The sequence below is a fragment of the Lygodium microphyllum genome, chromosome 7 (genome assembly GCF_053477565.2).
Source record: "Lygodium microphyllum isolate KBCC chromosome 7, Lygodium_microphyllum_v1.1.10, whole genome shotgun sequence".
In the NCBI taxonomy this organism is placed as follows: domain Eukaryota; kingdom Viridiplantae; phylum Streptophyta; class Polypodiopsida; order Schizaeales; family Lygodiaceae; genus Lygodium; species Lygodium microphyllum.
The window spans coordinates 134,978,393-135,050,481 of NC_141141.1; the positions used below are offsets into that span (position 1 = coordinate 134,978,393).

General features: G+C 41.0%; 1 protein-coding gene across 3 annotated transcripts; it reads right to left on the reverse strand.

The window, feature by feature from the left end:
• Positions 1 to 10,145: 10,145 nt before the first annotated feature.
• On the reverse strand, positions 10,146 to 45,657 carry LOC148033995 (uncharacterized). Of its 3 annotated transcripts, none has more exons than XM_087682003.1 (14): positions 45,461 to 45,657; positions 44,460 to 44,580; positions 18,475 to 18,557; positions 18,298 to 18,345; positions 18,072 to 18,181; positions 13,226 to 13,310; positions 12,899 to 13,130; positions 12,564 to 12,806; positions 12,344 to 12,414; positions 12,019 to 12,260; positions 11,254 to 11,932; positions 11,095 to 11,164; positions 10,748 to 10,992; positions 10,146 to 10,650 (listed from the first exon to the last, which is right to left on the reverse strand). In XM_087682003.1, exons 2-14 carry the CDS (start codon positions 44,536 to 44,538, stop codon positions 10,525 to 10,527), a joined length of 2,313 nt encoding a protein of 770 aa, XP_087538129.1. In that variant the 5' UTR covers positions 44,539 to 44,580; positions 45,461 to 45,657; the 3' UTR covers positions 10,146 to 10,524. The 3 variants fall into 3 exon arrangements, with proteins under 3 accessions (XP_087538129.1, XP_087538128.1, XP_087538127.1); XM_087682002.1 differs by having other exon boundaries at positions 10,748 to 11,164; positions 12,899 to 12,988; positions 13,064 to 13,130; positions 45,461 to 45,656; XM_087682001.1 differs by having other exon boundaries at positions 10,748 to 11,164; positions 45,461 to 45,656.
• Between the last annotated feature and the right edge of the window lie 26,432 nt (positions 45,658 to 72,089).

Below are 72,089 nucleotides of genomic sequence, written 5' to 3' on the forward strand. Positions count from 1 at the left end.
AGATTGACATGGGAGCATAGGCTACGTACTTGGAGCATCCACCTACTCAATTCGTTGATGAATCGCTTATAAGGGTACTCTAGAATATGCATTTTAAGTAAGATCGTTTCTTTAAGAGTTAGATTATTGTGCTTTGCTTGAATCTTTATATTGATTATGCTAACATCAATTTTTGTTTGTGCAGGTGACCTTTGTGGATATTTGGATAGCACGATGAGTCAAGGGATGAGCGACAAGGAGCTACATGAGATCTTTACACATATGTCTCTTAAACAGATGGCTCGATTCAAAGATATGGTGGTCTCGGATACCATTAGGCCGTTCTGTTAGATCTACTTCGGCACACTCTGATGCTTCGATTTTCAATAGATGAGGTCAGTGCTCCAGGACAGAGGGAGTGGTTCTAGGGGATGCTAGGGAGATGTGGATGCAGTGAGCCTACGGTCCGCTTGAGATACAGGTGCTACTCCTCGCTCTCATACAGGTTCGAGAGAGGGTGGATCAGGTGGTTGTTGTGGAGGTACTGACACAGTGTCTTCGTCTCGTCATTCTGCTGGAGTTGGGTCACCTATGGAATTTGTCACACCTATGGAAATATCTACTCCAGTCACTCCATCTTTTGCTCAGCCATCCGCAGGTGACATCCCTATGGGTGCTACTTTGAGAGATACCACCCCATGGGTACACTAGATGTACAGGGGTCTCTTGGATATACCCAGGAGCACGGTCGCAAGTGGGAGAGGACACATCTTAGACATACCCGAGAGGGGTATGGATACCTTGTAGATGATAGGACAGGAACCATCATCATGAATGATGAGGGGAGGAGGATGATGGCTCGTATGAGAGAGTTATGCCAACAAGTTTTTTGGCACAACGTCTTGGATCATTGGAAGAACGTATTGGAGGGGAGCAAGGACTACATAGTAGCATTCTTGCATGAGGGTGTTTCCAATACCCATCGCAACAGATAGGTTTTTCACATGTTGAATGATGGAGTGAATGTGTACATACATGTCACACAAACGATCAGACGCACGCAAGGCACTTAAGAGTGGGGCCTTAGAGCTTGAGTGGCTAGACACAGATGACTGGCGCCAACTCAAGGAGGAGGCTACAAATTCTCCAAGACGTTGGAGACATCAGCGCGAGGCAACGAGGGCACAACTATAGGTAGGAGTGGTCCATCATCTTGGGAGTGGCAACCACATGACTTATCTTCTCACTTATTTTTTTGCGAATTCGCTTGTACTAACAATCGTGTTTCTAACAGTTGTATTTTGTTTTCTTTGCAGCACTCCATTACAAACTGCAATTCCACTGACCTAAAGACTTGATATGCAGAGAGACACAATCTTACTGCATTGATCGATAGATTGTATGCACGTGGCGGCCCAATAAGTCACTTATCTTTATTATTTGCAGTTACTAATTTTCATTAAAATGCACTATTGTATGGTGGACTGATGTATAGTTGTTTCTTTTTTTGTAGAGTCCGTTTGATGCTCCTTTGCGGCGAGACGAGCTTTCGGATGGTGAGGATCTATAGCTCGCACTTGGATCCGTGGAGCACACATCCTCTTCTTTTTCGGTCTTGTGATTTGTGTAGGCATTTCTATGCACTATGTTATTATCATCATTTGTATCTTGCCATGATTCCACCATCACTTTCATTAAGCAATCTTGTATTTATTTTATGTAACAATCTTGTGGATTCAAGTACACTTTGCCTTTATTTTGATGACCATTGTACACTTTACTATAACCCTTTTGTATGGCCCAAATACAGCACATAGTGCTACATGTGGTAGGGCAACTTGTTGCCTTGCCATTTAAAAAAAAAACTATGTAACCATCGCTATTAGCATCACAAATTTACCTACACGTGTTGCTATTATCGTCGAAGTTTCTGTTGCAAAATGTCGCTATTTGCATCGCAAATGCAACGCTAATAGCGATGGTTCTATGGCGTCACTAATACCAACGTGTTTAGCGACAATGGGGACAATTTTTTTTGTGAATATTTTTATCGCTTTGAATGTCGGTATGAGGCCTATATCTTATAGTGGTAATCCAATTTTTTTAAAAGCCATTTATATGATTTGAAGGAGGCTTCAAAATTTGACGGCTTCAAAAACAATATTAAAAAATACAATTCAACTAGCTTGTTTTCATTCATTTTTACACATTCCATCAAAGCTATGTCCCACTAATTTAACTAGTATTAATGACACTAATGGGATGTGACATGCTTCAATGAGTTGATCCCACTAAGTTAACCTTTTTTTACATGGCACTGCATTGAAACTACCACTCATATTAAGAAGTTCTAAAAAAGGAGAGTTAATCCATACAAAATATCCAACTTCTACCTCACATTCACTCTTAAACAAAAAGAGGTATTAAGCATATGGATTTCATGTTCATTGTGGCTTCTCATCTTTCTAGATATTAATACATATGCTAAATTATCATCGTAATGGTTAGTAAGGACCATGATCTCCAAAGACTCTAAAGATGAATAGTTCTTACCATCACCCAAGAGTTTCAGAAGTTTAACTATATGTCCACTAGAACAAGGTTGGCATAGTATCAATATAGGATAATGGCATTAGCCCAAACTAAAGTCCAAATGCTAAGAAATGATAATCAATTCAACAATGAATGAAGAACATTGACCCTTGTTCTCTCAAAGTCTTTCATTTTTATCAACATGGCCTTTCCACATAAAGAACCCCAATGTCCCAATGTTAAGATCCAATAATAAGGCCTTTCTTTCACCTTGATTTTTCTTATTGACTTAACTTTGTGCCACAATATCATCTTTGGGGTAGAGTTAGGCAACCCCAAACATCATTCAAATATACAACTTGAAAATATGGTCCTTAATGAAAATCTCCCTCCTTGCATTTGTTTTACCACACTGCTAACAAAATAATTGAGACCAAAGGTTTGAGTTACAATCTATTTAGAAACTTGAAGGTTGCAATACCTTGGTTATTTATGTGAGAGTTCTCAATTTTTTAATGTGTCAATTAATTTTCAACTTGCAAGAAATAGCCTCAAGTGTGGCTGGTCATCCGAAAAGGTCAGCTAAGCATCGTAGGCTTGGTTGGTTAAATTAGAAAAATTAGCCCATGCATGATAAGAAAGCATATCGGTGCTCCATCTACCATTCTCTAGTAAACACATTCCACTTGCATCAAATTTTTTAAACATGTATCTCTAAAGAGATGACGTAGTGGGGCTACTGGAGCATAGGACATTATGCATGCACATGTAGATGTGAAAGTTGGGATAAAGGTCAAACAACATGCAAAATTATTGGACTCAGTCTTCTCCTTCCCCAGTTAGTTAAGTGGCTAAATATTATTTCGATCAAGGAACTAAGACCCTATGCGTAATGCAAATACTAGGTTATAATCAAAATAATGTCATCAAACATAGCTAAAGGAAACTTGTGTGCAACTATGGTTTTGTCCCACCTTGTGCAACTAATAGGCTACTTGATATCAACAATGAACATCATTTTCCATTTTGAAGAGACTCCTAACAATGAGTACACAACTTTAAGTCTCCTCTATAATATTATACATTATTTCCATGTTAGGTTGTGTTATATTGAAACTCTTATCGAAGTGGACTCTAAATTGAAATACTATGTTTGGCTTGGGCATGACACAAATTTATGTACATCGTCCCACACTAAGATCTTTTTTCCTTGGGAGTTGTAAGTTTCTTAACCAATTTAGAGATGGTCACATTTAAATAGAGCCAAGACCAAATAAAACTCTTAACTACCTTTCCCTTTTTCCATTTAAGTGGCCTTGAGCACAAGTAACACAATACTTATTACCCTAAAACATAAAATCACTTGTATGAACTTATTCAAGCATTATCATATAGTCATTACAATAAAGTAAGGTTTTACTCCAAGAATACTAGCTTTGGTTCTTTTATTATTTGGAATCTATTTTCTAAATAATCTAGTCCAAGCACATGAGTATTGATGCTACAAGTTTATTACTTCTTACCCTTAGGCTCAATATTTTACTTTGTAAAAGTAGGTTTGTACTTGTCTTATGATTTTATAAACCGAGTACAATTCTTCACAATGTATCATTTTAAAAAAAATTCATCTTCTAGACAAATGCCCTTTTTTCACAGTACAACATTTTCATGTTTACTTACAAAGAGTTTCCATAAAGTAAAATTAAGCTTATACATTTAAGTATAGTTTTTTTAAAGTTTTTTCCACATGTAATCTCAAATTTCTACACCATAAATGACCATGTTCAAATTTAACTTATCTCAAGGTCTAGGAAAACACCAACGTGCAATGAGCATTGAACGTATAGTGAGATGTGGATAACCAAACATTGAATATTGTTGATGATGTCAAAAAAGGGTCTCTCATGTTGCTAAACATTCTCAATTTACATGTTAGTGTAGCATAATCAAGGGATTAGAAGTATTGTTTATGAGGGGTGTGATAAAGCCTCTACAAAGGACATCTTCCTAGCCTCAAATGAAGTTAATGCCAAGGGTATATTCAAGAAGAAGGCATTTGAGAAAGACACTTTCAGAGTAGAATTTACTGTCAAGCTTCTCTATTGAAACAAATATGGGACCAACGAAAAATGAGAAAAAGCTTTGTTAGCTTATGCCATCATATGAATTTCTTTCCTTGTAAGTGTTGTTTTTCTGACATAATTTCCAGTAGCACCCATTGATTCATCACTCAATTTTAGAGGCATACTTTGACCTAAAAATTTTAGACATGTAACTAATAATGATCTAATAACCAGCAATTTTCCTTCTATAGCCATGACATCAACAAGAATCAAAATAGTCAATCCACCCACAACACTACACAAGGGCTACTATAGTGTTACTTACGTCAGCCACCATTGTTACTTACATCAACCAAAGACTTCCCAAATGTAACCTTCATTTTTAATTGTATTATTCCACCATGTATCAAAATACAAAAAATTTGGAAGTTCCTTGTGATCTTAATGCCATCATACATACACCACATCCCTTGAAGCATTGGATATCACTATCCAATTGCATTTGCACTTCAGACACCAAAAGCACTTCAACAGTCTCATTAGTCTCAACCCCAATTAAACTTTGCTCTCAAGAAGTCAAGTGTTGTTAATTTAGACTGTGTTTACTTGTTCCTATCAAACTAGAATGCACACTTTGATGCTCATCTTTGATCAAGGATTTCCTTTCATGCATTAATTGTGCATAAAATTCCCAACATATGTAGTCAAGTAAAAAATGTTTCACTATTCATTGATAAATATGAGTTGGACTATTAAGCACTAACCTCTCAATAGCACTTTTTTTTACACCTTTTGGTGATGCTTTTAGGAACAAACCATACTAGTTTAGGTGATGAAAGGTCAAGGGTCAAAGTGTTTGATGCATAGCACTAACATTGAATATTTGTTGGCCTTTATGAATAAATAATATAATGATATATTACAAGATATTTCAACTCAAATATGTAAATGCTAGAATTAGATTTTCATAATTAACTAATGCTTGTTTTGCACTGAGAAAAAGGAGGCATGTGCTCTCTTAAAGCTAACTTAGGGATTATTCTTAAGATATTAAGCAAAAACGACTCTAGTTAGAATATCGATAAAATAATTGAGATCTTAAGTGCATGTGCTTTCACATAAGGATGCCTTGGGATTATTCTTAAAATATAAAGCAAAGAAGACTAAACTTATTAATACTGAGAAAATAGTTGAAATATGCTCATGTACTTTAAGTGTGTAATCTCAAGTCCACTAACAGTGCTTCAAGAATGTGGATGTTGTCCTATGGTAATCAATATTTAAGGTTTTTCAAATACTACCTAAGATGATGGGGTTCAAATACTAACAAAACTTGGGGAAACACTTAAGAATCCAATTATCTCTTGCTACAACAAAGCATCAACTGTGTTAAATATATCGTTTTGAAGACAATCTAATAGTGTTTATGGTAGACTACTCGAGCATTGACATCATTTTCCTCAAAATACTGAAAAACATTTGACGATGTTTTACTTTATGCAATAAAGACATGTAAAGCATTGCATTTTTTATTTTTAGTAGAAATTGTGATGTTTATATAGCGATGAGAGCATAATTGCATATGTTGCCACTATAAATCATTTGAATTATAGATATAGTGATGAAAACATATATGCATCCACTATAGATCATTTGAATTACATACTCATATTCAAAAAATCCAAATGTTGGCAAAGTTATGCCAACATAGTTTTTTGTAATGAAATTTTATGATTAAGACATCATGCAATGCCCTATATAGGTAGAGACCATGACCTTAAGGCTTCAATGCAATGCCTTGACAAAGTCACACACTCATTTTATTGATTGATCTAGATGTTCTTGGTTGTTATGTTGACATAGTTATTGGTCATGAAGTCGTAAGAAATTGGTTGCTTGTAGAAGAACATTAAAATGCACACAAAGAAAAATTAAGCACGAAAAAATTAGAGGTTCTTAAGGAACAAAGAACCCCATGATTAAACCATCTAAGAGGCGTGATCATACAAAACGACATAAAAAAACATTATGTTGCATACCTTTATTTCCAAGCGATAACACCACATGACTCTCAACTACTTTGTAATACATGTTTATGTGATGCTTAGTAAAGAGAGCACAATAAAAGGGGAAGTTACCTTACAATTGGAAGTTATTTTAGTATCTAGTAAAGAGATTGAGAGTAGGAACCTCCTCTTTTTCATTTGTTTTTTTTTTTTTGGGTTGGGGGAAAGAGAGAGAGAGAGAGAGAGAGAGAGAGAGAGAGAGAGGTGTGTGTGTGTGTGTGTGTGTGTGTGTGTGTATGTCTTCAAAAAGCCAAAATAGCCTATGTGACAAAGAAATGAGTACATCTGACCATGTTGTCTTGACTTAAGAACAACAATGAAAATAAAAAATAACTAACTGTGCTAATGCTTACAAGCATAACGACTACAATTATAGGCTGTCATCATGTACGAATTGATCTCTCAATGATCATTCAACCAACTTGAAGGATCCCAGCAAGTCCATTGAGAGGGGGTACTCATCTCTAATGGCAAGTGATGATGGCTCAAATATGTTGAAAATAAGGATGTCCAGAGCAACAATAGGGCAGTGTGGACATCATGCTCTACAAAGTGCAAATGCATGGTCTATTGTGACCCCTATGACTCATGGATGGTGTGGCGATGCTACTGCAGATGTAGCGTCTAGTGTTGTTCACATATGTCCAACAGCACTATGCATCCCAGGGAGAGGTGGACATCCATGTATGCTAGTCTGACAATGAATCCCTTTACTAGCGTGTAAGAAATGCCGCTAATACTGCACTAGCTTCATACTAAGGGTCTTTAGGCCATCCACACATTTTATTTGTATCAATTTTATAATATCTAACATGACAACTCAGTTCCACTCTATATGAGTGAGATGTTCCAAGTTGTATTGTAGTGGTTGGAGTGCATCCATCTCTACTCCACATGTCTTGAACCATTATTGCATCTCTACATATACCAACAATGTGTCTCTACACACTCCACTAACTATCTAGAGGATGCCAATGCCAATCCCAGATATCTATATCCAAGGATCTCCCATATCCTCTATAAGCACATTAGTGACTAAACTAATGCCTTCATGACCACAGATGTTGCTCCAACCTCTAATCTAATGATCTCATGGGGTATTTATGGTTTACTACGTATCATGCAAGCAATCATCGTCACTAGTGGCCTCTCAATACTCTTGTAGGTCTCTTTACAAAGACCTGTTGCATCATATTGGGGACCCATATAACAAGGCTAGGATAACCAACGTATTAAAAAACCATAATTTAGTGGAGGACTCATAGAATTGAGCATTTGCACATTTCCCCTCAAGTGCTCCATTTGCTACAATGGTGGCAAGACAAATTTTGGCATTGTAATCTTGTTTTTTGACCTTAACCTTTTTCATTATATCTATTAAATGTTTTTGGTCCTTCAAATGATGCCATTTGAGGGGATAAGCCAGGTCATCTGATGGAAAAAACAAACAAGTCACAACCAATTCGAGGCAATGTGATGACATGACTAGCCACCAGTCAGGGGCCTCAAGCGGACGCATTAGTCTGAATACAGACAAACCCAAACAAGCAAAAGTTTGACAAAAAGTGAATAGGTAGAAAAACCCCATAATGAATGAATGTGCGTGCGTGCGTGCGTGCGTGTGTGCGTGTGTGCGTGTGTGTGTGTGAAATGAACTGCTTGCTTGCTGCTGCTTCTTGTTCTCCTCTCTCTTGTTCTCTCTTTCTTCCTCTCCTTGGCTTTTCCTTTTTCCCTTCTTTGATAATACAAATGTGATATTGTTGCTATGTGATTAATGAAAGGGGGTGGTAAGAAGTACACAAATGTTTGGGTGACCAATTAAATATTTACTTACTTCTAGTTGAACTATTCATGCATGTTTGGATTGTGGGTGTGATAATATAGTATTTATTAGAGGCCAAATAGACCTATGAAACAAAAATGGTGAGTATAATTGATCTATCGTATGTCTTATAGATAGGCAAAGGGAGAACTAAACTAGAAATAAAATAAAGATCACATCATCAAGGTTACACATTCTCTTGTTTCTTACACCATCAACAAGATCCAACAAGGTGGCGATGATGGGATCTTAGATCCTCCATGATGAGAAAGAACTAACAAAGAAAGAAAAGTATATACATTGCCGTCTACTAGAGGGAAAATTGGCCCATGAAGCGATCACTACACAATAAGTTCAAGTATCATGTATAAACTAAATACAAATTAAATCTAGACAAATGCATCCCATTTCTAGTTCTAACCTAGCATGCTTTAAGGCTACAACCATGATAAGTAACTAATACCGCCCACTCAATCTAATGCTCACCCCTAAATCATCTATGATGGTATCCCAAGCATATGATGTCTCGAGAAATGTCCATCCATGGCACAATGTCGACAATTTAGAACTCACAAAGCAATAGCAATAAAGTTTAAGACCTTGTGCCTTAGCTTGTTCAATCAAGCTCCATGAGGTGAATATATGAGATAACGTGCCAAAACTATTGCAAAAACTAGCATGTGTTTCTACCTAAAGTATCGATCCATACGTCTTGGTTTTGACATGTCCAACCATAACAATCTTGAAATTTATTGGATCCATGGAGTCGCCAGATTTGCAAGGGTGACATGTATGCTCCATGCGTGGAAAAAGCACTCTTCTAGTGCCTCTTGAAGTGCAAATAGAAGAGCAGCTATAGTGATAAAAGCATAAGAGAAGTGCTTCCCTTCAAAATATGAATGATATGCAGATTTTCCATCATGTAGCCTCCTAACGACTTGTGCAACATGCTAGACATGGAGTGTCCAAATAGTGTCTAAAATTAGGTGGTGAGGGAAGTGGGGACTAATCTAGGATCCAATAGAGGGACTTTGCATAGATGAGATTAGTGATGGGTGAGGGTGATTTGGCTCATGGCAATTGCTTCACAAGGTAGGATCCAACAAAGGGACTTTGCATAGGCGAGATTAGCAGTAAGTGTGGGTGATTGTGGGTCATGGCAATTGCTTCAAGCCTACTTCACGTTTATGCTCACTAGGTATTGCTCAATCTTGAGCTGCCATTTCTCTGAGTCAAAGTTCAAACTTTTCAAAATGTCTTAGCATGGGTTGCCTTGAATAAAAGAGATGGATCTCTAGTGTATGGCTTGGAGCATAAAGTTCAAATACCACCAAATGAGGTGTGTTCCGCACAAACGTAGCATCTACCAAAGCTCCTGAAATGATGGTTAAACATATGGAAGAGCAAGCTTCTTCTCAGTATTCATGCAGCAGCAGTTGTTATATGATTACGCTAGACTCCACGAGATTAGTACTCGTGTCATTTTTCCACATTATTGGCATGAGCTGAGTTCATTGAGCATGGTCCATCATTCTATACAATTATAATGGTTTTACCAAAACATGTGCATGCATGGCATGTGCCCACGTGTGCGCTCATAGATATGTATATACATAACCTAGGAGATTACCCCAAAGAGTTGCAAAAAAGGACAATATTTTGTACATGCATAAGTGCCGCTAGAGAACTGGGAACCTGAAAAGATTATTCAATTTGTAGATGTATCGAACTGAGAAATCACTTCCAAAAACGCATTGGCGTGGTGACAAACCTTGTTTGTAACCAATCTGGTTATCGAAATATCACAAATGTACACCGCTATTCAAAAGTGTATCAGAGGACCATTGCAGGTTATATTTCACAGGTGCAGCCAAGTGAAATACCTTTTTAAAAAGGCAAAGGACATCACAATGGCATAGCTTGTTTGAGAACGAAGACCCAATATTCACTTCGCCTTGGCTCTAAGCTTACGTAATATCTTTTGAAGTTTCGAGCAGAAGTATGTGGTGACGCTTTTCAACTGATATATATCCTTCGAGACATACAAACATACATCCAGTAATCAGCTTACCCAAAAATAGTCTTGGGAGTGGCATCTTTTTCCAACATCATCTTGTTGTTGCAGCAACCGAGAACCTCCATCCCCCTTCAATTCCTCTGGATAAGAAACTTCCATGTGACTGAAACTCTGCTAGTGCAATGAAACAATGGTTAAACTTTGTAGTGCTGACTGTAGCCTAATATACATGTGAAAACTGGATTTTTATGAGTTTCATTAGTTTCACCTGCTTCCATGCTTCAAGGCTCCCACAATCAGGAAATGGAACTGCCATAGCATCAGTACTTCTGAAAATTTCAGTGGAGCTAGGAAGTTCCAAGTTGCAGTTTGTAGGAACTGACGCTTCTCTTTGCGCAATGACCTTCCGGAAACCAAATGCATCACGGGTATCTTCACCATCCCAGGCTGGTGTTTCAGACTGGTGAAAACTACTAGTCTCTGTCCCAGAACCATATGCACTTGCAGCAGCTACTGCAGCATCAAATGAATCTAGTGACTGAGGAGGCTGGGAAACCTGAGAAATAACTCCTGACAGCATATGACCATTCTGAGATACTTCATTTAGAAGCTCACCAACACTGATATTGGTTAAGCTATCAACCCAGTCAATCTCTGTAGGTAATACTGAGCTGTTCACGTGATCCTGCAAACAAATCATCAACATATAATGGCATCACACTTCCCTGACAAAAGCATTAATAGCCCTTTACCTGATAAATTAAACATACTTACCTCAACAGCCCAAAGTCTTAGGGAAAAGCTGTCATTACTTCCCTCGAAAAGCCAAGAGCAATTTCCTTGACTACCTCCAGCCTCTTGAGTTTTATGCCCAGCTTTATTTGAGCAGCCCTTCGAGTACTCACCCACTGATCCTTGGCCAACGATGTTGAATGTGCTGTTTTCATCTATAAGAGCTTGTCTATTTGGACACTCCAGTGATACCAATGATGTTTCTTTTTCAACTCCAGAATCCTTCATTGTTGTATTAGCCAGGTTTCCAAAATCATCATCAGTTGTTTGATGGTGTATCAAACAATTATTGCCTGCTGACAAGCTACTATTTTGGGGTTTGACTTGTTCAACGGCCACAACTTTGCATGTGGTCCCAGACTGTGTGCAACCATGTTGCTGCAGTATCTCTTGATGTGTGCTAGTACTGGATTGAGCATAAACATCTGATTTTGCTGGTGTAGTTGTCCTGGAATCCGTTGCAGATATGTTTCCAGAACAAATTGCAGGAGAGAATGGATGTGCCTGAGTTAAAAACTGGTTAGGTTCATCCTGTAGAATGACTTTCTCACTTCCTTCCATTTCGCTTTCAATACCAACAACAGAGGTTGACAAAGAAGCAAGTTTCTCAAGAGGCTCCGCATGAGAAGACTGAAGCACGCGTGGAGGGAACCAACCATACCTAGATGACATGTCAGCCAACAGTTATGGAATTAGTATGATGACTTGAATCTAGTGCCATAGAAGCTGCTCATAGACTTGAAGTACCTTAATCGGAATACAGAATTGTTTCCCAAGGCTGCATAAAGGTCTCCTGCTGTGATGAATACGTCATCAGAACTCCAATGCTGGACAGAAATTGAGCCTTTCACCTGTGCAGTAAAAGGGAAAAGCTGAAGTTGACCCGAAGCACCAGATGTCTTGCCCCACTTTTGTGTCAAGTGGCGTAAGACAGAGGCAACTGATTTTTGTGGTTTCATTGTTAGTTCCAGGTGAGGGTTGAGACCAGCCTGAATACACAGGCAGAAAACTCTATCAGATTACACTGCAACCTCAATAGCAAAGGAAAAATTAAGATATGCTTGGCAAATACCTGCTCTAGGGATTTGCGAGTATTATCATCGATTGGAAACAACTGAAGTTTCAATTTTTCTGCTTGCTTTTCTGTAAAAGCAACAAATAACAGTGTATTTTGAAGTGATGAATTTCAACAAGATCATGCCAGGATTGTAACACTTAATCAAAAGTAACAAGCAGACCCAAACAAAGAGAAATGCTAGAACAATCCAGTACTTGCCATGTCAAGGTTGTACCTTCTGTCGAAACCTTTTCATCTGAAGCTGTGTGAGAGGTAGGTTGACTAAATAAAGGTCCTATGGGCTGTCCAACATCTGGTTGGCTGCATGTGTTCAAGCCTCTACTACTTAGTCCTACTCCTTCTAGTTGTCCAGCAGCTGCTGCCCGTTCCAACTGCTCTGCAGCTTCAGCCACCAGGTTCACACCTTTACTGGCAGCTTTCTCCCATCTTTTGAATGCGGCCGTTGACACAAGTGAGTCTTGAAGAAATTCAAAAACAGTATTAACAACAGATCAAGTGCGGAAGAAAGGAAAAACGTGTAAATAATGATCCTAGAAGCATATCCCATACCAGACTTTTTGTTACGCTGTCTCCGTGGTTGTAGGGTCTCTGCCTTTCTTCGAACAACAGTCTTGGTCTTCCTTATCTGCAGGTCTTCAGCTGTAACATTTGCCATAGATTCAGGTACAGAAATAGCTGGCCTTTTGGAAACTTGTGCAGCAACAAGAGGATCACCAGTGACAGCCATTCGTGGAGCTTTTCTTCTATTAGCTTTTTTACGATCCCTAGTTAACTGGTTTTCCTGTAAAGGGTTGGTAAACATGAAAAAATAAATGAAGGTATGCACATCTAATATATTGTAGTTCAGCAACAAGAGACAAAAGAGGTAAAACAAACCAATGCAGTAACAAAGGTTTTGAAGCGCCTTGGTTTTAAATGTAGTTTTGAGGCTGAACAGCTCTGTTTTTCCATCAAAGACCACCTGATTTAAAAAATCACAAATAATAAGGTAATTTGAATCAGATAATGCACTTCTTAAACTTTTGTTCATTAAAGACTTCCCTTCCCCTAGGTTGTATAAAGCTGAGTTACAACAAGAGAGCTGAGAAAAGCCCAAAAAAGCAAAGAGGACTCAGGGCAACAAGCATTTGGATAAGCATCCGTACCTTTGAGCTTGCTTCCTAAGCTAAAAACCACATTCATAGAAACAACCAGCTTTAACATGGTTTGTGACTAAGAAAGAGTTCCAAGATATGCCAACTTGATAGGTACCCCTAAACACAAGGTGTCCAAAAGTAACCAGTTGATCTGACAATTAACATGGCCAACCTTCTTCGAAAGCTTTAATTTCAAGAATTGAAGCTTTTTGGGTTACAAGGATTAAGACTTTGAAACTTCAACTAATTTGGAGGGAGTACTTTTGGAGCAGTTAATAAACGGATTCCAGATGTGGCTTCATCAAAGCGCATTGCTAGTATAGGGCATCCATGTTATATGCACCTCATAAGATCAGGACTCCCCTAAACCATGGGGATCCCTAGTAACTGAGTCAGTAGAAAGCTCCTTTTCTAATACATTCACAAAAAAATTAGCATCCCAACCTAAGGGTTTAATGAGAAGCAATATCTATTTCAGCAGCATACTCTAAAATCATGCCATGTTATTGATTGTAACTGATTGCTCTGTGGACCCGGCCAAAACTCCCGAGCATAGCTACTAGGAACGAGGAAGGAAATGGTGAGGGTAGGGAATGGGAACAGGAACAAGGAAGTGGGACTTCAAAAATAGAAAAATTAAACTTTTTTCAATATTCTAAAGTAAAAGACTTCAGAAGTATTCAAAGACACTTCCAAAGCATCATTGTGAAGATCCTATTTTACATACTGCAATTAGGCCCAAGTTATTACAGGGCACAACTACGCATCTTCCATAAGACAATGGTTTCACCAAGTTTTACACATTAAGTGCCACATGTGATGCGAACCATCCTCATTATAGAAAGGTAAACATATAATCACTTGGGCTACTTGACTTTTGATAGACACACAAGTAATTGCACTATTTTTGGGTCGTTGACAAGTTGCTCGATGGAGCAAGTTCAATTTTCTAGTGAAAGAAAAGAATTACAGGTGTCTACTCAAAAAATGGGGGGTTTCATCTTCCCAAGGAGTTATTTCAAAGAAGCAACTGATATGAAGTGCACACACAAAAGAAAAGCGCGGTAAAAAGAAGGCATGGATTACTAACTGAATAATGGGCAGGATGATCATGAGGGAGCAGGCAATGACAAGCAGGACACAAATTCATTGACTAGGAACTGGACTGGGATACTGATGGAGACAAAGGTGTACTTTGGAAGGACAAGCCGGTACAAATGATGATGGTGGAGAGATGCAAGTGTCGGTGCTTTTGGAGACAACTGGAAGAGGGATAGCTGATGCAATGGGAAAAGGGCTAGCTGATGCAGTGGGAGATACCAATGAGGATGGTAGTAGTTTTCTAGCTTCTACAAGATGTCTCACAACCATGAAACAGAACAGTATCAAAAATGGCGCAACAATGGAAGCATAGACAAGTGCTGAAATAAACTGTTGAACACAAGATAGAAGAGAAAGGAAACAAAAGACAAAAGAACATTGCAAAGGAAGAGAACTCAGAGATGTGCTCGGAAAATGGAATCCATATATCAAACACGAGAATCATAGGTATAACGGTGAGTCACTAGTTGTGTGGGCACTGGCATTGGCTCCACTCTCCAATAGAAAGACCTCCTAAAGAATGATGATAATTGAATGAGAGGAGGAGGAGCCACTGAATAAATAGGCCCAAAATATGCCAAATATGGCAGTTGGTCAACCAGCAATAAATGCCTAAATAATCACTAAAATAACCACTATAAAATGCCTAAATCACCCAGCAATATCAAGCATAGCCCAAACTCATAGATGAGCTGACTAGACTGCTAACACCCTCTCTCGGATCATGGGTAATTTAATACAATACAATAATGCAATGATAATCGTATACAACAAAGAACCACCAGAGTAGAACCATGGATACTCAAGTAGTGGGTGATCAAGATACCACCAAGGTGCCTCGAAGAGAACCTGAGGTCAATATCAATCATACCAGATCTTGAAAATAGAGAAGAGTCATAACAAATCTCCATGTCTGTCATCAACAATGTCTCGCAATAGCATACAAGACTATCCTATTAAAAATGCCTCTTAACATATGTGACCATGGATTCCTCGCCTTTGGCCAAGACCGCCAAAGTGTCCCCTCATGTGAGCTTAGACTAGGAGCCAATCCCGCTCTTTGTCAAAGGAACAGCCCACCATGAACCTGGATGTCAATCCCAACTTGAGGATTTGAATCTACCAAACTTTGATCAACACGTCAAGAACATCCCTCGCTAGATCCAATGCACCTGTATACCTGTATAGATGAGGCTCGATCGCCCCATCTCACCACCCTCACACACTCCATCGCTCGCACTAGAAAGTTGTGAGGGATGACCACATCACCTGGACTAGAAGCAACTGAGGAAGAGGCAATCCAGCCCTTCTCGTGATCTGAAAAAGTTGATCCCTTCTGCGCCACGAATTTCGCCTTGGCCGAAGGATCGAAGTCATAGTCTCAGAAAGAGAATGACACGTCGGAGGAGTCTGCATCCCACTTCTTCTTCTTCTTTCGTGAGGCTGCTAACTCTTGGCAGTCCTTCCGCAAGTAACCATTCTTACAACAGTGATAACATTGGGCCTTCAACTTCTTCCTGTCACCCCTCTCTCTAGCTATAAAGGCCTCACTAGAACCGCCATAATGAGATGAGAGCCTCCCCTGTAGACGCAAAGATATCTCATGCTCAAGCAGCATCAAGGACATATACGTAAAGCTCACAAGTGTAGAGGATGTCTACGTCTTCAAAGCATTCCCTACTCCATCAAACTCCAGGGGGGGACCTTGTAGAGTACCGTACCGACTAGATGTGCCTCTGGAAGGGCAGATTGCATGTGTCGAAAGCTGGTCATGTATCTGTGTAACACATAGCAAAAATGATTGAATGGTGTCCTTGGACTTAAACTTCATCTGCTAAAGCTATCCATAAAGGGTCACAACATGCATAGGGAAAGGTGCCTTGTACAACATCTGAAGCTTCGACCATATCTCCAGGAATGTCATACAAGAGGTAACTGTCAATAGACCTTCTATAGAAATACACCGAAGCAGTGCATAATATGCACAAGCATCGTCCAAATCCCATGTAAGCACAGCTTCTTCATGGTTGGTTGAGAGATAGCAACAAATCAATACAATGATAGATAGGATTGGGGACACGGCCCTTATCGGAGCCACCAATTATACCAATCATCTATGTTTCCGCAAGTGACTCTTCTTACCACAGTGATAGCATTGGGCCTTCGATTTCTTCTTCCTATCACCCCTCTCTAAAACTATAAAGGTCTCACTAGATCCGCCATAATGAGATAAGAGCCTCCCTTGTAAACACAAAGATGTCTCGTGCTCAGGTAGCCTCGAGAACATATGTATCAAGCTCACAGGTATAGAGGATGTCTGTGTCCTCAAAGCATTCGCCACTCAATCAAACTCCGGGGAGGCCTTGTAGAGTACCATACCCACTAGAAAACTGCCAAAAACAGTAAAAACGGCCGTATAAGCAGTTGCCCAGCCATGGTTAAGGGCAGAAAACCAAAAATGCAGGCTGGTGGAGAATTGAATGCAGCGAACTGATGATTGTAGACTGAAATCCAGGCGCACGCTAAAAATGCAGGTTGCTAGTCTGAAAAATGCAAGCCTGATCAAACTGGGGAAGAAAGGATTGTAATCAGCAGAAAAATCGCAGCAGGAACCGAAATTCTGCAATCTAATACCATGTTAGAAGTGGTGCAGCAATGGAAGCATAGATAAGTGCTGAAATAAACTGCTGAACACAAGACAAAAGTGAAAGGAAACAAAAGAACACTACAAAGGAAGAGAACTCAAAGATGTGCTTGGGAAATTGAATCCATTTACCAAACACAAGAATGACGCGTACAACACTGAGTCAATGGTTGTGTGGGCACTGGCACTGGCTCCTCTTTCCATCAGGAAGACCTCCTCAAGAATGATGATGACTGAATGAGAGGAGGAGGAGCAATTGATTAAATAGGCCCAAAATATGCCAAATATGGCAACTGGTTGGCTAGCATTTAATGCTGGTCAGCCAGCAATAAATGCCTAAATAATCACTAAAATGACCACCATAAAATGCCTAAATTACCCAATAATATCAAGCATAGTCAAGACTCACACATGAGCTGACCAGACTGCTAACAAAGAGATTTTGCACTCTGCAGCCATCCGGGCAGCAAAGTTGAGCAAGGCAGAGAGGCAGCTTGGCGAGGGAGGTGCAATGGCAGAAAAGAGGACAAACAGCAGAGTGAAATAGCCTGCTTTGTATGACTCTAAGCATATTGCACACATTTGTACTACCTGAATTATAAGTTTATTGATATAAGTATCCCGTTAATCAAGCAAACAACTATGAGACATATTTCCCCACAATTCAACATGCAACCAAAAACCACAATCCTTCTTGTCCTCTCCAGTTAGAGGCACAAATACATTAGCTAAACAAGCAACTTTGGACAGCTATAGGAATTGAACAAGAGGTTTCCCAGTTAAGCAACAGCAATCAAAAGACCGAAACTCAAACATGTTAATGGTGCATAAATATACTAACCATCGAAGCATTGCAGAGTTTGCATCCTTGGAATTTTTAGCATCCAATAGAAACTCAGGCCCCAAAAGTTTATTGATTCGTCTAATGAGCCGATAATAATAATGTCGAACCTGTTATAACAGAAAAGTGTTCACATACTAATCAAAGTCCTATGAAAAAAATGCTAACTACAGGCTTTGCTTGAATTCACTGTATGTTGATAAAAAGAACAGACAAAACCTCTCACCTGGTCCTTATTCTTGCTTTGAACCCGTTTTGTGATTTCATCAAAATTCTGGAAGCATGAAAATGGATCCACCTTAACCCAATAAAAGTTCTAGTAAAACATTAACATTTTCAAGTTTCCTGGATTTCATCAGTTTAAATGTATCTGCAATACAGTGATAAACAGACAATAGAGAACCTTTCCCACATGGCGCAAAGCAACAAAAAAACTCTCTTCCTCTTCATGGGTCCATGCATCCCAATGCCGTGTGGGTTTTTTCCCTGAAAATATTAGAATGGTTGAGTTTCAAACTACTCTTTCTTGCAAATAATGTAAAAAAACACAACTGCTTATTCAAGTTTAGAGTATCTCAACAGTTCACAAAAGCAGTCCATTTTCCTTTTCTATAACCACAAAGCATGCTAGGCACATAAGGTTGCTGATGCAAGTGGCAAGCCAGCCATCGATAGACTGAAGATTGACATCTCCAGATCTGATGGAAGTGCCAAGCACTGTCAGTAGGACAATAGACTGAAGATTGAAGTCTCCAGATTTTGGCTGTAAAAGCCACACCATCTAATACTTCAACCCCAGCACAAATGGGGCACATGCCATATATACAGTCAGTTGCCATGTTTGCATTGGTTGCATATTTTTCCAGCTTCTTAGCCATATACCTGCTAGCATGCTTTATTACTTAAAACCTTAGGGTGCTGATAAAAGCAACATTAGTCCACCCTTCCTAGTGAACTCTAGCTTCACATCTTCTAAATCTCATTGGCTAGGCATGTAGGTATATTCAACCCCAACCCTGAATCACTAAACTATCCCATAAGGACATTAGGAATCCCAATCTCCAATCTTCCACAAAGTCACAAGCTAGATTTCCAGTCCTCACATATTGAGCATCCCAAGCACAGGGCTGATAACCATGACTCAGAACTCCCCAATCTCATTGGCTAGGCATGTACATCTATTCAACCCTAACCCTGAATCATGGAACTACCCCCATAAAGACATGAGGAATCCCAATCTCCAATTTGCAACCAAGTCACAAGCAAGATTACCAGCACTCACATGTCAACCATTCCAAACATAGGGCTGATAACCACAATTCACCAACGCCACAAACAGCACAATAATGCAAAGTGCAAGGCTCTCTAAAAACATAGATGCAATGCCAAACACATTCATGCATGACAGAACTATGTGCCAACATTCTAATGGCCATGATGTTAGAAGTGGTGCACCAATGGAAGCATAGACAAGTGCTGAAATAAACTGCTAAACACAAGACAAAAGAGAAAGAACAAAAGAACAAAAGCACATTGGAAAGGAAGAGAACTCAGAGATGTGCTCAAGAAATTTTATCCATATACCAAATACAAGAATGACACATACAATAGTGAGACACTGGTTGTGTGGGCACCCGCACTGGCCCTTCTCTCCAACAGGAAGACCACCTGAAGAATGATGATGATTGAATGAGAGGAGGAGGAGCCACTAAATAAATAGGCCCAAAATATACCAAATATTGCAGCTAGTTGACCAGCATTTAATACTGGTCGGCCTGCAATAAATGCCTAAATAATCACTAAAATGACCACTATAAAATGCCTAAATTACCCAATAATATCAAGCATATCCCAAACTCACACATGAGCTGAGTAGACTACTAGCACCCTCTCTCAAATCATGGGTGATCTAATACAAGTGCACTGGATCCAGCCCACTCTCTTAGTCCGAGGCAAAGGTTGACGTGTCGAAGGAGTCCCCATCCCGCGTAAAGGCCTCACTGGATTTGCCATAATGAGATGAGGACCTCCCCTATAAACACAAAGTGTCTCATGCTCAAGCAGCATTGAGGACATGTGTATAGCTCATAGATGTAGAGGATGTCTGTGCCCTCAAAGCATTTGCCACTCCATCAAAGTCTTGGGGGAGCTTGTAGAGCACCATGCCCACTAGATGTGCCTCTGGAAGGGTAGACTGCATGTGTCAAAGTTGGTCCTGTACTTGTGTAACACGGAGCAAAAATGATTGAATGGTGTCCTTGGTCTCAAACTTCATCTACTAAAGTTGTCCATAAAAGAATCGCAGCACGCATAGGAAAGGGTCCTCGTACAACATCTAGAGCTTCGACCATATTTTTGATGATGTCCTACAGGAGGTAACCATCGGGAGAATTTCTTTAAGAAAACACCAAAGGAGTGTAGAATACGCATGGGCATCATCCGAATCCCATGTCAGCACAACTTCTTCATGGTTATCCTCATCAAAATCATCGAGAAGAGCAAAAGGATGCTAAGGCCGAGAAATAGCTCCGCATACAATGTACCAAATCCACTTCTACACAAACCAAGCTTTCATCATAGCAGTCCATGTAAGATAGTCATGCCCATGTAACTTATCATCTATAGAAGTGCATGGAGAAGCCATCTGGAGAGGAGAAGAGAAGACATAGGATAGAGGATATACAGGGAGGAAACACAGCAAAACCAACAACAAAGACTTCATAAAATGAGAGTCCACATACAGTATAACCAAAAAACTAATCAAAAACGAAAGCCAATGGCTACGAAATGAAAAAAAAAACAATCAAAACCACCAAAAACAGCAAAAACGGCCTATACAAACAGTTGCCCAGCTACATTTGGGGGCAAAAAACCAAAAATGCAAGCTAGTGGAGAATTGAACGCAACAAACTGACGATTGCAGGCTGAAATCCGACCGCAGGCTGAAAACGCAAGTTGTCGGATTGAAAAAAGTAGGCCTGATCAACAAGGGGAAGAAAGACCTATATAATCAACCAAAAAAACATAGCAAAGACCTAAATCTTGCAATCTGATACCATGTCAGAAATGGTGCAGCAATGGAAGCATAGACAAGTACTGAAATAAACTACTGAAAGAGAAAGAACAAAACAACAAAAGCACACTGCAAAGGAAAGAGAACTCAAAGATGTGCTTAGAAGATGGAATTCATATACCAAACATGAGAATGACGCGTACAACAGTGAGTCACTAGCTGTGTGGGCACCAACACTGGCTCCTCTCTCCAACAGGAAGACCACCTGAAGAATGAGAGGAGGAGGAGCTACTGAATAAATAGGCCCAAAATATGCCAAATATGGGAACTGGTCGACCAGTAATAAATGCCTAAATAACCACCAAAATGACCACTATAAAATGCCCAAATTACCCAGTAATATCAAGCATAGCCCAAACTCACACATGAGCTGACTAGATTGCTAACACATGAGTGACTCTTGGAGATTCAATAAATTCAAGGACACTAATACGTGGAGCTGAGAGTTTCTTGTTTTAGACACTTGAGCCACTTGACCAGTCATTCATCTTTTGCACTCAATCCTTTAACTCCTTATAGGAATTGTCGCAATATCTAGTAATCCACTAATGTCTACATAGAGATGCCCTTGTATCTCTCAATAGTCATTCACCTATGGTGCTCTCTCTATCTTTCTTTTTCTCTCCCCTCCTCTTGATCACCTTCACTCTAATCAAAGCAAGATTGAGCACTTGTGTACACACTTATCAACAATTGCCATTCTTCAAATGTGGCCATGAATGTATTGCTTCAACCTTTGCAAGGTCAATACATACACCATCAGCCAAAACTATATGTTTCAAGAAGTGGATCTCATGCAAAAAGAACTCACTTTTCTTGTCATTAATCACCAAACAATGCTTATGCAACTCATTGAGCACAATGTCCAAGTGCCTTCTATACTCCTGTTCATTCTTTGAATGCACAATGTGTCATCAAAGAATGTGTCCACAAATGCTATATGTGGTCTAAAAGTCATGTTCATCATTCGACTGAACGTGGTTGGAACATTTAAACATCCAAATGGTGTAACAAGAAACCCATACAACCCAAAAGATGTATTCATACATCCTCTGGTCTACTACGTATCTCATGATATCCGCTTTTCAAATCAATACAGCTGAAAATGACTAATCCTTGCAACCTATCCATGTATCATCAATCCATGGAATTGAAAATTGATGCTTGATGGTAATCTTATCCAAAGCATGATAATCAATGTGCATACACCATGAACCATCCTTTTTCTATACCAAAAGCACATGAGAGTAAAAAGGGAATGAGATGGGCTAAATCAACTCCTTTACTAACAGCTCATTAACTTAGCTCATTATCTCTTCCTACTCAGCTACACCCATGTTTTAGGTGGATCATTAGAAGGCTACCAAGAGTCAAATCTATAGCATGATCCTTTGGCTTTTTGCATAGTAGCTATCCTAGAACTGATTGTGAGAAGCAATCACCATACATTTTCAAAAATGACATGCGATCTTTATCCAAACTTCAAAGATGACAAAAGCTAAGTATGCTAAAAAATGATTTTTCATTACTTTAGAAATAGCTGAAACATTTGCAATTGGGATTGATTCCTCTTTTAGCTTTACAACAAGAGTGTGAGATGGAAGGATCGAGGTGCAGCTGAGAGTTCAGTAGACATCCTAGAACTGATTGTGAGAAGCAATCACCATACATTTTCAAAAATGACATGCGATCTTTATCCAAACTTCAAAGATGACAAAAGCTAAGTATGCTAAAAAATGATTTTTCATTACTTTAGAAATAGCTGAAACATTTGCAATTGGGATTGATTCCTCTTTTAGCTTTACAACAAGAGTGTGAGATGGAAGGATCGAGGTGCAGCTGAGAGTTCAGTAGACAGTGTGAGAGTGAGAGAGACAGAGTGAAGCACGACACCCAAGAGAATAGACTGAAAGAGTGTAATCAGAAAGTACAAAGTACAACCCTTAAACCTTAGGGTTGTAGGGGGTGTTCACACCCGACACACACTAAGTGCCCATAAGTGTGTAACATAAGCACATAAGCACATACGACAATAAGACTATAAGTCTGGGGGGAAAAACCTCTCCTACCGAGAGTAAAAAGTGCCCCAGTGTCCTACTGATCACCAACACTCCCATATGAGCGTAGGCGTAAGTGAGTCGTGAGTCAAATACCCAACAAACCCCCCTGGAGTGAAGAGTGATCAAGAGTACAAGGATCATCCGCCACCAAAGGATATCAAATTTAAAGCATCGCGAAATGCTTCAAATTTGTCAGGAGAAAGAGCTTTGGTGAAGATGTCTGCCACATTACTGGTGGTAGGACAATAGACAAGGCTGATATCACCTGCATGTAGCCTCTCTCTGACAAAGTGATAATGAATCTCAATGTGTTTCGTGCGGGCATGAAACACTGGGTTCCGTGCCACTGCAATGGCACTCTGACTGTCAGTGAACAAAGGAGTAGGCTCCGTAACAGATACATCCAAATCAGCTAGCAAGCGTCTAAGCCATACGCATTCAACTGTGGTAGTGAAAGCTGCCTTGTATTCAGCTTTACATGACGATGTGGCAACAGTGGATTGTTTCTTGCTAAGCCAAGAAATGCAAGAAGAGCCAAGAAAGAAACAATTGCCACTAGTGGAGTGAAGTGTATCATAATCACCAGCCCAATCAGAATCACTGTAAGCATGTAACTGCAGTGGTCCCTCCTTGGCATAAAGCAACCCAAGAGATCGAGTACCCTGCAAGTCACGAAAAACACGCTTGACAGCTTGCCAATGTGACATATGTGGCTGATGCATATACCTGCTCAAAGCTGAAACTGCAAACTGTATGTCCGGCCTAGTGTTGCATAGGTAAATAAGACATCCAACTGCAGGAGCATATGTATGTATATCAAACAAATCACTGTCATCATGTACTGACAGTTTCAGTCCAGGTTCCATGGGGGTACAAACTGCCTTGCAATCCTGTAAGCCAAACTTCTCAAGAAGCTGCCCAATATACCTTGACTGTGATAGCCCAATACCTCGAGCATCATGTATGAACTGGATGCCCAAGTAGTAATGCAAAACTCCCAAGTCAGAAATGTCAAAAGTTTGCTGCAAATTTTGTTTGAATGCTGAAATCTGATTAGCATATGTTCCAGTGAGCAAAAGGTCATCAACATAAAGACATATAATCAGCATTGATCCCCCTTCTTTACATACGTAAAGAGTAGACTCAGATGAGCTGTTTAGAAACCCCTGACCAAGCAAGAAAGCATCTATTTTTGCATACCAAGCTCTAGGAGCTTGTTTCAAACCATATAGTGCCTTTTTGAGCTTGCATACCAAATGTTCTGAGCCTTCAACTGCAAAACCAATGGGCTGCTGTACATAAACTTCCTCCTTAAGTTCCCCATGTAAAAATGCAGTCTTGATATCCAGCTGATGCACTGTCCAACCATAATGTGCAGCCAAAGCAATCATAGACCTAATGGTCGTCATGCGGGAAGTAGGAGCAAATGTCTCCTCATAGTCAATGCCCTTTTTCTGTGCGTAGCCTTTAGTTACAAGCCGTGCCTTGTATTTATCAATGGATCCATCTGCTTTTCTTTTCAGTTTGTAGATCCATTTCGTTCCAATGGCTTTCTTCCCAAATGGCAAGGACACCAAATCCCAAGTTTGATTCTTAGTAATAGAATCTAATTCAGCTTGCATTGCTGCCATCCAATGCACATTGTGTTGTGCATCCTCAAAACATTCAGGCTCTTCATTATCAAAAGTACTTGCTGCCATAACAAACTCCATGGTATGTGCTGAATCATGCAAACAAGTTTGCCTTCATGGGTGCATCCAAAGGACTATCTTGCATAGTCTGCAAATACCATCTAGGTAACTGTCTAGCTTCCTGACTGTGTACAAGCTCTTGCTGAATTTCAGTTTCAGCATTATGCTGAATATTCCGATCAGCCAATGGCTGAATTTCTGCACTTTCCATAGGAGCAGCTGGCTGAACATTAGGTTCGTTTTCTGAAGCTCCAGCTGAATCACCAAAAGTAATGGGCAGCAGCCCTTCAAAAATATCATTGGCAGCCTGATATGTGTCCAAACCAGCCAAGGATAATTCTAATTTTTCATCAAAAACAACATCCCTGCTGACAAAAACCTTCTTTGTAACGGGATCATAGAGTCTGTAGCCTTTGCTCTCATTGCTATATCCCATAAAAATGCACTTAACAGCCTTGTTATCCAACTTTTTTCTAAGTACCTGTGGAATATGGGCATAGGCAAGACACCCAAAGGTATGAAAGTGACCAACAGAAGGTTTACGGCTGTTCCAAGCCTCAAAAGGTGTGATGGTCTTCAAGGCTTTGGTAGGGCATCTGTTCAAAATATGGCAAGCACACATGACTGCTTCCATCCAAAAACTGAGGCAAGCTCTTTGCCTTCAGCATACATCTGGCCATCTCCATGAGTGACCGATTCTTCCTCTCTGCTATAATTCTGCTGTGGAGTATAGGCAGTAGTGTACTGATGGACTATGCCTTTCTGCTTCAAAAAAGAATTCAGCATAGAGGACATGTATTCCCCCCCTCCGTCCGAACGGAGAGTCCTAATTTCGCATCCAGATTGATTTTCAACAAGTGCATTGAATGCCAAAAATGCATCATACACTTCTGACTTCTTTTTCAAACAGTAGACCTAGCAAAAATGTGTAAAGTCATCAATGAATGTCACAAAATAATAACAACCATGAGATGGTTTGCATAGGCCCACAAACATCTGAATGCACCAACTGCAATCTGGTTGTTGCTCTGAAAGCAACATCACGGGGAAATGAGAAACGATGCATTTTCCCCAAAATGCATCCCTCGCCTAAGTGCTCAGGAGGTCTCGCCAAGAGAGGTAAGCCATCCAACATCTGAGTACGCTGCAAAAGCATCAAGCTGCTAAAGTTTACATGCCCCAAACGAGCATGCCATAACTCCGCCTGTATCATAGCAGAAGTAAGAGTGGATGTCAAGTATGCCGACTGATCTACTGAAAGAGCATCCATCTCATATAAACCATGACACAAAGATCCTGTCAAGACCAAAGTCATGCGTTCTTTATCTCTAACCATGCAACGGTCATCATCAAATGTGACCTGCAAACCACAACGTGCCAAAGAAGAAATAGAAAGCAAATTCTTCTTGATTCCAGGCACAAACAAAGTATCCTGCAGGCGGAGAATAGAGCCATCAATGGCTGTGAGCTGAATCTCCCCAATACCACGAACAGGGTATGATGCATTATTGGCACACTGTACAGATTTCCCAACGGGAGGTGCACTAACTGAAGCAAACAAATCTCTGCGAGATGTAATATGTCTAGAAGCACCACTGTCAAAGAACCAAGTGTCAGCATCCTCTGTAGAGCTAAGTGCTCTATCGGCCCAAGAGATGTCATAACTGCAAGTGTAAAAACAATAGTCCCTGTCCACAACAAAGGACGCCGACTCACTAGCAGTGGAAGGAGTAGTAGAAACAGACATTCCTAACTCCTTCTCTTTGGCAATGCGCTTCCTGCACTCAGTGATATAGTGGCCTGGCTTCTTACAATAATGACATTTTCCCTTTTTAGCTTGCGTCCCCCCTTGTGTCTGATTCTGCGATGTGCCCGAAGTGCCAGAACTCTGTGGAGCATTTTTCACCTTATTGTTTTTGCCTTTCTGTCTTGCCACAAAAGCCTGCTCAGAGACTATAGCATCCACACCAGTATTTTTCCTTGTTTGCTCCTCCTCTAGAAGCAAACTAACCAGCTGAATAAAAGTGAGTGGGTGCTCAGCAATCCTCATGGTGAGATTCAATGCAGTATGAAAAGACAAGTACGAAGGAGGTAAGGAATTCAAGGTGATGGATATCAACTGTGCATCCGAAAAGTACTCAACTACATTCATGAGCTGCTCCCTCAAGTCCTGAATCTTATTCAAGTGATCCTGCATAGAATCACCCTCACTCATCTTCAAAGTCTCTAACTCTTTCTTCAAGAAAGAGATCCGAGTCTCATTCTTTCCTGCAAACATATGCTCCAAAGTCAACCATGCATCTCATGAAGAAGATGCTAAACGAATGTGAGGGATGATGGACCGTTGAACTGCCAGAGCAATCAGCAACAAGGCCTGTGCATCACGTGTATCCCAAGCTTTTTGAGCTGCAGTTCTTGGAGGAAGTGGCTGAGGTGGAGCGGGCTGAGGTCCCCGTTGTCCACGTGCTCCTTGAGGAGGAGGAGTAACGGGAGCTACAACTCCCGGTCGAGTTTCCTCTCCACTGACATAATCCCATAAATTCTTGGCCACTAATACATTCTTCATCATGAATGACCATAGTGAATAATTGTTTCCGTTCAATCTGTCTTCCTTGGATACATACATAAATACATCACCTCCCTGATTTGCCATGATGACAAATTTCCAAAGACAAATGAGCAATGTCAAGGCAGTAAGGACTGGAAATCTGCAAATTTCCAGAAATTGCAGCAAGCACACTTCTGCAATCAATGTGCAAGGGCGTACTCTGTCAAAAACTGTCTTTTAATGCACGCTTCCTAAGGTGCAAACAGTGCTCAGCAACACTGTTATATCAAAATCCCCAAAATTTTTGCCAAAAATTTGTTCAAAACAGTCTTTCTGTGACTGTAACAGCAGTTCATATGCAACTGTCCTCAAAATACATAAAAGCCCCAAAATTTCTGATGAACAAGTCTAGAAATTTGCATCAAATTTAGCCCACACTTGTATCCTGTATGCGGTGCCTGCTGCGTATGAACCTCCTCTGCAAGAAATTGATTCTGGAATAAAGGGATAAAATTTTTGTTAAAAAATACCTGACATGGTCATTGCGGACGCCGGTCAAACGACTGGTTGACGTGGACTGCAGGCGGACGATCAGAGTGGCGCAGTCGTCAGGTCGCTGGTCAGACGGGGCAGTCGAGCGTTTGGAGCGGACGAACAGGACGGCGGGTTGCTGACGTGCCACAGGCAGGCGGCCACAAGCAGGCAGCGCTGGAGACAGGCAGACGAGCTGAAGGCAGGCGACGCCCAGGCCTGCTGGCGACTGCACAGGCAGGTGAGGGCGGACGAACGGTACGGGTGACGAGCTACGGGTCTTGCCTGACGAACAAGAGCTGTCGAGCAGGACGGGTGGACCTGACGAACAGGAGTAGAGAGAGAACTGGCGAGGGCTGCAGATAGTGGGAGCTTCAGTCTGCAGACTGCAGACTGCTCTGATACCAAATGTGAGATGGAAGGATCGAGGTGTAGCTGAGAGTTCAGTAGACAGTGTGAGAGTGAGAGAGACAGAGTGAAGCACGACACCCAAGAGAATAGACTGAAAGAGTGTAACCAGAAAGTACAAAGTACAACCCTTAAACCTTAGGGTGCCCATAAGTGTGTAACATAAGCACATACGACAATAAGACTATAAGTCTGGGGGGAAAAACCTCTCCTACCGAGAGTAAAAAGTGCCCCAGTGTCCTACTGATCACCGACACTCCCATATGAGCGTAGGCGTAAGTGAGTCGTGAGTCAAATACCCAACAAAGAGTGGATCTTGGCGTTATGCTGAATAATAATGACTTTGTCATGGGACTCAATCATTGCATGCACATGATGACACCAAGGCGTACCAAGCACTATATCACAACCCTCTAATGGTGCAATGAAGAACTCTTTGCTATCCACATAACTTTAAATGTGCAAACGAGACTCCCCAATAAGAGATGTGACAAGCTTTGCATGGCCCTTGCATGCCAAATTAACTTCTCCTATGGGTCCCATCTCATCCTCTCTAATGCCTAGGCAAGCTGCCATGTCTGTAGAGAGAAATTTGACTCTTGCTCCATTGTCAAAGAAAATCAATGCATGCTGATCTGAGATCTATGATCTTCCCCGTGCTCTATAAAGCTCAATAGGATCCTCATTGGACTAATCATTGACTACACCAAGCACCAAATTTATTGATGCTTTGAGTCTCTTACCCTTTGCATCCTCTTTATTTTCAACATGTTCTCCTTGCTTTCTATTTGGATAGGTCCTTGTTGCCAAATGCCCCTCCTCCCAATTAAAGCATTTATTTGCAGCCATCAATTCTTTATGTTGGGCAAAGCTTTTTCATGTCCTTCCTGTTTTTGTGTCTTTTCATGCCTATTTACAGATCTGCCCTTCTTGTCAATCTTTAAAGTCCACTTCAGTGACTTTTCCTCATCACCCTTGAAACCTAAAGACCTTCCATGCAGCTAAGCATCAACAATATTTGATGTCTCAATGAGTTGTGACATGCTAGTCACTATGGTTTTAATGAAAATCTCTTTAGGCAACCCACCATGGCAATACATTTCAATCTACTCACAAAGGGGGACAGTACGGTAACCATGAAGAAGCAAACATTTGCTTAAATTGAACCCGTGTCGATGGTGCTTTACCTTGCATCAAGATTGTAGACCACCGCTGCAATGCATTCCCTTTTAGAAAAGTAGTTGCCATTTGGATTTTTGAAGACTCCCGTGGCTCTTTCTCTTGGTGATTATAGGATTTTGATATCATGTGTACTTGTATCATTATCCATTGCTTTTTATAATCATACTTGTAAAAGGGCAGTTGGGCAAGTGAACAATTCCCCTATAAGGGCACTCCTTAAGCAATACCACTCCACTTTGCATTTCGTTGTGTTTCGCACAACGCTTTGCATTATCCATTGCATCTCCCGTCCGTTTGCATTGTGTGAATGTGAAATATCAAATAGTGGTCAACTTGGCTCAAGCATATTTGCAACATTTACCAACGACAGCCTTGTCAGAGTGCAGGAATGCGGAAGCGTAGGACAAAGACTAAGTGAGAGAGAGCACAGAGAGAAGAGAGAGAAAAAAGGAGACGGTGTAAACGTAGAAAATCTGCGGTGTAGTATATTGTGTAAGAGTGCAGAAATACACAAGGGGGCAGAGGAAATATCTACGTATGTCTCCGACTTGATGACCTCGATCTCCGTCAGCTCGAGCACAGTCTGTCTCAACCAACAGATCTCAATATCAGAATCTGAATAATGAATACTGGAGTGAGCCACGAAACCAGCTATAAATAGCTGAAAAAATAGAAAATAATCAGAGCAGCCGACTGTACCAGCAAATCTGGCCGACTGTACCAGTGCCCTGCCATACTGCTGACATGGACTGCCGTACTACTGACGTGGAGCTTGCTGTCCACCAACCTGCTAACGTGGAACCTGCTGTCTGCCAACTGTCCAGGAAATGACTGTCTAACACCCCCTCTCAGATCCTGGACGGGTCAAAAGACTGAGGGATCTGGAATGCTGCCGAAGTAGAGCCTAAGGAAGCGCCTTCGTAAACAAATCGGCAAGATTATCCTCCATCTTGTAGTACTCCACATCAATGGTCCCATCCAAAAGCTTCACCCAAATGAAGTGATACTGGATCTCAATGTGCTTCGTCCGGGCATGGAATACTGGATTCCGGACCAAGGCAATGCAACTCTCATTGTCGCACCACAGAAGAGTAGGACGAGTCTGGGGGCAACCAAGCTCCTCCAACAATCTCTGAAGCCACACAACCTCACATGTGGTGGAAGACGCAGCCCCATACTCCGCCTCAGTAGAAGAAAGGGCTACCATGGGCTACTTCTTGCTACTCCAAGAGATAACACCTGTACCCAAGATAAAACAGTAGCCTGTAGTAGACCGTTGGTGGTCCACATCTCCAGCCCAATCCAAGTCACTCCAACCTGCAAGAACCAGATCTGTAGCATTAGTACCTGCAAGATAAGAAATCCCGAAGTCAGAGGTCCCCCTCAACTACCGAAGAATCCGCAGGGCAGCCTACCAATGCACCTGTTTGGGTTCCATCATGAACCCTGCCAAAAGACCCACAGCAAAACAAAGATCAACACGAGTGTTGAGAAGCCAAATCAAGGATCCAATCAACTGACAGTAGCGTGAAGCATCCATCACGGGAGAATCTGAGTGTGAAGTGGCCTTTCAATTCCAATCCATAGGAGTAGTAATGGGCCGACCTCGAAAGTCACCAAGAGCTTTTGAATGTACCTCTGCTGAGAGATGAAAATCCCCCTCTGAGACTGATAAATCTCGTGACCCAAAAAGAAATGAACAAGCCCTAAATCCGTCATCTCGAATGCCTGATGTAAAGCTGTCTTGCTCTCTCGAACCTTCTATGCATGATCCCCTATCAAAATCAAATCATCAACATATAACACGAACAACACACGACCAACCTTGGAAGTGTGCACATAACGCTGCGAATTGGTCTTGGAGCGCCGATATCCCAACTACTGAAGAAACGAGTCAATCTTCTCATTCCATGCACGCAGAGCCTGCTTGAGGCCATACAAGGCCTCCTTCAACTTGTAAACTTTGTCATCCAAGTATCCAAAGCCAGGAGGCTGCTCAACATAGATCTCCTCCTACAAGTCACCGTTCAGAAAGGCTGACTTCACATCCAACTAATAAACAAGCCATCTCCTATGGCCAGCCAAGGCAAGAACAGCTCGAATAGTCGCCATACGAGCAGTGGAGGCAAAAGTATCATGGAAATCAATACCTAGGCGCTGAGCAAAACCTTTAGCAACAAGGCGAGCCTTGTGCTTGTCCAAAGAACCATCACTAAGGTACTTGGTCTTGAAGACCCACTTGACACCAATCACCTTCCTGTGAGAGCGACGAGGCACAAGAGATCAAGTGCCATTTCTCTCAATAGCCTCCAACTCGGCTTCCATGGCCTTCCGCCAATGATCAAACAGCAAAGCCTCCTTCACTGAAGTGGGCTCTCGATTTTGCATAACACGGGTCAGCAAACAATAGTTGGAGCAAACAAGCTCCGAAGAATGTGCCTGGTTCTGTCGTGACCTCCGCGGTCCATCCTACGGTTCCCACTCCTCAGGGATCCCCTCGATCCCTGAATCACGTAGGGTGTCACGGGCCCAACGAGGAGGAGGACGAACCTCTCCCCGTCGCTCGCCATCTGCTGAAGACTCGGGAACATCCACCAGCGGAAACTCCTCGGGGGTGGCTGATGGAAGAGAAGACTCTGAATTCAAAGAAGAATCTCCATCAAGAGGCTCTGGCTCCAAAGAAACTGTCTCGAGAACCCAACTCTCCCCTGGATCTCCAAGGAAGGGGTGCTCCTCAACCCCCTCTGTGGCTGGTACTTCCACGAACCACACATCTCGGCTCGTGTAGACATCCCGCTTAACGGGATCAAATAAACGATAACCTTGGAATTGGGAGCTATAGCCAACAAAAACATGTCGTTGGAAAGCCGCCTCGAACTTATCACGCTGCGTCTTCGAAATGTGCATATAGGCGTCACACCCAAAGATCCTAAAATAAGAGACATCAGGCTTAGTCCCAAAGTAAGCCTCAAAAAAAGTCATCCTGTCAACGGCCGAAGTGGGAGATCGATTAAGGATGTGAACTGCGGTAGCCACTGCCTCGATCCACAAAAACTGAGGTGTCTTGCGGTGCTCCATCATGGTGCGTGCCATCTCGATCACACTTCAGTTCTTCCGCTCCAAAATGCCATTCTCTTGGGGAGTGTTGGTGTTAGCAAACTCCTGGTGAATGCCCCTATCTGCACAAAAACGAGCAAACTCATTAAACATAAATTCGCCTCCCTTGTCTAAACACAAGGTCTTCAGTCGCCAACCAGAACGGTTCTCCTCAAAGAGAAGCCAATCCTTAAAATGAGAGAAAGCCTCCGACTTCAAAGTCAAAACATAGGCCCAAGTCATCCTGCTGTAGTCATCTACAATCAACATGAAGTACAAGCTCCCCTTCAGGGACTTGGTCCTCATCGGGCCACAAAGATCCGTAGATACAAGCTCCATGGGTGAAGTAGACCACCTAGAAGCTTTATTGGGAATCGCATCTCAATGCAGTTTCCCACAAATGCAGGAGACACATGGCTGATGGCTCACCACTATGTCCGGCAAGCCTCGGACAAAGGACCCTCGCGACGTCTTCCGAAGGTACTCGTAGTTCATGTGGCCAAACCGAGCATGCCATAGCTCAGACTGTGTCTGAGAAGGAAGAAGAAGAGAAGTAAGAGCTAAAGAAGACTTCAATTTGTAGACTCCATTCTCCTCATACCTTGCAGAGAGAACCTTCCTCGATCCACGATCAAGGACTCGAACAGTATCACTATCAAACTCCACCAAGAGGCCAAGAGCACAAATCTTATGAACCGAAAGTAAATGATACCCCAATCCTGGCACAAGCAACACCTCAGAGGTGTGGGTACCACCACGTCCATCTGGAATAACCTGCATCTCACCCCGCGTAGCAATAGACACAGAAGAGCTGTCTCCAATGAGAATCTGCCCATGCGAAGGTCGCAAATGGGCAACACCAATGTAAGGAGTCATGTGCCGTGAGGCCCCACCGTCCACAATCCACTCTCAAGCCTGGGGAGCTGTCATCGCAGCATCAGAAGTTGTCAGTGTAGAGTCCTCAATGACTGCTAAGTGTAGAAAAGCAACTGATAAGGGTGCAGCCACCGCTCCAGAGTCCTTCGTGTCCTTCTTCTTGGTATCCTTCTTGTCTTTATCGGGACAATCCTTCTTCCAGTGACCGGTCTTGCCACAAATATGGCAAGTTGATTCCTTCTCCTTGTCCTTCTTGTTTTTGTTGTCCTCCTTCTTCTTTTGGTCCTTCCCCTTCTTCTGAGAGGCTTAACCAACCAATGCCTCCGCTTTGGAAGCATTCTGTCCCTTCAATTGTTCCTCCTGGTCCAAGACCATAGGAACCAACTCTTCCCACCGAAGAGTCGACTCCCGCCCTGAAGCAATAAGAGCGGAATAAAAAGTACCGAATCATGGAAGCAACTCGGATAGTAAAGTGATCGCCATGTCTTCAAAAAAAATAGGCTTCCCCACATTTTGAACCTACATCTGAAGCTATCGAAGCTTATTGATGTGTTCTCGAAGCGAAGAAGGCTTATTCACAGACAAAGTCCGCATTTGCACCTCCAAAGAAACCCTCTTCATCAGGGTCATCCGGTTGTACATTTGATCGAGCTCCAGCCGTATTTCACGAGCCACTGTCAAGTGCTTGATGTGAGCTATCACAGCTGTGGTGCAAGACAAAAACAGAAAAGATCGAATCCTGGCATTCAGTTTGTCCCAATGAGACTGGGCCTTGGTCAACTCCGCACGAGCATTGAAAGAGAGTTTCAACTCATCCCTCACCGAGGGCTTGTTAATCTCCTCCATCACCAGTTCCGCCAAATCATAAGACACTAAAATGGCCAACATCATCATCCACCAGATGCGGTAATTATCACCATCAAGCTTTTGATCCATTGGAAGAGCCGGTAGGACAAGCACCTTCTTGTCCATGATCGCCTGGAACTCCAAATCAGTCTCTGAAGACATGTTAACCTGCAATACCTGCACAAACGCAAAAGTAGCCCCCTCTGACTGTGAAAACGCAGCCTTCTAGGACTGATTCCTCCGCTACCCAAACCTTCTTCACCAATCGGAGGCGATGAAAAGGTAAAATATGCAATGGAAAGCCTCAAACGCAGCCTTCCTCAACTTCAAACAGCAATAACCTACAGCAAATTCACTGATTAGACTCCTTTCTCGCACGTCCACACTCGCTTCAACCTTGAACTGATGCGCAACCCTCCCGCTCACCCTCGAAACCTAGAAACACAGCCTTGTGTCGCGATGAAATCTCCTCTTTAGACAGGTTCAGCCCTCAGCCATTCCATCTTCACCGCTCTAATACCATGTCAGAGTGCAACAATGCGGAAGCGTAGGACAAAGACTGAGAGAGAGAGAACACAGAGAGAAGAGAGAGAGAGAAAAGGAGACAGTGTAAACGCAGAAAATCTACGGTGTAGTATGCTGTGTAAGAGTGCAAAAATACACAAGGGGGCACAGGAAATATATGCATATGTCTCCGACTTGATGATCTCAATCTCCGTCAGCCTGAGCACAGTCTGTCTCAGACAACAGATCTCAAGATCAAAATCTGAATAATGAATACTGGAGTGAGCCACGAAACCAGCTATAAATAGCCGAAAAAATAGGAAATAATTGGAGCAAGTCGACTGCATGCATTAAATCTGGCCGACTGTACCAGTGCCCTGCCGTATTGCTGACGTGGATTGCCATACTGCTAACGTGGAGCCTGTTCTCCACCAACCTGTTGACGTGGAACCTGCTGTCTGCCAGCTATCCAGGAAATGACTGTCTAACAAGCCTCGCTATGGCAATCATATTATGGAACCTTGTTAGCAGTACAATCAACTTGTGTGAGTCTGGACTAAGCCAAGTATTCTAGAGCAGTCGACTGCATTAAATCTAGCCGACTGTACCAGTGCCTTGCCGTACTGCTGACATGGATTGCAATACTGCTGACGTGGAGCCTGCTGTCCACCAACCTGCTGACGTGGAACCTGATGTCTGCCAACTGTCCAGGAAATGACTGTCTAACAAGCCTCGCTATGGCAATAATATTATGGAACCTTGTTAGCAGTACAATCAACTTGTGCGAGTCTGGACTAAGCCAAGTATTCTAGAGTATTTTAGGCATTTTTCAAAGGCCACATTAGTGATTATTTATGCATTTTATGTTGGCCGACCTGATGCATTATTTGCATTCTTTCTAGCCTATTTATTCAAGCTCCTCCTCCACTAGCAATCATTCATCACCTAAGGTTCTATTGGAAAGAGGGAGCCACAGCCAATGCCCACGCAGCCAGTGACTCACTATTGTGCACGACTGTCTCGTGTTTGGTATATGGATTCCATTTCCCAAGCGTTGTTCAGAGTTCTCTTCTTTGCAGTGTTCTTTTATGGTTTCTCTTTCTTTCTCTTCTATCTTGTCTTCAGCAATTTATTTCACCATTCTTTCATGCTTCCATTGTTGCATCCACTTCTCACACATTGCTCCATGTGCAGTCAGAAAATTGAAATGATGACAACAACAATAGGGATGATGACTTGGCAAGGTGGCATCAGCTGAAAACTCAGTAGATCTCACTGGAAACACAGGTGTGGCAGGTCGAAATGATGACCAACAGACAAGTGACAGCTCTTGAGTCATGGCAATAGGTTGGGCCAGCTGATGAAAACACGGCACTCCAACTGATGGCAATGCCCTCCAGCAGGGTGCAAACCAGCTGATGATAGTGACAGCTGAGAAATAGGGTGGCAGCAGCTTTGGATGGAGTATGGGCAGCAGTGGAGAAGATAGGTGGTTGTAAGCCGAAAGCATGATGATGAAAGATCAGGGACTCGGTGTGAAGCAGGGTGGCAGCAGCTTTGGGTGGGTTATGGGCAGCAGTGGAGAAGATAGGTGGCTGTAAGCTGAAGGCATGATAATGAATGATCAAGGATTGAGTGTGAATGCCCACAACATGATCTACTTAAAAAGGATTTTGGCACATTTGTCTTATTGCTCAAAAATAAAGGCTTTTATTTTGTAATCAGTGTTGCTTGCTTTTTGGGGCTGTTTGAAAGACAATAAAATTGGCATAATGCACAATAATTTGTGATCACTGCATGCCTTAATTTTAGTGGCTCGGCACCCCCTCTTAGGCCTAAAAAGGTCCCAAGATGGAGAGAGAGTCACTCCACCCTCTTTTGTACCCAAAAGATCCCAACCCATAGAAACTATGGGACTAGACCAAGGGTGCCTCAATGTGTTGGCCAAGGGCCTACCACAATCTTAGAGGCAATGGATTTGAAATTTCAATGGGTCTTATATTCTTCTTTTCTTTGCTTTTGAAGGCAATTTTTAAACAACAAGACATTTATGATTTACCCCTACATAAGGAACCTTTGTTGTAAGGCAAAGGTGTTAGGTGATGAACTGTAGAAGAGAGCAGTGATCAGGGTAAGTTGTTGCATGCATTTTCAGCCTAATTACCTGCATTTTGCTAGTCTGATTGTCCTCAACATCAGGCTGACCTTGGAGTACTCTTATTTTGCTCCTGCTTCTGGCGTCATCAACTTTCGTGGACTACTAGCTGTGTTTTGATTGCTGATCTTCTCCTGCCGTCTGCTGATCAGGTGACCTGTATCTACTACAAATCATCTTGTTCCCAGCCTTTGCAATCTATGTTTACTGCATTAAATGCTTCTACAGCATGCGTTTTGATTGTCAACCAAGCATTTTCAGGTTCTTCTGTTGGTACAGTATTGGGCAATCATTTGTTGGCTGTTTTCTAACAGATTTCTTGATTTTGGCATTTGCTTTTTGTGATCAGCTTGTCTTAACATTGCGTTTAAGCTCCAATCTGTGCAGTTTGTGCAATGCTTTGGCTATATACTCTCTCTCTCTCTCTCTCTCTCTCTCTCTCTGTGTGCTCCTCCTCTTCTTTATTTTCTCTTCCTAGTCTCTCTAGATGACTCCCCTTTGCTGCTCTACCAATGACAAATTTCAGAGCCTTGATTACCTAACCTAGAGTGCTGTTATGAAAGCATGGTTTGTGCAAAAGCAGTTATGGTACGTTATTTCTCGAGCTTTTGAGCACCCTAAGTGCCCCAATCCTCTTCCACCTGATTTAGACGTGCATATTCTACTCCTTTGCTATATCTCTAAAGAAGTTCTTCCAGCAGACACCCCATGGACAGCTCCAACAGATGAAGTTGAGTTGAAGGATACTATCCAATCATTCCTGCTTCCTACTACACAGGTTCAAGATCAACTTCAACACACACAGTCCGCCCTTCCAGAGGCTCATCTTGTGGGGACTGTGCTTTACAAGCTCCCTCCAAAGTTTGATGGAGTGACCAATGCTTTGCAGACCCAGACGTCATCAATGCCACTGAGTTTTACACACGTCCTCCATACTGCTTAAGCATGAGGCATCTTTGCAATTACAAGGGAGGCTTCCATCCCAATTTGGTGGCTCCAATGAGGCATTTGCACCTTTAGAGAGGGGTGACAAGAAAAAATCGAAGGCCCAATGCTATCATTATGGTAAGAAGAGACATTTGCACAAGGATGAGGAAGAAGAAAAAGAAGAAAAAGAAGCAAGATACAAACTCCTCCACTGAGTCATCCGCCTCCTCCGACCTCGACTCCAATCCTCCGACCAAGGCCAAGGTATGGAAAGGGTCATCTTTTTCAAATTGAGAGAAGGGCTTGGCATTCCCTTCTTTTTCTGCTTTCCAATGCAAGTGACGCATCATGCAATCATCCCTCCAACTCTCCACTGCTATAGAGGGAGTATGAGAGGGTGATAAAATGGGGCAAGTGAGCCTCATCTATACACGTATAAAGCACTAAAGATGATCACGCTGTTTGAAGCTTGGCATGGCAAGAAACCCAAAGTTGCTTACTTTTCAGTGTTTGAATGCATAGCCTATGCACATGTTCCAAAAGAGCTTCGTGGAAAGCTTGATGGCAAGGCTGTAAAATGCATATTTATTGGCTATGGTTCAAAGAGCAAGGGCTATCATTGGTATGATCCACGTACCAAGAACGTATTTGTCGATAGGAATGTCATATTTGCTAAAAATGCTGCATTTTCACATGATCAGTTTAAGATACTAGCCACCCATGACATTGGTGATGTCTTTGAAGGTCTTTAGCCACTTTCTTTGGAATCCATGCTTGTTGTAAATGGCCGGACAGACATATTACAGCAAGCTGTTGTTGCACCATATGCTCCCGAACAACAGGCACTTGATCTCCATATGCCTCATGCAGTGGAAGATGCAGTACAACATGAAAGGGCTGCTGTAAATGCAGCTAAAGCAGTTCCTAGATGGCTGTTACGCACTCTCCATGATAGTAGAATAGATGCTCCCTTACCTTTGCACACTAGAAGGGCTGCTAGGCACGCAACACATGATGGGAGGGGCCCATTTGGCCGATTTTATGAAAGGAGATAGTTGTGATGAGCATGTGTTCATAAGCTCATGGTTGGATGATACTCAGTCTACTTCATTGGACGAAGCTCAACAAGATAGATATTGGATGTAGGCCATGCAAAAAGAGTTAGACTTTATTGCTACTAACTCTACATGGGATCTTGTGGATTTACCACTTGGTAAGAAGGCTATTGGCACAAAATGGGTTTTTAAATCAAACACAAGGCTAATGGCACAATTGACAAGTACAAGGCGTGATTGGTAGCAAAGGGCTATGCATAGAAGAAAGGCATAGATTATGAGGAAACCCTCCTACATCCCATATGAATACAATGAGGTATGATTGCTATGGCTGCAAATTATGGCTAGAAAGTACATCAATTGGACGTTCGAATGGGAATCTGCATGAGGATGTTTATGATTCACAGCCTCTAGGGTTTGTGGTTAAAGAAAAAGAGCACATGGTTTCCACGTTGCATAAGGCTCTTTATGGTCTCAAGCAAGCTCCCCATGCATGGTACTCTAAAAATGATGCTTATTCCACCAACAAAGGGTTCAAAAATAATCCAACTACTCCCACTCTATACATTAAGAATGAAGGGGGGACTTGCTGATTATCATTCTTTATTGGATAACATGCTACTCACTGGATTTAAAGAGGATAAATTTGCAAATTTCAAGGCTCACTTGAAGCTGTGTACACTATTATTTGGGGATTCAATTCAACCAAAATCAGCATGGCATTATCATGTCACATTTACAATATGGACAAGCTTTTACATATGTTTAACATGCAAGATTGCAAACATATGTGCACTCCTACGGAGCCAAGCTTAAAGCTGTCTATGCATGATGGTGAAGAGATATCTGACATTACAACTTACAGCCAAGCTATTGGCTGTCTTCTTTATCTTTGCAACACATGCCCTGACATTTAATATGCAATATCTCAAGTGACCAAGTATATGCATAGCCCACAAACCATACATTGACAAGTATATGCATAGCCCACAAGCCATACATTGGCAAGTTGTTAAGTGGGTCTTCAAATATTTGCAAGGTACTTAGTCACACGCATTATTGTTTCCCAAGGGGAGGCTCGCATCTACAAGCTTATAGTGATTCAAATTGGATTGGTGATTCAAACACGAAGCAATCTACTAGTAGACGCTATTTCTTTCTAGGCCGCTCATGCATTTCATGGCTAAGTAAGAAACAACCTACAGTGGCTACCTCGTCTTGTGAGGCTAAGTACAAGGTAGCCTTCACGGCAATAGTGAAATGTGTGGCTACGTAAATTATTGATTGATCCACATATACTATTGGAGAGTCCTAAGCCCATTCTTTTTTATAATCAGAATACTATTGCAGTAGCATGAAATATTGTGTTTCATACTCACACAAAACACATTGAGGTACATTATCACTATGTCAGAGAGAGAGATGCTATGCAAGAGAGATCATCTTGATGTATGTACCCACATAGAAAAATGTTACAAATATTTTCACCAAAGAATTACCATGCGAGAAGTTTGAGGCTTTTCGAAAGTCCTTCAACTTATAACCCTTTGGTGATTGATCATTCTTCTACTCCATCACATTGGCACTACAAGGGGGTGTTAGAATTTGCCAATTCTAGGCAGTACCCATGTAATTCATGTTATGTGGACACTTATTAAAGTGTCAATGTAGCGTGTATGTGTATGTACCTAGTGCCTTTACACATTAAAGTAGTGATACTAAGGGCTAGAGTAAGTTAGCTAACTCTAGTTAGTTGGTGAAAGGCTCGTTAGGTTAACCCGTGACCTAAACTAGTATTGTACTTTCACTCTATCTTTCAGTTCAACAAGTACACTACCTTCTTGCTTCCACTCACTCACTATCACTATCTCTCATTTCTCTCTCCTCCATAGCTGGTGTATTTTTCATAGTATTGTGTCTTGCAAGAGCTCAAGCTCCTCTCTCCCCCAATCTTTTCATGGTATCAGAATGGCAATCAAGTGAGGAGCTCTCAGACGCAAGCACAAGAGTCTACAAGAAAGCTTTGCTATGGAAAACACCTGTGGAGATCTCTCTTACATGATCTCCAATTGACAAGTTGTCTTCGTGAGCTTAGAGTGCGATGAGATAAGATTAAAACCCCAAAGTTACCAAAGAAAATGCCACACTTGAGCAAGCCAAGGCATTTAAGAAATGGAACCAGGGTGCTCGGAAAGTTATGTATTGCTCGACACTCCAACTAGTAGTCACAGCACTTGGGATCCATCTCCAGTGGACGTCACTCTCCCACACTGCAGTGCTCTGCTCTTGGGCATTCTGTACACTCTTACATTCATTTACAGCATTCATTCACTTCAAAGTTTCTTCTCTCTGTGTTTGTCTCTATGTTTGAGTTTTGAGTTTTTACGTTTTGCGTTTTAAATCTAAGTTTATGCTTGTCTCTATCTGAGTCTTTGTGCTTTGGTCTTAGTCGTACATGTTGTGTTTCCTCAGTGCAAACCCTAGCATATCTTCACAGGTAATGCACTTATTTGGTTATACTAATACACATTGCGCAAGCAATGTGTTTAACACAAGTCCACCAATGGCTATGTTTTGTTTTTTGAAAGTGGAGCCATGACTTGGAGCAGTAAGAAACAGTCCACTACTGTATTATTGAGTACACAAGTAGAGTACAATGATGCTACTATGGCAACATGTGAGGTAGCTTGGATACAAAATCTACTTGATGATTTGGGAATACAAATAGATAGGAAAGTTGTCATTTATTGTAACAACATGAGCAGCATAAAGTTGGCGAGGAACCCAACATTTCGTACGTGCAAGAAACACATTGAGGTCCATTACCATTTCACAAGAGAGTTGGTCTTGACAGGTGACATTGATCTCATATATGTGAGCAAAGAGGATCACGTTGCAAATATTTTCACCAAGGCCCTAAGAGCAGAAAAGCTTCGATGATTTTAAAGCTTACTTGCAGTACAAGTCATGGAGTTGAGCTTAAGGGAAAGTGTTGAGATGTCAAGCTCAACACAAACTGACACTCATGTACTTGGATGATCGTCTCTACATTCATATCACTAACGTGGTTGGTACTTGCATCGGCATATCATTCCAGTGATACTTTACAGCTGGACATCAATTAGTCCACCTACCCGAGTTATGGGATATCTATCTAGTCATCTTTCTAGTTAGCATATTCACACTATGAACCGCTTGTATATTATGTATGTTGAACTCTCTCTATTCTTGAGAGACTATTATAGTGGTGGAGAAGAAGAAAAAATACTAGGATTTCGACTTCCTATCTTGTGTGTATTCTTTGTGTGCACTCTCTCTATTCTTGGTAGACTATTATAGTGGTGGAGAAGAAGAAAAATACTAGGATTTCAACTTCCTATCTTGTGTGTATTCTTTGTGTGTTGTGTGTCTTGCAAGAGCTCAAGCTCCTCCCTCTCTCTTCCCCATCTTTTCAAATATTTATATCTACTATTGGCCTTGGCTCTTTCATCAACCTCTAAAGTTTTATGGCTCATGAATCTTTACCCTTATAAGAGTACATATTTTACAACATCAATTGGGCTTAATATATGATGCATCGTTTGTTTTGTTTTACTAGTGCAATATGATATTTAGAGTGTGCTTTTAGAATGTCTTTTGAGTATTCGAGAAGCTATTTATTGAAGAATCATGAAAGATCATGACTTCGTCTATTTTTCAATGTCATGTTCCCTCTTCCTTCTGGTTTTGCCTCCTAATCTCGTTCCCCATTCCCCTCATTGTACACATCATCCCTCCTAACCAAGTCCAAGGATCGAACAAATTGGCTTTCGAGAAATACCCCACCAAAATGTGCAATATGATATTTAGAGTGTGCTATTAGAACGTGGCTTTTGAAAAATACCCCACCAAAATGTGCAATCTGATATTTAGAGTGTGCTTTTAGAATGTCTTTGAACATTCACAAAGTTGTTTATTGTAGAATCGCGAAAGATCATGATTTTATCTATTTTTCAATGTCATATTCCTTGTTCCTTCCAGTTGTGACTTCCAATCTCGTTCCCCATTCCCCTCACTGAATCCATCATCCCTCCTACCCAAGATATTGTTCATCCAAGGATTGAACATATTGGCTTCAAAGAAATACAACACAAATATAAACAGCTCCAATTAGGGTATGAATTTCTCCTCTCTTGTCACCTCATGTGTGCACATACACACAACATCCAAAGGCACAGAGATGGAAGACTAAAGATGAGAACCATAGAATACCTCAAAGTGGGCCTTTTTATGGATTGCCATAGAGGTGGAAAACTAACAAACAAGAACCATAGAATATCTTGAAGGGGGTCTTTTTATGGACTGCTGCAATCAAGCACTAAACTAAAAGGTATACCAAAGTTCTAACAGCTTCTAACCATAGGCACTTGAGCAACTCAACTGAAAAGAGCATGGAGCATGCCATGTTCATCACTGTCCAATTCCTAGGCTCAACCATTCCGTTCGTGAAGGGGAATCGGCCACTCAATGAAATAGTCATGAAAAACTCAGAAAATTAGTGGGATCCGAACTCGCTACTAATTTCACTCCTTGTTGTCACCCATCTTATTTCTCACTAATCATGCCCACACAATGATGTAGGTCAAAGCCTCAATTTTTTCTTTAAGAAAATACATGAAAATATATCCAAAATAATCATCCATGATAAGAGAATAATACTGACCAAAGTCAAATGGCTTATTTTTTAACAAGCTGCAGCTCTATGCAGCACATTATTGCTATGCCCACTCTACCTTCTATAAGATTGAGTGCCAACTTCAGCACGACATACAATTGCATGACCAAGTCCACAAGATGAAGGCATCCTAGGGGGACCCTGGTTTCCACATCTTCAAAGGAGAAGTCAAGGAGAGGTAAAACCTCTTATGACAAGAAGGCAAGTTCTACGAAGGAAAGTCCTCCTCCTTGGACAATACCAGAACCAAAAAACCCCACTGGTAGCACTAGGAAATATTTCTCTGTTCTATAAATCTGATGTCAATAATGTGATACACTAAATCAAGTAAATCATGACTTATGAATAAACAATGAGCATATCAACAGCTTCCAGCTCAATGTTTCACCAAGCAGTCTGACAAGGCAAGTTGTCCATACGGCTGAGCACAAGCTTTGTGCACTAAATGAAACCTATATCACAACAGAAGGTTTTTGCTGTGATAGAGATGCCAAGGCCCAGAAAACATAACTCGTGTCAACCAATGGACAGAAGGTAAAGCTTCAGCATAATGGAAATAGGAGCAGTAATAAAAACTGTAATATCTTCACTGAATTGAGAGATGAAGTGATAGTTTTCCTCAGAGATGAAGTGATTAGAAACAAATAGCAAGAACCACATATGCCAGAAACCATTACACACGCAAAGATGAAAGTCATGTTCAAACTCCAACAGTTGCATACCAGGAGACGAAGAAGTGGCCTTGTTGTCGACCACCACCACCACAGGTGGAGGCTCTGCAGTGTGATCAAGCAGCATCATGCAAAACGCATTTGCTTCAGAAGACGGTCATAACTAAGAACCCTACACAACCATGTAATCAAAAGGTTCTATGTCAGATATGATACTAAAAGACAACATCAAATCTTCAACTAATTGGTCAACACTTTTCTTCTCTTGGAATCTGCAATTCTGGAAGAAAAGAAGTCCACAAAAGAGATAACTTGAAGAATTTGTGAAAACTTGTCTGATGATGGTCAATCTAACTGCACTATACTGAATACAATGAAATGGTTTATTGATATTTTGGTGCAGACTTTGAATCAGTGTCGACTGTAAGAAAAATCTGCGCTGACCTGACTGCCTGTAGCCCTTAATTAGGTTTCCTGAATGTCTGGTAAAGGTAATGTTGAGATAGGACTTGATGGTGAGATTAATTCAAATCTTTGGTGGAGCATAGGGACCACAATTGTATCTTGTTGTCAAGCCAGCCCAAATTTGCCAAACAAGGATTCCTCTTTATTAGCAAATGTGCATAAGTTACATCAAAAAATATTCTAAACGTTTGAGACATGGCCATACTATACTCTAACAGCTCCTCTAAATTTCTGCATGCTCCCAGAAAAGGATCATTTGAACAGTTCCAAGAAAGGGTTCAATGAATTCTTTCTTGCACAATGCGACTTCAAAAAACCAGGAGTCCCCCGAAAACCTAGCAAACCGCAGGCCTCCACATTCATTGTAAATAGAATATAATCCGCAGATCAGGCGACTCAATCAAAATATTGTGATAATAGCATGCATGGATGTTCAAAGGATCAAAGGATGGAAGTCCATCAATAATCTTCCATGGCCTCAATTTAACGCAATAATGCTTAGAATCTGTGATACGATTGTACGAACAAGAAGAGATGTCACACACGCATACGCCATGGATAGACAGAGAGAGAAAGAGATCACTTACTGCAAGGAAATCAAGCTGTGTGTCTGTGTATTCACTTGCGGGACAGCAGAAACCGGCATCAATACAATTTGTGATGCAAGCAGCGTCGATCTCTCCCTTGCTAAGCAACTTGTCACTCGGCGCTCCCCCTCGGTGGCTCGCTCTAGTGGAAATCAATTCTCTCTCTCTCTCTCTCTCATTTCTTTTGCTTTTTGTCGTCCGTATTATCTTGGTATGGAAAAGTTTTGCCAAAACCAGGAAAATTTTGTGCCCCTAATGCGGTTAAGGTAAATCCTTATGTACTTCTAACCTACCCATTCAGGGTCGGTTTAGTTAAATGACCGAAGGTAAGTGCACATAGTTAACGAGAGCAACTAGTGCACAAAAGTAGTAATTGAGGCCCTCTGGTTTCATGATTTTAAAATTGGGATTGCCTACCAATAGACAATCAATTTATCGAGCAAATGACTCAAAATCGAAGCACATTAGTAGCGATTGAGTGCATGAAATTGAAATTGAGATTTCCTACCTATAGATAATCAATTTATCAGAGCAAGTGACTCAAGATCGAAGCACATCAGTAGCGATTGAGGTGCTCTACTTATATATTGAAATAGGTAGTGATTGGGGGGCTATGGTCTAATGGAACTAAAATTGAAGTCAAGTGGGGTATCACATGCCCCTGCCAAATCTGATAGATGACTACCAAATTACCCCCATTTTTTGTTAAAACTTCCTATCCCTCAAATTTGAAAAACTACCAAAAATACACCCTCATATTCTGTTCAAAATTTCCAACATCAATTTTGTCTAAAATTCTCAATTTATCCCTTGCAATTTTCACTATAAATTCTCAAAATATCATGTTTTGTAACCTCCATGTTGTTGCAATTCCCAATCTCCATTTTGGCAAAAATTACCAATAACATGCCTTAGAGACTTCACCAGAAGGTTCCCATACAACTTGAAAGTAGGCTTAACACGTTGCTTTCAATGACTCGGCCATAACTAAAGTTGCATAAAATAATTAAAGCCTTCAACATGAAAGAAAACTCAATGGGTTGCTTTTTGTGGCCTAGCCTGAAGCATTTGATATTGCTCCTTATAAAATAGTTACTCCTAAGCATTAAACTTGATGAATTTGTCACCGAGTACATGATCTTTCAATTATAAGACAATGGTGCATCAAATTATGGTTGAGTTGCAAGATGCATCCAATGGGGTGTCTATAGTTCAACCTAATTTCTTATATTTATCTCTGAAACTTAATGTAGGTGTTTTTGATTTAAGTTTAGGCAATAGTAACACTATTATTGAGCTCATTTGTTGTGGATTTTGTTTAAGGCGCTCAAGGGTGGACTCTTGGTATACGAAAGAGGGCATTATGTGAACTTTTTTTAAAGACAATTTGTTGCCAAGAGAGCAAGTAAGAGCCATGTTGGCATTGGGAGCATACCTCTCTCCAAATATTTTCCAAGGGAGTGTTTTTTATTTAAGTTTAGGCAATAGTAACACTATTATTAAGCTCATTTGTTGTGGATTTTGTTTAAGGCTCTCAAGGGTGGACTCTTGGTATACGAAAGAGGGCATTATGTGAACTTTTTTTAAAGGCAATTTGTTGCCAGGAGAGCAAGTAAGAGCCATGTTGGCATTGGGAGGCATACCACTCTCCAAATATTTTCCAAGGGAGTGAGTAAGAGCCATGATGGCATTATTCCTAAGATGCTTGATCCCAATAGGACCCTCCTCCTTGGTGACCCTACCAAGAAGGAGGACCAACTAAGTATTCAAATGCTTGTCCATAGTCCAGCCGAGTGAGGCATCCAATAAGGCTTCAAACCCATAACCTCATGATCATGAACCCAAGTTTTAAATGCTAGGCCATCACACTTGGAATGAGAACTAGGCAAACAGATTCAATGACCCTTTTTTCTTAATTTTCTAATTTGAGGGGTATTTTGGAAGGTTTCACGAATGTTTGGTCACCTATAGTCATTTTCACAATGGTACTTTATTTCTCCATGATTCCATGTCAAGTTGTCATCATGTAAGAGAGAGAGAGAGAGAGAGAGAGAGAGAGAGAGGGAGAGCATTTAAGATGAGGCGAGATTAAAAAGCATGGAAACTATTTTCTATGTCTCCATCTAGTTATGTATGGAGGGCGAGTGTATTGTCAAAAACACGAATCTAGAGCATGGCAACTACAAAGGTTGGAAGATGAATACAAGACTCATGATGACATAGACTCAAGACAATGGCTGTTACTCAAGTGAATTAAGCTCCAAGATTAAGTGATCGGACTCATAAACACAATCTTGAGTAGGACAAGACAAGGACACTGATTAGAAGTACAAAGTACAATAACATTGCATTAAAATAAGAGCTAAGTACATACTTATGTAGTCTTTGGGTTGTTCCACTCTCCTCACTATACTTATGGGATACAGAGCATCTCTTCCTAGACCATACATCATTTGTCATATCTTTCAACACCCCCCCTCAAATGATGAGTTCCTACACTTTTGCTGGCTTTTGCCCCCACACATGATGGCATAGCCCAAGAGACTAGCTCATTGGCAGCCTAGTCAAGTTAAAGCTTGAAACTTTACATCTTTGGCAAGGGTTTTTTACAAAGCAAATCCACTATGGGAAAACACAAGATCCACTAATGAAGATTTCTTCAAAACAATCTATCAGAGTTGTTGTCAACAATGGAAGCATCTTCTTCATTCATGAACTGATTGGGTGATGGTTACCATTTTGCACCTATTGTGCTCTTTTCTCGTCAAAACATTCACTGGCCATGTGCCTAGTCTTACCACAATAATGACATCTAACCCGATCCTTGTTGTTGGTGTTGAATCCTAGTCCACGCCCTTTCGCTCCATAAGTTCCCTTTGTGTACAAGAGATTGTCCTTTGAGATGGTTTCTTTTGCATCCTTGTTTTTAAGTTTACTTTCTCCATCAAGTAGAGAATGCTCAATGTCTTTGAGTGAGAGATTAGGAACATCACTTAGGGTAGACACAAGACTCTCATATGGTTCTTGATTTACACTTGCTAGTAGCACCGCATTGGCTTCATCCTCATCTATGTTCTTCTTTAAAGTTACAAGTTGAGTTTTTAGGCTCTTAAACTTGTTAATGTGCATGGCCATAGAAGAACTATCCTTTACATCTAACTTATAGAACCGCATGGGTAAATTTACTTTTGAGTTTTTAGCTTGAGTTCCAAAGATCATGTCAAGCTTATCCCATGCTTTTTTTGCATCTTTGATGTCAAAGATACGGTGCAATACATCATCAGATAGTCCTTAGGCAATGATACCTAGAGCTTTGTTGTTCATCATTTTCCACTCTTTTGTCTTGAGCTAGACTTCTTCTACAAAACCGTCTTCATCATCTTCCTTCTTTCCATTTGCATCTCCTATATCTTCCTCAAATAGATCCAAATGTCTTTTCTCATGAGATGGTACATTGTCTTTTCTTTCCAGGTGTGAAAGCCTTCACCATTGAATTTGGCAATTTACTCAAGTTTAGACATTTTGAAGGAGGTCTTACCGTGAGTATACTTGGGCTGTGTCTATCCTTTTTACAATGAGATTGAGGCTTACAAGGGATTTAATCAATTGGGCATCCCATATTAAAAATATTCATGTTTGTCATTGCAATAAATAAAGTAAAACCAACAAATGAATTGTTCTTGGATGTGTCAAGAAACACAAGTTCCAAGAACCACTAGATAAGTATCAAGAGACACTATCTTGATGTCAAGCATGATGATGCCTGATTTTCCAAGAATTCCAATTGAGAAATTGAAGTAGGAAAACAGCTTGAGCTTGGTGGCTATGGACGCTTCATCTTCTCTTAATCTTTTTCTTGCTGACTTGGAGGGCAAATCTTGCTGGGAACTTTAGCGACTTAGTGGATCAGAGTAGCATGGACTTCTTGGGGCTGAGAGAGGTGAGAAAGTGAAGAGTTTTTTGAGCTTGAAGCTCAAGGCTATGGTGGTGTCACTAAATTGATTGCTTATTACATATTCTCTATTTAATAAATTTATGTTAATAAATTAATAACTCACTTTTCTTTAGGTGTTGATGATGATCTAGCATGGCCATGAGACCATTTAGAGACCAGTATTCCTAGTGTGTCACTTAATGGGGTGATCAGAGCATTGTGACGGGAATATCTAGTACAGGCAGTATAAGTTATGAATAGGAAAATAAGTGTCTGCTAAGTGTAAGAGTGTACACAAGAACCAAGGAGTTGCACATAAATGAAGATGGATTGAGTTCTAAGAAGAGGAAGTGCATTAGCATTCTGTATATGTATTTATATGTGCATCCGGGGACGCCTGGGAACATTTACTTGTGTATTTGCATTTATTTGGGGTCATCCTTCCTTACAAGTCAAGGTTTTAAGGTCTTTCATTAAGAAAGACGAGAGAGGAAATTCTCTCACTAAGAAAGATGAGAGACGTGATCCTCTGGAAGTGAGGAGAGAAGTGATTTTCTCTTTCTAAGGTCTGAAATGACACAACCTTTTATGTGGAAGTCAATCTTAAGGTTGAGGCCCAAGGCAATCTAATGAACTCTTCTTATCTATGGTTCAAGGTGGTTGCATGGACCACAAGTTAAGAGTATAGTTTAAAATTTATTATATTTTAAATAGACATGGTGAATTCATTTTTAAAATATCTCGTGATAGAAAGACAATCTCTAAAAACGACTCACGAGGGTTATTGGAAACAATGAGATCTACAACTTTTGTGTTGGATGTTTTTTCATCCAAGCAATGCACGGAGAAATATCTTGAAATTAGTGCTGCAGAGTAGGTCCTAGAACAGCCACATCTTGCATGAAGATCAACCTTTCCAATCTTGGCACTCAAGTCTCTCCAAGAAGAGAAGCTCTTGAAAGCATATAAAAGAGGAGGCTCTCCTTGGGTGTGGGAGAGGTGAAGTAAGCATCACTTTGCATGCATCAAAGAGGAGAAGAGAAGGAGCAATTGCTGCGGAAGCCTTGCTGAAATCAAGTTCCAAGAGGAGGAGAGAAGGTGCAAGTGCTGTGGAAGCTCTGTTGAAATCAAGTTCCAAGAGGATATCCCTACTCAATATGTGTAGGAGAGAACGTGCAAGTGCTGCGAAAGCTCTGCTGAAATCAAGCTCCGAGAGGAGATCCCTACACATATTATGTAGAAGAGAATGAGAGAATCAAGAATGATCAAAAGGCGCCAACTTCCAAGTTGTGCAAGTGTTAGCCGATTGTCTACCGTCCAAGGAGCCATGATCTTGTTCCCAAGATCTACAAGTAAGAACCGGTTTATGTGTAACGGAGGAGCTTGCTTCTTGTCAATAATATAACTCCACAAGGAGGGGGGGCTGGCCCATCTTCCAGTCCCTAGTGTGTTGTCAACCTCTCTCTCTCTCTCTCTATATATATACACGTGTGTGTGTGTGTGTGTGTGTGTGTGTGTGTGTGTGTGTGTGTGCATACATATATATATATATATATATATATATATATATATATGTATGTATGTATACATACATATATATATACATACATATATATATACATACATACATATATATATGTATGTATACATACATACATACATATATATATATATATATATGCACACACACACACACATCTTTCTTTTCTCTCATCTGCTCTCTCTCTGCGCCAGCATAATATTCACCATATATCTTTTAAGTATATAAAAAAGTCGAGTGTATCTCGGATCTTATAACAGGTGGACTAGGGCTTTAGAAACAGGTGACTGGTTTTTTGTCTGTTGTAGCTTGTACAATAGATTATTCGGCAAAATACTGGATGACAAGTGAGCCTATAGGGTGGGATTTAAAAGCCCTATGACCACAGGATGCTTCGCAGCATGTACCTGCAGATCGATCTATAGGGAAAGAGAGTAGCGCACATTTAAATAATGACATTGAATTTTGGCAATGTCGAGTTACAAAGGGGCTAATGTCTCACTGTGATGTGCCAGGGAGAAGCGCCTTGAGTAAGGGGGGAGATGTCTAGAAGAGAGCTTGCCAAGACTTGGCCTGTAGAGAAAGATATGAAAGCTCAAACAGCCGCAAGTCCAATCTAGCTATTGCAGCAAGAAGGTAAAGTGGAGATGGAGGTGAGAAATTAGAAAATGAGCTAGGACTAAGCTGACCATAGATGGAGAGAGACTGACAGAGCAAAGAGGAGAACTAAGGCATGCTCAACTAAGTTTTGATACCATGTCAAAAACACAAATCTAGAGCATGGTAGCTATGGAGGTTGAAAGATGAATACAAGACTTGTGATGACATAGACTTGAGACAATGACTGTTAGTCAAGTGAATTAGGTTCTAAGATTAAGTGATTGGACTCATAAATACAATCTTGAGTAGGACATGACAAGGACATTGATTAGAAGTGCAAAGTACAATAGCATTGCATTAAAATAAGAGCCAAGTACATGCTTATGTAGCCTTTGGGTTGTTCCACTCTCTTCACTGCGCTTCCTAGAGCATACATCATTTGTCATATCTTTCAACGTGCATTTGACAAAAGCAAGGGGAGATTGGAAAACATGACATTCACTTTAGTAGAGCAATGATCATGTGTTAAGCAATGGTCACACCATCTATTAACCTCTTGCCCACATTCACATTGTCAATATAAGTAGAGGATTAATATGATTGGCCCAACTTGGAAGTGAAGCATATTGTGAATTATTTAGTTGTGATATGAAAAGTGTCAAAGGTAGGGTGTGACAACAACCACATAGGTAAACTATGATGTTGGGCATTTTCTCCCATGTCATAAAGTAGAGACTTAACAAGAGTTCTAGCTAAGGCCTCGAATGCATACCTTTTTTACAAGTACATAGTGATTTCTATGGTCAAATAACATCATGCGACAAATGGCAATCTCGGTCTTGTGGATCATGAACCATGCTAGCTAATGTGTATCAAATATTAGTTGGGTTGCATGTATACTCACATCAATCATGCAAGCTAGGAAGGGAACTCACAAATTTAGATTGAGCTATTTGACAACTTGCCAACTCCAAGAATGCTTTCAACCAAAACAACAAGTTATAAAAGTCAATTATTCTCATGTGACATCATGTGTGTTTGAGGTGATTATGTATTGATAACCTTATCTTTTATAGTCTTCTCAATATCTTTAAATGATAACTTCCCAACTTTTATTTCTTAGCATTGCCCATGAGCACATGCTTAGATAATGGATTGCCTTGCTTGTTCAAGCTTTTAAAATTTACTCCAAGATAATTGGAGCTAACTGGGAGTGGCATAATCAATCTTATATATATATATATATATATATATATATATATATATATATATATATATAACTCTATGTGTGTGTGTGTGTGTGTGTGTGCGCGTGCGTGTGTGCACGCATGTGCACATGCACATGCATGGGTGTGTGCAACAAATGCACACAATGTACTTTATTTGCTTCCTTGATTTTAGAATTTAGCAACTCTTACCATGTAAGGTGAAACAACAAATCCATAACACACAAAGTTTCTAATAAGGATCTATTTATGCGAGAGAAGATAATGTATATCTATAACCAAAACCCTAGCCTTCTCCTTTTGATATGCCTCCCAAACTAGACTCCTATGAAGCATGACAAAAGGATAGGTTGGTCTTGCCTCCTACTAAATTCCCAAAAAATTAACCTCATAATTTCTCACTCTTAAAAGACATTGTGAAGGGAAAAAATGATACTTGAAAGGCATGAGGGCCATTGAGTAACTTGAGCATGAAAACATGAATACTAAGAGCATCAACCTAATGATAAAGCTAAGAGGAAGTGATCCTTCACACTTGTATATCTCTATTGGCAACCTTGTTTTGATAAAAATAAACCCTAGCTTCTATAAAAGGAAGCAAACAATGGTGTTAATGATATTGCCAAATAACATGTTACAATTTGGGAAAGAGTATTTTCAAGGCTTATGTATATAATCAAGTTTCACGGTTACATGTATGTAGCCTACAAATAAAAGGCAAGGGAAAAAGGGAGTGAACAAATAAGGGAAAGGGCACTAAGTGAGAAAAAGAGGGGAGAGAGTGAGAGTGAGAGTGAGTGAGTGAGTGAATGTGCATGGGTGCATGCGTGCATGTGTGTGTGTGTGGTCCTACATTGCAAACTGTCATGCCAAACAGGTAGAATAATATAAGCATACATTAACATGCCTCCACACACACACACACATTTACATAGAAACATTTTTGGTCCAAGCTCAAATTTTGAGAAAACCTTGTGAGTTATTCCCTATGGCTAGGAACTTGGCTTAATGTTTGGATGAAAGACTTTGGGTGTTGGTACACTGTTCATAAGAATAATACTATGGTGACTCGTATTTTTACAAAAAATGGCTAGTTATACAACAATGAGTGTTGTAAGCTATCTTGCCTGAATTAGTGAAACACACAACCAATGATAATACCCCCTTAAATTTCCATTTTGATAAATCCCTTTGATTGGATTAACCTTGGATGATTTCTTAAATATAAAAATTCAAAAATGACTTCTAAAAAAGATGAAATATCTATAAGGTGTTTTCTCGTATCATAAAAAGAGGAACCAAAAAGCTAATGACCCTATTTTAAACATAGTAGCTATTATGAAGAATTCAACCAATGCCTATGAGGCTACTCTATCCCTACAACACGAGTCCTTGCTACTTGATGACACTATCTATTCTCATTATGTCTGTGTTGTTGTTGGCATGTCCATGGCCTCAAAGCTCTTGATTGTATGTGTCTCTCTTGATATTTGCATTTCCTGTCATAGGCAACACCATGCCTAATCATGGTAATACTTTGAACATAATGTAGCAGTCCACATGAATATAGTGCTAGAATAAGTTCATTAGACTTTCTTATTCTTGAGGTTGTTGGCTATGCCACAACAAACCAAAATATGTTTCACTCTCACTGCCTGCATTTCTCTCAAAGTGCACAACCACACAGGTGTTGCCATGCTAGCTCATGGGAATGATCAACTCATAATGTGACAATCCACATGTACATAACCATGAAATGAGTTCCATTGGGCTTTAGTAGCTACTAAAAATAATAATTGTTAAAATCACAATCACTTGAGGCAAAAGTGCAAAGGAAGACTACCAAGGGGCCAATAGTTACTAGAAGCATCATTTTCGCATATAAGGGCCTACTCTTGACCTTGAGCATTGTCTAGCATCACCTTGATTGGGTCACCTCTACTCACCCAAATGTTGACAATTGCCTTTATTGCATTCCATTGCTCCATTGCATTTCATCACTATATGCAATGTGTCTGAAAAGTGAACATCCATCACCATTTGAATGATGTTTGGAAGGTGATCATCCATTACCATTTGAAAGATGTTTGAAAAGTGGCCATCACTCCATTCATCCATCACCCCATCACATTCCATCACCTCTACTATATAACTCCTTTAGATCATCACCTTCCACACCACATTATATCACCATTTGGAAGGTGTCTGGAACTGATCATCATGTCCGATCCACCTACTGCCACCAATGCCTCCATTGTGTGTTCCATCTCTTCCACCCCATCATCTTTACTCACTCAATAGATGGACCACCATGTAGGAGTCATTTAGAATATGACATTCACTATCCATAAGGTGTTTAAAAGGTAATCTTCACCATAATAATGTATCTAAAATGTGATCATCACTTCCATGGAGTGGAAGATGACCTATCACAACACCTCTAGTGCAACATAGACCATTGATACATTAAAACCCAACAAAAAGAAAGTGGTATAGACAAGAAGAAACTTCACCTCTACTCTTAGAAGACTAGAAGGTGGACATCACCATCCCATAAGGTGAACATCCATCACCATACAAAAGGTGGACTACAAGAGATACATGACTTCACTCAATTCCACACATCAAAGACAATCAATTTCTTTTTTCAGCTTCAAATTTTCAATTTTAAATTTTCAATTTCAAAACAAGATTTGACTAGGGAGAAATGAGATTGTGCAAAGAATTGATTATGAGATACTCTAGTAAGGGTGATCAACTTCCAACTTGCAAGGCTTTGCTCTTCTACCTCTCTTGATGCATCAATCTAATCTCCAAATCCCTATGTCTACAATGTAGTCATGCATAGTAGGGTTCATCTTTTTTAAGATACACATTTGCTTTTTGAGTTTATCCTTTGCTTTTGTGTTTTTTATAGTGATGCACTTTAATGTGAATTGAGAATTTTCACTTGATGTGATATATTGTTTGCTTTTTACCAATAATTTTTTTACCGAAAGATTGCATTTAGCAACCAATAATGCAATCATCATCATAAAGTGCATTACTTGAGTCTTGATTGATCAAAACATTGTCAATAGGTTGCATGGATCATCTTTAACATACATACTTCAATGTCACACTTGCTGGATCACCTCAATCGAAACTTGTGAAGCAAGTCTTTACCTTGACACATATTTTGGACTTTCTTAATAGTGTACAAACCATCTGGAATGCATGATAGCTTTTGAATATCATAATTTGATCAAATACAACAAATCCTAGGCTTTAAACAGGTTGTAGATTGCTATTTGAACCACCTCTACTATCATAGAAGGTGGACTAGACCACTTTGACTAACTTAGAAGGTTATCCTAGTCACTTCTCAAAACCATTAGATCACCTCTAATGGCTAACTACACCACCTCCATAGAGCCAACCCGATAAAATTAGTCATCAAGGCATTTAGCAAGAATTAGTGACATGAACTAGTAGGCTTAAATCTTAAGAAATTCATAACAAGAGTGCTAGCTAGTACTTATTGCAAACACAAACAATGACTTAGGATTGTGACTTCACCCTTGAAAAAGAGGAACTGAGAGGACCAATAACAAGAAATAGCTATAAATTGAACTAGAGTTGAGACGATAAAAGAAGAAATTGAGTATCAATGCCATTAAATCTTAAAAGCAAAAAAATCACACATAAAATCAAGTGACAAAAGGAAAAACAATAAATAAATAAGAACTATCACTACTCTCAAAAGAGCTAAACACACTCTACAAGGAAATCTTAATGAAGCCCAATCTCGAAAGACTAAACCTTGCAAACAAGCTCATAGCAAAAACAAAAAGCCACATAAGCCATGAGGGTAGAAAGGCAACTTGCACTATACTTTACCTCAATATTGAAACACACATTGAACCAAAAGGTGTCTTTTATGGTGAATAAATTTCTAAGGCAAAGTTGCATCCCTCTTATTTGCGACATAATCAATGAATTCGCCAATTGAGAGCAACAAGGGCTAGTCAAGATGGAGGACCAAAGACTCAATCACATCATAGAAGCTTTGCAAGCTCAATATATTGAGTATCAAAGGGCTATCAATGTAGAGCTAGGAGGAAGAACAACAAATGAAGCTATCAAAGACTCCATAACTACTACTAAAGTCGCACAAAACATGGTTGAGAGACTAGTAAACTTGACTAGATGACAATAGGAGGCTAAGAGACAATAAGACAAGGAGATGAATGGTGCAAGAAAAATAATCAAACTATCAAGAGTTTCAAAAAATTTAGGGGGTACCTTGCTTGACATGTTGATTAAAAAACTTGAACCACTACAAGGGAATGGGGCAATAGCGACGGCGGATATCGGCGTCGCTATAGGCGTCGCTATAGGCGTCGCAATTGGCGTCGCTATATGCGTCGCTAAATAGCGACGCATATAGCGACGCCGCAGGGAAAAAAAGCGCGGCCGAAACCAGAGCGCCGTTTTCATTTTGTTTTCTTCGCCTTTTGAGAGCGAGAGCGAGGAAGAGAGCGAGGGAGAGAGCCAAGGCTTTGTGAGAGAAGAGGAGGAAGAGACTTGTCGCCGCCGCCGCCGCCGCCGTCGTTGTTCGTGAAGGAGAGGAGGAGCCCTCGTTGCAAAGAGAAGCCGCCCACGCTCGCCATATCTCATTGGTGAGTCTCCCTCTCTCTTTCTTTTACTTGTTGAAGGTTTAAATCGTTCTCTTTTGTTTGTTTAGGAGAGGAAATGAAAGAGAAGGAGAGGGAGAGGGAGAGAGAGGGAGAGAAAGAGAGGGAGAGGGAGAGAAAGAGAGGGAGAGGGAGAGAAAGAGAGGGAGAGTGCATTCTCTCTCTCTCTCTCCCTTTTGCTTGTTTAATGTTTAAATTACTTTCTTCTTTGCTTGTTTAGGAGAGGAAACGAGAGAGTAAGAGAGAAAGAGAGGGAGAGGGAAAGAAAGAGAAAGAGAAATAGAGGGAGAGGGAGAGGGAGGGGGAGGAAATAGGAGAGGGAGAGAAAGAGAAAGAGAGGGAGAAGGAGGGAGAGTGCATTCTCTCTCTCCCTCCCTCTCCCTTTTGCTTGTTTAATGTTTGAATCACTTTATTTTTTGCTTGTTTAGGAGAGGAAATGAGAGAGAAAGAGAGTGAGAGGGAGAGAAAGGGGAAGGAAATGAGAGAGGGATAGAAAGAGAAAGAGAGGGAGAGTGCATTGTATCTCTCCCTCTCCCTTTTGCTTGGAGGATGTTTAAATCACTTTATTTTTTGCTTGTTTAGGAAATGAGAGAGAAAGAGAGATAGAGAGGGAGAGGGAGAAAAAGAGAAAGAGAGGGAGAGGGAGAGGAAGAGGGAGAGGGAGGGGGAGGGGAAGGAAATGAGAGAGGGAGAGAAAGAGGGAGGGGGAGGGAGAGGGAGCGAGGGAGAGGGAGAGGGAGAAAGAGGGAGGGAGGGAGAGGGAGAGGGAGGGGGAGGGAGGAAATGAGAGAGGGAGAGAAAGAGAACGAGAGGGAGAGGGAGAGGGTGAGAGAAAGAGAGGAAGAGAGGGAGAGGGAGAGAAAGAGAGGGAGAGGGAAGGGAAGGAAATTTAAGATAATATACGTATTGATAATGGTATGCAATGTGCTTTGCATACGGCCACGTACTTCATCAAAATGAACCCAAAATTATTGTTATAGAAGAAGAAACCCTTAAATTGAGTATAGGATAATTTCTCTTAGGTCTTATGACTATGAGTAGAATTGATTGAAATAAATTTTATTACTATAGTTATAAAATTTCATAGATGGCGCGCATTAATTTTAAAATGGATTACTTATACTCAAAGCCGAGATATAACAAAAAATTATCTACTGGGACAAACAAATCGTTGAGTATGATACAAGGCCGAGATATAACATTGGAAAATCTCTCGACTACTATATACAATGCAAGGTTTATGGTCAACTTGCAACTTGACGTACATCTCCATAAAGCTATCCATTTAAGCCTTGTTTGCTGTAATGTAGATAAGATTGCAAACGAAGAAGGTCCTATTGTTCAAGACCGCGAGTCGTATCTTAATCAGCGTGTCCCATGTCCTTGCTCTCAATGCAAGTTGGCAATTAGACGAAAACGCCGATTGTCTATAGAACACGTACGACGATTTGGCGAGTTTCAATCTGAGATCATTGATCAGGCAATTGCAGACTTTCAGCAAACGGTAATTTGAAGTTAGCATTTTTCATGCATTGTACTCTCAAGCTAATTGAAAACCATACACAATAAGATTGGGTCTTGTTGGTAAATTTTGTATCCAGGGGGGTGATGTCTCGACCCAAGGGGGAGTGCACCCTTTGCGGCCAATTAGAAGAGTTCGTGGACGTGCGATGGATGGATTGCAGGAGCCAATCGACCACTCGCAAGGCCCATCTATACCGTCAATGCCAGAGGAGACAGACAACCTTCCCGACTTGCCTACAATCTTGGAGCCTGAGATGGAGGCAATGATCGATGCATTGATTCCCATGGATGTTGAGACATCTGACCCGCTTAGAGAGGAAGCATCCATACCATTATATGATGGGTGCCGAGTATCTCGGTTGAAGACATTGCTTGCACCCTTAAGTGTGCAAGCAAAATACGGTTGGAGCGATACGAGTGTGACTGAGTTATTCAGGTACCTTGCACACAGACTTCATTGTTTTTTTTTTTAAACAGTATTATTGCAAACATGGATAGATTTTTCAAGGTGTTTTATGATTTTTTCAGGTTATTGAAATATCATATATTGCCACCTGCAAACACCATGCTTGAGTCTCGTGATGATGCGCGACATGTTTTACGGAAGCTTGGCATGGACTACAATAACATCCATGCATGTATCAACGACTGCATATTGTTTCGAGATGAATACGAGACTATGGAGACATGCCCAAAGTGTGGTGCTCACAGGTATCGACAGGACTTGCAAGGGCAGACCATCCCTCAAAAAGTCCTCAGACACTTTCCGCTCATCCCCCGCATAAACCACATGTTTCGCACGTCTGCCATGGCAAGCTTGACAACGTGGCATGTGCAGAATAGGTCCACGGATGGAGTGCAACGAATATCAGCAGATTCGCGCGCATGGAGCCACATTGACTCTACCTTCCCAGGCTTTGCGCGAGAGCCAAGGAATCTTCGGCTCAGTCTCGCCATGGATGGTGTGAACCCATTCAGTCTGCGCTCGACTTCTTATAGTGTGTGGCCTATAGTGCTTGTCAACTACAACATTCCTCCATGGCTTTCTACGAAGAAAGGACATCTCATCCTTAGCTTGCTCGTCCCGGGCCGCTACAAAGTAAAAAATATGGACGTGTATCTTCGTCCATTAGTCGACGAGCTTAAGATTTTGTGGGAGGAGGGGGTCACGGTGCAAGATATGAGCAGGCGCGATGGTCGGCGGTCAGCCAACATTCGAGCCATTCTCATGTGGACGATGCATGACTTTCCGGGATTGGGAGAGTGCTCAGGTGAGCAGACCTTTGTTCTCGTCGGTAATATCTATATTTTATTTCATTCAATCAAGTATTCACTAGGTCGTGGATCGCCTTGCAGGTCTCGTTACCTCAGGTTATCATGCATGTCCATTGTGTGGGCCACAGTTAGACTCCCGAAGGTCACGAACCATGAAGAAGATGGTATATCAAGGACACGCCGCTTTCTTGCCGGAGGATCATGAACTCAGGGAAGGTTTTCTTGGACGACCTTCAGCACGTATGAACGCTGCAAGCTGGTACGAGCTGAAAATGGTAAACCCGGATTCACATCCAAATGGAATGTGGCGGTTCTCAGTTTTCTACGAGTTGCCATATTGGACCCACTTACAGGTCAACCACTTGTTGGATCCCATGCATATTTTCAAAAATATGGGCAGCTTGCTATGGGACCACATCACAGGAAAGAGAGACACTATAGGGTTACGAATGGATTTAAAGGAGGTAGGTAAGATGGAGGCGCTTTGGCCGCAGTCGAGTGCTGAAGGGGGAGTGCAGCTTCCTCGCGCTCCCTGGGTTTTGTCTACCAAAGAAGAGCGCATTGTGAAGCAAGTAATCAAGTCTATCCGCACTCCGACGGGTATGATGCGTTCTCTCAGGTCCGCATTTTTTAAAGATGACCAGATTTCTGGGCTAAAATCCCATGATTGGCATAAGATATGTCAGGTTTGTGAACAGAATGGATTTTAATTAGCGTGGACATTTTGAAATTTGAAAAGTGACCATTATTCTTAATGCTTTCTCATTTGTGGCAGTTTGTCCTACCGATCGCGATCGCGGGATGCCTAACTCCAGAAATTCGCGGGGCCATTTACAAGCTGTCGACTTTGGTGCAATGGATCTCACAGAAAGAGATTAAGACGTCCTCTATTGAATCCGCAAGGCGGGGAGCAGTTGAGACGGTCTGTGTCTTTGAGAAATACCTGCCCACTAGCATGCTCACGATACAAGTTCACCTTCTTGTGCATCTTGTGGATGAAGTGGAGATTGCTGGACCTGTCCATACGCGATGGATGTTCTTCCTGGAGCGCTTCATGAAAACCCTAAAAGGCTTTGTGCGACAACGAGCTCGTCCGGAAGGTAGCATGGCAGAAGGTTGGTTGGTGTCAGAGGCGTTAGTGCATATCTCACAATGGCTACCAACGGTGGAACCAGACAATGAAATGCTATGGACGCTGAAGGACGATAACAGGCTGACTGGAGATGTGATGGTTGGAAATGGGGCAGAAAAAAGAATGGATGCCTCAATGGAAGAGAAGGTGAATCGCTTTTGTATGTTGCACCATGCCTCCATGGAGACGTGGCTCGCCAAGTACCAGATTGCAAGGCAAGATCGAGAGGAAGCACAAGCTAAATTCCGACGCAGTACGCGTCACCGACCGATTCGATATCCCGAAGGCATGGAGGAGATGCCGCGGTTTATGTCAACACGATGGTTGCATGGAGCCTTGACCGCAGCATCCAGCGAAGGGACAGAGGTCTCAATGGAGGAGTGGGAGTTCTCGAGGGGATGTAGTCCAAAGGTAATGAGGGGTTTAGAATGTGTCGTATCTAAATTTGCTTACTACATCTAATTTGAGTGTTTCAATGTGCAGTACAAAATATATAGTGCAGCATGGTCGCGCGGACGGCATTTTCGGGTGGAGCATATTGACAAAATGCGCTCCACAATGGACTGTGGTATCATGGCAAGGTTTGAGCAAGAGAGCCGGCGACGAGCAACGGATCCGAACACGGTTGTGGATGAGATGGAGTATTTTGGGAATTTGCAAAGTATTATTACGGTGGATTACCGTAGCTTCTCCATGATAATATTCGACGTGCAGTGGTTCAAAGTGGTACTTGGAGGAGCTGGCGCAACAGTTCGACGAGGTCCATCTGGATTTCTCGAAATAGATTCCGAAAAAAAAATGGATGGATTTGCGCGACACCTTTGTGTTGCCGGCCCATTGTGAACAGGTGCAACTAGGCATTTGCTTGCTAATTATAATACGACATGGTTTATGTCACAATGGTTTGAAGACGGTTTGTAAGTGTTTGTGAACATATAATCTTCTATCCAAATCCCCGACAACCTCGATGGTGGTATATTATACCTTCAACTCCTCGAGGTGCGAGAGTATACGATCAAAGCGATGTTCCAGGCATAGATGAAGAAAATATGCAAATAGAGGGATTGAAATTACAAGGGGTGGAGGCCACCGCAAGCTTGGAGCCTGCATCGGCTAACAATGATGGAAATACAGAAGTCGTAGAATTTTTTGAGAACGAGACAGACTCGTTGTTTTGTGGTGACATGTCTATCGACCTTCCAGTGTATGCAGAGTTGTGTCAGGAGATTAACATGGGACCATAGAATACTTCATTCTTGGAGAATTGTATTACTCAATTCGTTGTTTAGATCTTCCATAAAGGTAGATAAAATATGCATTTTAAGAGGGATTTTTCAAAAATGATTTTATTAATGTGCTTTGTATAGTTTAAATTGATTATTCTAACATTATTTTTTATCTGTACAGGTATCGACATTTTCAGGATGAGTCGAGGGATGAGCAATGAGGAGTTTCAGGAGATGATGGCACGTATGTCTCCAGATCAGCTCGCGAGATTCAGAGAGATAGCAGATCAAGAGCTGTCTCGTTCTTTGTCAGGGCGCTCTGTTAGATCAGCTTCGGCGCGATCAGATGCTTCAGCTTCGAGTAGACGATCTCGACGCTCGCGACTTGGGCCGGAGGGAGGGACTGCGACTGCAGGAGGATCAAGGGGGTGCTGCTGTGGAGACACGGACGCGGTGTCTCCGTCTTGTCGTTCAGCTGGAGCTCGATCACCTCCAAGATTTGTCACACCTGTGGGGACGTCCACTCCAATTGCTCTGGCTTTTGCGCAGCCGTCGACAGATGTCACGCCTTTTGGTGGCACCCCCTCTGGTGGCACTCCTTTTGGTGGCACCCCTTTGTGTGGCACTCCGGGAGAGGGTACCCCCGTCGGTACACCGGATGTTCAGGGGTCTCCTGGATATGCCCAGGAGCGTGGACGGAGATGGGAGAGGGCCCATACAAGGCACACTCCTAGGGATTATGGATACCTAGTGGATGGCAGGTCAGGAGCCATCATCATGAATGATGAGGGGAGGAGGGTGATGGCTCGCATGAGGGAGTTGTGCCAACAAGTTTTTCGGCACAACGTCCTGGATCATTGGAGGAACATACCGGAGGGGAGCAAGGAGTACATAGTAGCATCCTTGCACGAGGAGTTCCCGGTGCCAGCCGCAGTGGATAGATTCTCTACGGGCTGGATGATGGATTGAATGCGTGCCGATCCGACGCACGCAAGGCAATCAAGAGTGGGGCTCCAAAGCCCGAGTGGTTAGATGTAGATGACTGGCACCGACTGAGGGAGGAGGCTACAAATTCGCCAGGACGTTGGAGTCAGTAGCGGGAGGCGGCGAGGGCATGAATTGAGGCCGGATCGGTACATCATCTTGGGAGTGGCGGCCACAGGACATATTTGGAGGACTTTGTAAGATTCTCTTTTGTTTTGCTTATTTGTTTTTTTGAGATATTCTTTGTACTGACAATCATGTTTCTAACAGTTAGCATTTTGTTTTCTTTGCAGCACTCCATTACAAATCGCTATCCGCAAGGCCTTGAGACTCGATATGCGGAGAGGCACGGTCTCAGATCATTGATCGACCGATTGTATAGACGCGGCGGCCCAGTAAGTCACTCATCTTTCTTGTCCGTAGTTACCATGAGATATTTGAATGCATTATTGTATGGTGGATTGATATGTTGTTTCTTTTTCTGCAGAATCCGTTTGATGCTCCTTTACAGCGGGAAGAGCTTTCGGGGGACGACGATTTGTAGCTCGCCCTTGGATCCTTAGAGCTCACATACCTTTAGTTTTTAGTCGCCCGATCTATGTAGACATTTTCTATGTATTAGTGATATTGTTTTATGATTGTACCAATCGCATTTTATGCGATATCATGTATTTATTTCATCCATCAGTTTTATGATTTCAGTATACATTCTTTTTGTTTGTAAACGCTTTGTATGAAGCAGTGCAGAAACTATTTTGTATGGCTCTCATACAGCACACAGTGCTATATGTGGCAGGGCAGCTTGCTGCCCTGCCACAAAAAAAAATAAAAAAAATCTCTGTTACCGTCGCTATTTGCATCGCAAATTTACTGCACGCGTCGCTATTGCCGTCGCTATCAGCGTCGCAAATTCTCTGTAACCGTCGCTATAAATGCGACGCATATAGCGACGGTTATAGCGACGATTCTATGGCGTCGTCAATAACGACGCTTTTTGCGACGACGGGGGCAAATTTTGTTGTTTGTATTTTCGTCGCTTTAAACGTCGCCTTATTTTTGCGACGACGGGGGCAAATTTGGTGTGGCCATAGGAATTACATTGCCTTATGGCCTAAGTATAATAGTGGCCACTAGAGAACAATCCAAGATTTCATTGATAACAAAACAACTCAATAAATATAGAGGAGGGAATAACCCTCCAACTTTGTGGAGTAGTTTGAGCAAGTTTACGAGGCCAACAACCTCACTCACAACCTTTAAGATCTTGATAAAAAGGAACAAGCTTTTATGTTGTATATAGGCAAAAAGAACCAAACATGATTCACAAGCTTGGACATAGCAAAAAAACTAAGATTGGCATCCTCAATGTTTTCAGAGGCTAGTTATGCAAACACCTTGATAGTCAAGCTCATGATGAAAGAATGAGGCCATAAGGGACTAGGTGACTAATGTTTGAAGCTTTTATTAGAGAATCCCCCTTCGAGAAAGACCAAACTCCAAATCTATCACCATTGTGTTCATTCATGGGATCAAGGACAAAGAGCTTCAGAAAGCTCTAACTAATTGCTCTAGGCTAGATGAAAATGATTTACATAGTGTTTGAAGAACCGATTTACATGGATGACCTAGAAAAAAACAAAGGGGCAACACAAATAATGGGCTTTGTAACTTTTGAGAAATTATAAGGGAAAGGAGATGGAGTATAACTTAACGCAATACTTAAGAGACATGAAAAAAGAGCTAATAGTGATGGCATAGCTAGAGTAGACTTTTACCCTAGGCATATGAAACAAGTCTACTCTAGGTATGGGAGATATGATCGTGATAACAACAATGTGCCACACTCAAAGAAGCACCACTAGCGATACATGCACTTATTGAATAAAGATCTAGAGTGGCTTGAGGAGACATCAAACCCACAAGGATTGCAAGACCACTAGACCCTAGATTCACTCACTAAGCATTATTCTAGCCTATTATATGATGGCATCTCTAGAGGACAAATCTTACAAGAGCCTTTGTGTCTCTTACAAGAAAGAGGGCACTGCAATTGTGATGGATTGTAGACCCATTTAGGTGATGGTCCTTAAGTGCAAAAGAGGCCATGGTAAGGGTTACTAATTACGATTTATCTCTATATGTATATATTGTTGTATTGGCTTCTATTGCATTCAACATTAGTGTGTTTTAGGCATTCTTGTTTTAAGAAGCCTTGCATACTCATAGCACAAAGTAGAGAGAGAGAGAGGATAAAATGACATTGCACACACACACACACACACACACACATGCACACATGCACACGCGCGTGCGCACACACACACACACACATGCACGCACGCACGCACGCATGCACTCACACACACACTCTCTCTCTCTCTCTCTCTCTCTCTCTCTCTCTCTCTCTCTCTCTCTCTCTCTCTCTCTCTCTCACGCACACGCACACGCGCACACACACACACACACACACACACACACACACACACACAAACACTATTTCACAATGGCACAATGGCATTCAAGAGGAGGGGGAGTTGGGATCCACAATTATGGCCTTGCCAATGATAAAACATTTTATTTTTAGAAATCTATTTTAGGTTGATATAGAAGGCATAATAATTTATTGACTCCTAACACATTTGGACCAATCGTAAATATTCATCAAAATAACCCATCTTTACATAAAAATATAGAAGACATAATAAATTATTGATTCCTACTACATTTGGATAAATTGTAAATATTCATCAAAATAACCCATCTATACATAAACTAGGACATGAAGGTAGCTTTAGGCTGCTAGAAAGGTAAACAAACCTTTAAAAAAATTCCACTTCATGAAGGGTTCATGCACTATCATCAACTATAACTCTATCTAATCTTTCTAAATCAATACTTCAATGCTCTAGCACTCTCATTATAGTGCTTTATAAAGTGAGTTGTTTCCTTGAACAATATATACCATCACACTTGTGATCAAAGCAATATTCTTGCAATCACTCCATTATTAAAGTGGCCTCTTACCATTAGTAATCATGGCATTCCCCTATTCAAGTCAAGAAAGAGGTGCATGAGTAGGCATCCAAAATTATCACGAGATCCAAAACTATCTTATATCGATCATGGCAAGGATCTAATCTATCTTTTGAGTTGATCTAGGTTATCCAGTTTCGGGAACATTTTATCTTTGGTATCATAGGGTGCTCTTGTAGAATAATCAGCTCACACTTGGTTCATAGAGAGCAACAACTTCTTCCATGATCACTAAGACTAGTGCTCTACCATATTTCCCCCCTAAAATGAGTTGACAATAATAAACCTAGCCTCCTTTGGAGTAGGATTCTTATAAAGTAGGAAATTTCCCCAACTAATCGAGTTCACCCATCCATAGGGTACAACCATTGGGGAATCACACAGCCACTTTTCACTCAATGCACACAATACCGTCTTCAATTTTTCAAAATGGGTATGCTACCATACTATGAATATATAAAGCTAGCTTTTCAAAGGGTTGATTGACTTGTTATTTAAGCACGCTATAAAAACAATGAAATATCCATTTGAAAGAAAATATTTTTGACTTATGTATACATTGTTATTATGGTACCTTGGATTGAGTTAGGAGATAGCATCCTTGAGATCTGATTCACCTTTATCCAGAATTGGACCTTCCAATGTTATATGCACTGGAGCACATGGTAGCTTGTTTCCCTATTGTATGTCGGACCATGGGAATTAGTAGCCAAAGCCGCCTTGGCTTTTGATACATAAAAGGGGGGTACATTGCTTATTCTTGGGCTTTTTATCACTTGATTATTGGCCATTTTCTCGACTAATGTCCTTTTGGTATTATTGTCACCTTTACCCATGGCATCTAATTAGAGAACCTTGTAGTGACCCCACATCATATAAGCACTAACTAATCACCTAGCTAGAATGCACATGGAGTTAGAATTATTCCTAATGACGTTCAATCAACAACTAGGGTTCTTGATCCCCAAGAAGACGTTTCTTAGCAAACAAAAGTACTTATTGTAATCACAAATAGAAAGCCAAGGTACCAACAACAATGCTATTTAATCATCCTTTTTTTTACCAGATCCTTATAGGATAAGTCTGTTACATACATGTTAGTATTATCGATTGGTTTTTAGGAAAGAACACGGGAATTGATGAGGGAGATAGACTTTCAACTTGCTAATCACCCCAATACGATATGGATAAAGTATTAACATTGCTTTTGCTGTCTTAAAAGTTTCATAACTTGCCCTTTAATCCCAAGCATTCCTAATTAGAGGCCTATATTTCCCCTATTACCCAAGAATTCTTAAAGTATGGTTTCTCCTTTCCTTTCTAAAACAACGTGGTTTCTTCCTTGAATGAAAACACTTTGTTATTCCTTTAGAGGACAAGCTAGACATTAAGGTAGGTCTACTTAATAATATCCTAACTTCTAATTTAGATCAAGGTGTTTAACTATTTCGTTTGGTTTATTGATTTGTAACTCTTTTGCTTTGTTGATTTGGGTTGGTCATTGACCATGGGTTCCTATGCATTTGAACTTGTGGTTTCTAGCTTAGCTAATTACATTTTTACAACTATGGTTCATAGGGAAGCACCTACTATAGCACAAGGGTTATGTTGACTTTCCTTTTGCTAATCTAGATCTCCTAGACCATTCCTAGGGATTAAGGGTTCGGAAAGAACTCAAAGATTTACCTAGGGTATCGTCTAAAGGAATTAACATTGATTCCTTGCCACTTTAAGGCCTACCTTACCATCTGTCCCAGAGTTCCAATTTGTAGTCAATCATTGCCATGGAAACGATGGAAATACAAAGAAAACTAAATACATGAAGATCATGATTGTAATAATATTTGATGGGACAACACGAGTAAGATGAGAGAGGCTACATGTTGGTTTGATGGGAAAGCAAGCATCCATGTGAAATGGAAAGAAAATACACAAAATGAAAAGAAAAGTATATGGAGGCAATGTATAGGGTGCAAAGTAAGGGAGGATCAATTGAAAATACACCTTGGGGAAGGTGTTGAGGTGTCAAGGAATATTGATATACAAAAAGGATCTTTTGCATGGAATAAGTCAAAATGAAGTATGTGTTGGGACATGTGACCCCATACTTAAAAACTAAAAATAATCATGGATTCATGAAACACATTAGCAATATATATGTAGGACCATTCTACCTTAACTATCCCCACACTTAAGACTATATCCACATACACATACACGAATAGAAGGGATAGAGTTAGAAACACTTGGTCCAATGATTGCTAAAAAAGTCCAAGGGTACTTGCTCAAGCATCTTTGACATGGCATATTATATAGAATTTGAGTAAGGAGTAAAGAATACACAACAAAGATGAGAAGAAAAGTAACTTCTTTATTTCTAAATAAACTGATACAAAGATGACTCTATCCATTTGTGCACTTCCATTGTGAAGACTCTATCCATCTGTGCACTTCTATTGTGTCTAAGCTAATAAGTGTGTGTGTGTGCGCGCGCACATGTACACGCATGTGTGTTAAATCTCTCTATTGAAACCTCTCTCTCTCTCTCTCTCTCATTATATACACAAAAATTACAATGGAATAGAAGAAAGTGAAGGATGAAGAATAACACTTTCACTTGGAGAAAGAGCTTCCCTCATTCTCACAATAGGCTATGGAGATGAAGGCCCTCTTCTCATAGATTATACATGTACAATAGAAATAATAGAGAAGCTAAAGTGTAGGTTGAGTTGGGAGATAAGACACAACTAATTTTGTAGCCATTGGAATAGTTCATTTGATTGATATTCCATCTTAAATATAGATTGTGATGTTTTACATGTGGGTAGGGTCATTTACTCGTGGACATAATGGCCAAACACTTTATTGCATACAATCCCTATGGTCATTGACCCTCATGCTTATCTAGATTTAATTTTAATGATTCATACATGCTTGGCGCTTTTATGTGCAGGCGACCTTAGTTTACAACTTGCACGAGAGTGAACCCAATGCTCTAATAGATATTACAATGAATGTCGAGGGTTGTAGTTATTACATTTAATTTCTCAAATTATTTTGGAGTGGTTGAAACCTTGTACTTTTTTACCTTTGCAAATTAAAGTGCCTTTTCAATTTCACTTTAGCTTTTATTGTTTGAATGTAGTCAATGTACTCCCATGCACCTTCATGTCACACTTCAACCTCTTTTTTTCATCACTAATTTTAGCATGGCTACTTTTTATCTCTCAAGGTTGCTATTTTACTACCTTTCACTTCCAGAGTGTCCCTAGGCACTTTTGGACTTTGCACCTTTGTTTCTATCTCGAACTATTTTTCAATGACAACATTTTTAGCATTCCTTGATTCTCTATTTTTTTGAAGGTAAATTGAAAATCCAAAAGACATAACCACATAACTCTTGATGCCCTAATCCTTATTACGACTTTCCATTTTGATTTTGACCCTTGAATGCTCATTGCTTTTGGCTTTTTGATGTAGCTAATCTTGAAAAGGGTCAACATTACCCCCTCACTACTGGGAGTGCAAGTTCCAAGGCACTCATTGGAATGCATGAGACTTGAATGGAATGATGAAAGAGAGTGTGTTGGTGATGAGGTTGGAGGTGGAGCTTGATGATCCTTCACGGTTGCACATTGCATACCTACAAGGAAGAGTTTGCGCTTCTATAGGGATTTTGTGTGTGTGTGTGTGTGTGTGTGTGTGTGTGTGTGTGTGTGTGTGTGTGATTCAGAGCTAGGTCTAACAAAGCCAAGGCTTTCTAGGTATGGTCCACACTTGTTGAGGATCCAATTAGTGGGAGGCTATTAGTATAGCGCTATGTAATGGTATTCATGGTGATATGTCCATGCCCTTGAGGACCCTAATGATGTGTTCGGAAAAGGTGCTAGGGGTTGGAGATGGAGCCAATGGATCAAAGGCACTAGACACATCTCACTTGAGGGCCCTTATGTGCAATGCTTGTGCATGTTCCTAAACTACAAGTGGAGCTCTTGCTCTCTTTTTCTTGCTTTCTTTCTTTAAGACAACAAAACTAGTCTCCTCACTGTCTTGTAAGCACAATATGAGTGGTCTCAAACAATGTTCCATGTAGGCTTTGGTAACTCTTCATGGCTAATCTAGTTGCCAATGGAGTATGGAATAGATGGTTATGATTTGTGAGCAAACTATGTCCTCTAGCAAGTTAAGGCAATTAAGTGCCAACATGGTGGCATGATGAATCAACCTAACCATGGAGGACTTATTCATTCCTACATTCACATTAAAAAATAAGGGTGGAGACCATCTTCTTTTGGTGCTATTGGTTGGTTTAGGATGATGAGTGATTGCAAATAGTTGCAAGTGATAATGAAAGCAAAGTCTAGGTAGATGTTGAACTTTGTCACAAAGCTCTTGAATGAGTCGAGATACAACACGATTCATGAAACACTATGAGGACTACCAACGGGCCAAGGTGCCAGTTCGTAAGGACAAAATGGAGCTAAGTTCCATCATTGCAAGACAACCATTCGAGAAATGGGGGACTGATTGCATTGGGCCTATCAATCCTGTGGCACAATATTCGCAAGCCAAGTACATCATCATTGCCACCAATTATCTCACAAAGTGGGCGGAAGCTCAAGCCACCAAGAAGAACAACGCACAAACCATTGCTAAGTTCTTATGGGAGTAGGTAATCTCTCGATTTGGCTGCCCCATCAAACTTATCAACGATCAAAGCACGCACTTCGTCAATGAGGTGATTGCTCATCTTTTGTCCACCTTCATGATCATCCATTGAAAATTCTCACCCTACTATCCTTAGGTAAAATGCCAGGCAGAATCAACAAATAAGATTCTAGTAAATGTCCTGACCAAAGTAGTCACTGCTTCGTGCAGCGACTGGGATACCAAGCTAGGGTAAAGGGGCCAATATATTGTCATCTAACAATCCTTGATATAATTTTCTTTTCCAAGTAGGTTGCATAAATGTTTTTTAATGGTCAAACTATTTAGATATATAGAAGTCAAAGAAAAAATATTAGGATATTTTGATATTTTTATCAAGTAGCCTTAGTTACAAATGAAAGGTTTATAAAAGAGGGACAGTGAGGGGCCAATAGAGTGACACTCGAGGATGCATTGCTTTAGGGTTTTATAAAATCTAAAATAAAAAAATAAATAAATGGCTCAATTGTTTGACTTAAGTTAAGCTCATTTGTAAATTTAAAAATTTGATATTGTATTGTTAAGTGGCTAAAAAAGCTACATCTTTCTTGTAAAATTGTCACTCAATTGGGGTGAGATGTGTTTTCCTTCCCCTAATGGCAGCCTTATAGGCCTATCGGATAGCCTATAAAATAGCTGTGGGACAGACTCCCTTTAGGTTGACCTACGGAACTGAGGCAATTGTACCTGTAGAATTCTTCATTCCTAGCTTGAAAATCACTATTCAAGAGAGATGGAAGGGAAAGGAAGCATGGATGGAACGTCTAGTTGA

Excerpts from the sequence above, each read along its gene's own strand:
- LOC148033995 (XM_087682001.1), bottom strand. The coding sequence starts at position 44,538 with ATGATGCTGCTTGATCACACTGCAGAGCCTCCACCTGTGGTGGTGGTG. Across the intron at positions 18,558-44,459 it reads GGCCACTTCTTCGTCTCCTG|GGAAAAAACCCACACGGCAT; the intron begins GTATGCAACTGT and ends TAATATTTTCAG. Across the intron at positions 18,182-18,297 it reads AAAGCAAGAATAAGGACCAG|GTTCGACATTATTATTATCG; the intron begins GTGAGAGGTTTT and ends CTGTTATAACAG.